This window comes from Dendronephthya gigantea, unplaced genomic scaffold, assembly GCF_004324835.1.
Source record: "Dendronephthya gigantea isolate DGI-Jeju-01 unplaced genomic scaffold, DenGig_1.0 000082F, whole genome shotgun sequence".
Lineage (NCBI taxonomy): Eukaryota > Metazoa > Cnidaria > Anthozoa > Malacalcyonacea > Nephtheidae > Dendronephthya > Dendronephthya gigantea.
Genome location: NW_021163092.1, coordinates 249,891 through 321,979, shown reverse-complemented (window position 1 = coordinate 321,979; position 72,089 = coordinate 249,891). Strand labels below are relative to the sequence as shown.

Sequence of the window (72,089 nt, the reverse complement as noted above, 5' to 3'; positions counted from 1 at the left end):
CACGTTTATAGCTGGGGAAGCGAGGCGTCAAAATATCGCATATTTCAGGCTTTCTAAAGCAGAGAAGATTAACCAAAGGCTCAAATTTAAGAAATACCGGTACATTTCAGTTTATTGCCTGTTTCGTGGACTGTAGTTTGAGTAATGGCCATTACGGGTTGCAAATCAGTTGTAATTTATATCGCTCTAGGTTGACGGCCATGGAATGATTGTATGTTGAAATAGCTTCCAATGACCGCAAAAAAGCTGCTGAATCGATCTGTTCTAAACGAGTTTGGAATTGCGACTTTCACGACAAACAAGGTTAGTACTTAGCGTAAGGCGTATGCTTGTATTTTGAATTGACCAACTTTTATAACACCTGCTATAATGTAGATACGCGTTTCAATGTATAAAATAACACTAGAGACAGTGCTGCATTTCAGACAAATATTATGGTAGAGCAGCATTTCATTGCTGATGTAAAAAAGGTTTCTTAGATATAACTATTGCCTAGCCTAAGATAAAGAACGGCAAGGAAATACGGAATCAATCCTAACACTGAAACCTAAAACTATTGAAATCACCTGTTGTTAGCAATTGAATGTCTTGTTCTCGAATTTTTCCCATGAGGATTAACGCAACTTATAATATGCTAAATACAATGAATTGCCAGAGAAGGAGGCACATGTTGACATGTTGAAGGTCATGGTGCTTCAGTTGTATATTCTTCTAATATATACTTCAGCACGAGGGAATGGCGAAAACACAACAAAAACCGCCAATAAACAAAGACGACATCAAAAAGTTGTATAAAACAATTATATTTCTTGACTTGACTTGACTTGTATGTTAGTAGCTGTGTCAGGATGGCCTTTTTTCATATTTTCTTAATCTAATTTCATGAACTCTTTGAAGTGACTCTCACATGAAATTTCTCATCTCCTTTTGTGTGTATGCACTGTCGTGTATTGTATTATTGTATTATAACTTTGTATTTTGGTGGACTTTTCTGTGAATATAAATATGAATAAATGAAATGATCTCCATAGGCGTCCATACCATTTGCCATTACCATTGCCATCTGCCATTACCATTGCCATCTGCCATTACCGAACTTGAAACGGAAATGCTTTTGTAATTAGTACCTAATCTAATTTTGACAATGTTTGTGGGAAGGACGAACGCAGACGAAATTGGTACAGTACTAATTTTAGCTGTATCGTGCGGATAAGATGAATGTCAAGTGAAATATAGAGTCGAGTCTTTAATCACTTCAGTTTTTTTAATAACATATATATATAAATTAGACGATTATATATATTTAAAGATTATATAAGATAGAATAATACAAATTTATGAACCGTTAGTGTAGCAATATCATATGAAGAGATGCATATATAGAGCGGAGAATATTATATTGTTGCGCGGAAATATGGAATTTATTTCGAGTGTTGAAGAGAATATTGCTCTTCAACTCGAGAAAGAAAGCCATATTTCCAAGCAGCCATGTAATATTCTCGGGGGTTTTTTATGCACAAATTATAGCAACAAATTCAAGAACTGGAACGTTTTACAACAGATTTTTTGATTGGTCAAACATATTTCCTACGAGGTTTTTGATTGGCTAGCGAAAAGGACATTTTACAGGTAAAAATATCGTATATATTTACGTGTGTTTTGTACACTGGTATTCATATAGCAAAATTATATACTAGATACTGGAAACTTTTATATTGCATATTTAATTACCCGATATAGATTATAAACGTTTGTTCAGGTTTGTTCTTTGTCCTGCACAGGTACATCTAAAGACATGCATTCAAGACCTCACAGCGCAGGACACTTACGACAGCCTTCTAAGAACTCCACGAAGTCACTAAAATAATTAAATGACAGGCACTAGGCAGATAAATGATATAATATGGACTAAGTAATCGAATATTCAGCTAAAATTTTCTAGAATGTTAATATTCTCTTCTCTACAGGTATTCGCTCCAAAATGGCGCCTTTATTTGTGTCTGTTCAGGACTCGCCCTAATTTTCAAAAGATCTTGCACATGAGAAATATCGAGGTAATATTCAGCCATCTCAGGATGATCTTCTCCGAATTGCTTTACTAGGATTGAAAGAGCTTCCTGTTTGGACTTTAATGCTGACTCGCAATCCGCCATTTCTTGTTGTACAATCCCGATTTGAAAATAACTATCAGCTGTGTCGGGATGAACTTCTCCAAGCAATTTCAATCTGATTTGAAGAGCTTTGTTGTGCGACTCTAATGCGGATTTGTAGTCTCCCATCTCACATTGTGTGGCTCCAATGTCGCCGTGAATACCAGCAGTGTCAGGATGATTTTCTCCATGTAAATTCAAACTGATTCTCAGTGCATGCCCAAGAGAAACTAATGCAGACTTGTAATCTTTCATCTCGCGTTGTGTGATTCCCAGGCTGCGATAACTAAAAGCAGTATCATCGTGGTATTCACCATGAAGTTTCAGTCGCGCTTGTACGACATCTTTGTGTAGCGTCAGTGCTTTATGGAGGTTCTTTGCAGAACGTTGTGTGATACCAATTGCCCGACACGTTTCTACAGTGTCAGGATGTTCCTTTCCATATAGTTTTGATTCAATTTCAAGAGTGTTTTGATACGATTCTAATGCTAACGTGTAATTCTTCATCCAGTCCTGTATTATCCCAATGCCGTAATAACTACTAGCTGTGTCGGGATGATCTTCTCCAAATAGTTTTTTTCTAATTGCACGAGCCTTTTGCTTCGATTTTAATGCCGATTTGTAGTCTTTAATCCAGGTTTCTGTGGTTCCAATGCTGTCATAACTATCAGCTGAATCTTGATGATCCTCACCAAATAATTTTAATCTAATTTCGAGAGCCTTTTGTTTCGATTCTAATGCCGACTTGTAGTCTTTCATCCAGGTTTCTGTGGTTCCAATGCTGTCATAACTATCAGCTGTATCTTGATGATCTTCTCCAAATAATTTTAATCTAATTTCTAGAGCTTTTTGTTTTGATTCCAAAGCTGACTTGTAGTCTTTCATCCAGGTTTTTGTGATTCCAATGTTGTCGTAACTGTCAGCTGTATCTTGATGATCTTCTCCAAATATTTTTAAGTTTATTTTAAGAGCTTTTTCAAAAGATTCTAATGCTAACTTGTAATCTTTCGTCTGCTGTTGTGCAACCCCAATGCTGTGATACGTTGATGCAGTGGATGCATTATTCTCCCCAAACAGTTTCAGTTCTATCTCAAGGGCATGTTGACATGTTGCTAATGCTGCCTTGTAATCTTTCATCGCAAGTTGTGTGATTCCAATGCAATAATAACTGTCGGCCGTATCAGGATGTTCCTCTCCATAATGCTTTAATCTAATTTCAAGAGCTTTCTGTTGCGACTCTAATCCTGACTTGTAATTTTTTATCTTATACTGTGTGATTCCGATGCTGTTATAACTGATAGCTGTGTCAGGATGATCTTCTCCGTTCAGTGTTAATCTAATGTCAAGGGCTTTTTGATGTGACTCTAATGCTGATTTGTATTCTCTCATCTCGATTTGTGTGAATCCAATGCTGGTATAACTTTGCGCAGTAGATGAGTGATTCAGTCCAAACAGTTTCAGTCTGATATCAAGGGCGCGTTGAAATGCTGTTATTGCTGATGTGTAATCTCCCAATTTGTGTTGTGCAACACCAATTTCATGATAACTATCTCCAGTTTTACTATAGTGTTCAACGTTGAGCTGTAATCTGATTTGTAAAGCATGTTGATGAGATTTTAATGACGATTTGTAATCATGTAGTTTTTCTTGGACGTAACCAATGTAGTAATAACTATCACCAGTGTCACTATGGTATTCCCCATGCAACTTTAATCTGATTTGTAAAGCACGCTTGTGTGACTCCAATGCTGACTCCCAATCTTTCAATTTAATTTGTTTGACTCCAATTTCGTGCAATTCCAATGCCAGTGCTGAATCCTGCTTGACCATTTGTGTATGTATTTCTCCCTACATAAATTTTCCAAGCAAGCCATTCGTGAATATTTTATATTTCAGATATGTAGGCAATCATCTTTTTGTTACGAAAGAAAGACGTTAAGAAGGAAGACGTTTCTATTGCAGAATTTATCCAACCAAAATTTGCTTACCTCGCTATCTTTATCACCACCCCTGACATCACCAATAAAAAGACTTTTGATGTCGTCACCAAAATTATTCTTAACCTGCGACCTGCGTGATATGAGTGTATTAAATTGAAAATATTAAAGTCGAGCTAAACGTTAACACTTACGTTATTTCTTAGCTTTATAACTTTTTACGTTCTCTATTATTAATTTTGTGTAAATTGAAGCATATTTAGTTTTTTAACAATAATACTGTTTGAAAATACAAACCCGCACATACAATGGGTGCTGATGTCACAAGTATTTTCGCTTGAATAGCGGTAAATGGGATTTAGGAGACATTGCTAATTTCGGCATAGTTGCAAATAACAGGGAAGACGTAAGGTCGACACAGGCCGTATGCGAAGCATTAACAGGACGCGATATAAATTAGCATATAAATTAAATTCTAGAAGCAAATTTGGAATCTATGGACGCCAGAGCTCTCAAAATGTATTATCGTCTCGTAATCTACGAGAATATTATGATAGTTTAAAATTTGTTTGCTTTTGGAAAATAAAAAACGTCGAAAATTCGCGCCGCGTTGCCAAATCGCGTTTTGTCTGTGTGGGACTTTAAACTGGAGACACGGATCGTAGGATATTTTCGAAATATTTTTGGCAGCTATATACCTACCTGTTTATTTTATAAGCCTCTTGTCCGTTGTCGTCTCCTCGGGAGGAAATGTTTGATTTCTCTGCCAAGACCAAACTTGTTTCCTTAAATAAAAAAAGAATGGAAAGGGTTAAATTCTTGTTGATACATGTTGAAGCCCGCCAAATCACATTTAGTTTCGCAGGTTGCGACATTGTACAGTTATACTTAAATACAGATAATTAGAATACAACCTCATGAAGTGTAAGGGGTCACAAGTGATATTAAGCGAAATGCCCGTACTATATGCATAAATTTTCCAAAACGCAATTCAAAATTAAGAATTCTATACAATCGGCCCATATTTGTAGGTGTGGTTAAATATGGAAATATATGATATGGATTCTTGCCTTCAGGAGGACATGTTAAACTAACTTGAATTTCATAAATTTTCGTGATACTTTGTAATGTAGGTCGTAATGGAACAGTTTATTGACGGTGTCAATTAATTGAGCGTGTTTCAGTTGAGCGAAGCTTGGTTGAGAAATAGGCTATACGACATCATTTCATTTTAATAACTGTACTCGTTATAAAGTTATTTGGAGTTAAACTGGAGTACTTTCTCTTGGCATTACCCGGTTGGCAATAGCTTAGTATTATTCAAGAAGTGTTTACTCTCAATGTGATCGGAAGTTGACACAAAAAAAACTTCCATTTGGAGAGTTTTGTTGGCAAAAAAAGTAGAGTGGGAAAAAGTTTACTTCAATGTTTTCATTATGATGATTATTCCATGATTTACCTTAATATTCTTCTCCAGGTTACTTTCCGTAATGTCCAAATTGCTGATTTTCTCACAAAGATGAGATCTGTATGAAACAAAAATTGATGTAAAGATGTTTTGAACTCTTAAACAGTGCAAACATTGACAGGAATCTTTTACTATATACCTCTTTTTTATAGCTTCTTTTGTTTGATTCACCTCCTCCATGTTTTCAATCTTCACCTTCATTCCTTCCACTTTAATTCCAACCAGCGAAAGTTCTTCCTGCAAGCGTTCCTTCATTCTTCCTGATTCGTAATCCGCCAAGACTTCAAGAAACCTTTCGTCTGTGAAACAATGTAACTCAACGTGCAAACTTCCTTTTCGAGTGTCGGTAATCTTCTGATCATCGCGTTTGCCACCCAGAGCTTTTTTAACTGCGGCGTCGACTAGTGGTCTCAATAAATTGTAACTAAAATACATAGCTCCAAGACCCAGGATTACTTTACCAGCAGTTTTGCACGCTTCTTGAGCAACTACTACATTGTCAGTGCTGATGGCGATCACAAGTTTCCTGCCAGTGACTGATGCAGTAGCTCGTAAAGCCTTTCCAGCTCCGGAAAATGCTCCCGCCATTCGGAAAGTGTTTGTTCTAGAAATATTACCAAATCAATAATTAAAAGAATAAATGAAAATACAAGGGCTAATGTTACGTTTTTCGCGATCGTATTTGGTATTTTTCTGCATGAGACATTAACTCTATTAACTATAACTATACAACATGAGCTTCTGCGATTCATATATAGTTTTCCATGCAAAATTTTTCGATAATCATTATTTTTTCCTGAGTTTCTATAAATATAATATCGCACGTAATAGAATTACGAGAGAGTTGAACCAATCAGAGAAATGCACCAAATCTAGGACACGTTACATATAGCCATAATTGCAATGGATTATATACCTGCATGGTTGCTGTGAACTTATTAACTTCAATTCGTAGTCTTAGATTATTTAGTTTTTGCCGTTTACAATTTATATCATATGCTTGATTTAGCCAAACGCGAAGAAGAATGATAAGACATTTAGAGGTGCTGTATTTTACACCAATTTTCTCTTAAGAGTTTTTAGGCTGATGAGGATATATGAAAAAAAAAGTTGATAAATATGTATATGAGTACAAATTAAGTACATAACGTGCGAAATACGAACACAACAGCTACTTACAATCCGTAATATATCTCATTGGGTATTACCCACATCTACTCAATGGACGACTTGCGCTTTAGACTAATTTCTTACCTCGGCGATAAAAAGGACATTTTTTCAAAGAGCTTACTAAAATAAGTAATACTGCCAAGTTTGACTGCGAATTGTTGTAAAATACGGAAAATGTACCCTTGCGAAGTTGTCGATTTTTGTATACTTATGTATTACGACAGGAAGTTTGTAACTAAATTAGTTATACACATTTCCGCACGTAATACATAGAGATTACTTCATGGTTAATGCGTGCGTACGATTTTTATTCACGAGTTGTGGAATATCCTAAAACGAACGAGCGAGGTACGAGCGAGTGAGTTTTAGCATATTCCACAACAAGTGAATAAAAATCGTACGCACGCATTAACCATGATGTAATTTGTTTATTTTATAAATATAGAGATTTCTTACTTGAAAAAAACTCGCAAAATAAAAATTTTGACTTGGAAGCCAATCTAGTGCATGCATGTCTCGATGAAATCAACAACACAAAATTAATCATTCAAAGTGAAATTCAAAATCACAAAATATTCTATAAATGACAAAGCCAAACTCAATTATTCTCAACAATACTATCAACATATAAAAGACTTTGAATTTGGTCCTGTAACAGCTAGTTAAATAAAGTTAATCTACTCATTGTCAGAGTCGCTGTCCAAAGGTTTCAGTCGCTTCCAAGTTTGTTTCTTCGCTGAATTTACTGAAAACGTCGGTGACTGGTTGAGAGTATTTATGTTTATGGAAAAATTGCCGCCTTGAATGACAGCTCCACTAAATAGATCCATACTTTGCTTTTGAGCAGATGAGGAGGACGAGCGAGCCGCTGTTTCAGTCAGCGAGGATGACGAGTTTCCTGCCGCCAAACCGCTCAATAACTTGGACATATGCATTTGTTGATTTGTCGACACAGTGCTGTAGTTTTCAATACTTTTCAAATTCTTATGGCCAGAAAGCTGGGCAATTTGTGTGGGTGGAACATCACTCTCACTGAGTCTTTGGACCATTGTTTTTCGGCCGCTGTGATTCCGTAGTCGGCTGTTCTCAATTCCTGCATTTGCAGCCATCCTCTTTACTAAACTATTAAGTTTGTTCACGCCTACGGCAACTGGTTTAAACCACGCTTTAGTTTCGGCGGAATCTGTAGCTTTAAAATTGTTAACTGACAAGTAAAAGGGGGCATCATCGTAATTCATTTCTCGAGGTCTTTTCTGTGAGAAAAATTTATAAACTGCAACAGGATCTTTTTCGCTTCCATCGGTTGCAAACATTTTCGGCGGAACTGTTCGAACATCACGGTAGTCTGAACCAGTCCTAGTTTTCGTTTGCCTTTCATTAAACTCGAGATATTCTTGTCCTTGGGCTGTTTTGTGAAGCTTCACATCTCCCCAGCACGTGTCACGATGTTCCTTGCAACCTCTGAGACCAAAATGAAGACAGTTGTTTAACCAGAGTGTGTTTAGCAATGCCTCAGGGCTTTCAATACCGAGTAGTTTCCTCTCGTATATTATTTGTATTTCCTCATTTGTCAACGCTACCGATGCGTTCGGCTTGTTTCCTTTTCCCTGTTTCTTTAGCATTTTTTGCTTAGACCTGAGGACTTTCATCGTTTGTTCGAATACCAAATCGTTTATGATGCTTGAAGGATAGCTTTTACTTTTTAAGTGCCGTTCAAAGCTCGCTACTAAACTTCGAAGCGACGTTGGCTCGAACTCCTTGCCGTCTTTCTTGCGAACTGACATAATAAACTCGGAAAGGTACTTGTTTAGTACCGTTGCTGGGATTTGTTCAATTTTTCGCTCTTCGCTTTTCGTTCTGAGGAAGCTTTCAAGTAAATGAACATCTCTTCGAGTTTTTTGCCAAGTACTTTTATTTTCTTGGTCTAAAATGAACTTTTCAGCAGAGCACGACTGTGAAACAAATCGCTTTTCGGCCATAATTTTTTGGCTTGTTGACAGAAAATAAGTGAGTTTTTCTTCACCAGTGAAATTTTATCGTTCGCGAATTCTATTGGACGAACGAAGTTTTTTCACGGTGAAGAAAATCGTTCGCGTTTCCTATTGGCCGAAATTTTAACAATACGATTTTTATTCACTGTTAATTCTGTGAAGAAATCTCTATATCTATATGATAAAAAAGTATACAAAATTTGCCAGCTTCGCATGGCTATATTTTCCGTATTTTACAAAATTTCGCAGCCAAACTTGGCAGTCTTAATTATTTAAATAAGATCTTTCTAGCTGGGGTGATTTATTTTCCTCTACTTACATCGATCAAAAGTTAGTCTAAAGCGCAAGTCGTCTACTGAAAACACAAAGTATTACCTGTGTCAGACTATAGGCCCACACAGACCAGACGCGATTTGGATACGCGGCGCGATTTTTCAAAGTTTTTGATTTTTCATAAGCAAATAAATTTTAAACTATCTGCATGATATTCATGAATATTGTCCAACGATAATACATTTTTACTCCTCTGCCGTTCAAAGTTTATTTTTATTTATTTACATGCTTTGTCAATCCTAACCGTTGATCCCTACAGAGCTTATTGCTCCATTAATAGGGTACCTAAAATTACATTATACACAAACAACGTTTACAAGATAATGGTTATTTCGCTGCCCCTATAGAAACAATCAGACATTGTACAAACTGTATTCGTCTCCTAAGACTATTACTAATTTTGAACAGTGGAGGCTAAGAAGCTCAATAGATTGATTAGAAATACTCTGAGGTCAGCGAATCAACTTTTACATCGCATTTTATCAACAAGTTTATAAACAATGGAAGACATGAATGACATTTAACACAGATAGTTTTAAGAGATTGCGAAACATCAATGTTGTATACGGGTTCAGTCATCTTATTGTAATAATCCAATAAGTGTGACTTAAATTGTCCAATGGTAACATCTGAGTTCTGTTGTAATAGCTATTTTGATATGTTGAGGTGTTTACTCTTGGTATGTTTATACTAACGCTATTCAATGCCTCGCTCCTTGTGACACGATTACTTGATTTAACTTTTAATTTCACATTTCTTTAAAGAAGTGCATTAAGTCCAGGCAAGTAACTAAAAGGGAATAGCCCTGCTCTTAACAGCCAATTTTTGTAGCTTGTTTTGGATCAAAACGGCAATGACAAGATGACTCTTGTTGCACGTCTTTGAACTTTTTCCATTTCAAGGATTAGAGAAACAGACTGTGGTGACCAGACTTGCAAGCTGTATGCGAATTGACTTCGTACCAAGGTCAGTCATGTTGTTGGACATGTTATACGAGGATCACTCTTGTTGTTATAGACATGTTATACGAGGATCAGTCTTGTTGTTATAGACATGTTATACGAGGATCAGTCTTGTTGTTATAGACATGTTATACGAGGATCAGTCTTGTTGTTATAGACATGTTATACGAGGATCAGTCTTGTTGTTATAGACATGTTATACGAGGATCAGTCTTGTTGTTACACATGTTATACGAGGATCAGTCTTGTTGTTAGACATGTTATACGAGGATCAGTCTTGTTGTTAGACATGTTATACGAGGATCAGTCTTGTTCTTAGACATGTTATACGAGGATCAGTCATGTTGTTAGACATGTTATACGAGGATCAGTCTTGTTGTTAGACATGTTATACGAGGATCAGTCTTGTTGTTATAGACATGTTATACGAGGATCAGTCTTGTTGTTATAGACAAGTTATACGAGGATCAGTCTTGTTGTTAGACATGTTATACGAGGATCAGTCTTGTTGTTATAGACATGTTATACGAGGATCAGTCTTGTTGTTATAGACATGTTATACGAGGATCAGTCTTGTTGTTAGACATGTTATACGAGGATCAGTCTTGTTGTTATAGACATGTTATACGAGGATCAGTCTTGTTGTTATAGACATGTTATACGAGGATCAGTCTTGTTGTTATAGACATGTTATACGAGGATCAGTCTTGTTGTTAGACATGTTATACGAGGATCAGTCTTGTTGTTATAGACATGTTATACGAGGATCAGTCTTGTTGTTACACATGTTATACGAGGATCAGTCTTGTTGTTATAGACATGTTATACGAGGATCAGTCTTGTTGTTAGACATGTTATACGAGGATCAGTCTTGTTGTTAGACATGTTATACGAGGATCAGTCTTGTTGTTATAGACATGTTATACGAGTATCAGTCTTGTTGTTATAGACATGTTATACGAGGATCAGTCTTGTTGTTATAGACATGTTATACGAGGATCAGTCTTGTTGTTATAGACATGTTATACGAGGATCAGTCTTGTTGTTATAGACATGTTATACGAGGATCAGTCTTGTTGTTAGACATGTTATACGAGGATCAGTCTTGTTGTTAGACATGTTATACGAGGATCAGTCTTGTTGTTATAGACATGTTATACGAGTATCAGTCTTGTTGTTATAGACATGTTATACGAGGATCAGTCTTGTTGTTATAGACATGTTATACGAGGATCAGTCTTGTTGTTAGACATGTTATACGAGGATCAGTCTTGTTGTTAGACATGTTATACGAGGATCAGTCTTGTTGTTAGACATGTTATACGAGGATCAGTCTTGTTGTTATAGACATGTTATACGAGTATCAGTCTTGTTGTTATAGACATGTTATACGAGGATCAGTCTTGTTGTTATAGACATGTTATACGAGGATCAGTCTTGTTGTTAGACATGTTATACGAGGATCAGTCTTGTTGTTATAGACATGTTATACGAGGATCAGTCTTGTTGTTAGACATGTTATACGAGGATCAGTCTTGTTGTTAGACATGTTATACGAGGATCAGTCTTGTTCTTAGACATGTTATACGAGGATCAGTCATGTTGTTAGACATGTTATACGAGGATCAGTCTTGTTGTTAGACATGTTATACGAGGATCAGTCTTGTTGTTATAGACATGTTATACGAGGATCAGTCTTGTTGTTATAGACAAGTTATACGAGGATCAGTCTTGTTGTTAGACATGTTATACGAGGATCAGTCTTGTTGTTAGAAGATCTTCTTACAAACCCCATCATACCTTTTGTATGTACAGCTGATACTTCCATTTGAAATCAGTGGTTTTACCACTGATTTTGTGTTCTCGGTCGCCGGAGACGATATAAAGCAAAACTTGGGATGGAAATCTCATTGTCCTGTATGTAGCTACTGAGCTGTTGAACAATGTTTCTCAAATACCTCGGTAGAATTCTTGGAGTTAATGAAACGAACTCGTTTTGCAAAAAAAAATTGACGTTAAAAGAAAACAGTGGATATTTTTCCGATTTATAAGTCCGAGATCTGAAAAAATATAGCTACCAAATAAAATAAATTAATAATCACTTGCTAATAATCGTCGCTTCGTAAGGGCAAACGAAGTTGTCGTGACAAGCGAATCTGGTACCGTGTGAATTAACGCTGTCATAGCGAAGTAATTAGTCTTTATATTTAACAGGACTAAGGAATTTTAGCCGGCATTTTGTCGTATGTTAGAAAATCCAGCGTGGAAATAACTGCTCTCCATCTACAACACCTGCCGCGACACATTGGAGTATATGCGTAATTGTTGCGAGCTGAAAAGCACTTTCTACGCATTTACCAGAATCAGGGAATGCATAAAGAAAGTTGTCTTACCTTAAGCAATAAAACGGGGATAAAAATTTGAACTAATCCGTGTCTGATACACTCTCTAGTGACGATTACGATTTACGACGTCGCTGAATTAGGAAGTTGCAAGAATAATTGTGCTCAACAATTGGTATACTGTATTTTATGAAAATCCTTTGAAAAAGTATTTATTTCCAGGCAAAGATTTTGAAACTGTGCGCTCTTAATCACCAATGAAGCAAAGTTCAAATTTACTCACTACCCAACAATTCACATGCATCCTTACAGAATTATCATGCAGAAACAGCAGAACGACCAAATATAAAGTAGCTATACGACTTGAATGAAAATTGCCCATATTTATACTAAGTAACTAAGCCATACTACAAAGTCTAATATTTAAGAGTTTAGGCTTTAGCCTTTGCGCGTAAGAAACCGTTGCATGACAGGTTATTAAACTATATAATTCACAACTATTCGTGCAAAACGTAACGTTAATTTTGCGTATACAGATTAATATTCTGAAAGTTTATCACTGTTAATTTGAATGCGACCAGAACAGGTCAAATTTTGAAGTGAAAAGAAGACAGTGGATATTTTTAAAGTCCGAGATCTGAAAAAATATTGCTGCCAAATCAAATAAATTAATAATCACTTGCTAATAATCGTCGCTTCGTAAGGACAAACGAAGCTGTCGTGAAAAACAAATCTGGCACCGGGTGAATTAACGCTGCTATAAGCGAAGTAATCAGTCTTTATATTTAACAGGACTAAGCAATTTTAGCATATTGTCGTATGTTAGAAAATCCAGCGTGAAAATAACTGCTCTACATCTACAACACCTGCCGCGACACACTGAAGTAGATGCGTAATTGTCGCGAGCTGAAAACCGTTTTTTACGCATTTACCAGAATCAGCGAATGAATAAAGAAAGTTGTCTTACCTCAAGCAATAAAATGGGGATAAAAATTTGAACTAATCCGTGTCTGATACATTTTCTAGTGACAATTACGACGTCGCTGCATTAGGAAGTTGCAAGAATAATTGTGCTTCTTAGTAATATTTTGCATTTCCAAGAATGCATGCATAATGACGTGAGAAGCCGTGAAATCTGCAGGGAATTCTGGTCTTAGTATAGTAACGGTGGGAAATTTTGAAGTTTTCGAAGTAAAATTTCGAAATTTTGAAGGAAATTTTTTTCCGGTGACTACTAAAACCAGAATTCATAGCAGTCGTCACGGCCTGATACGTCATTATGCATAAGGCTTTTGTCTTACGGTTGAAACAAAATTATCATCATATCGATTAAATTATATAAAGGGGAAAATATGTGCACTTTTCAACACCTGGTTCAACACCTGACACGCAAAAATGTGGTTTTATTCCCTCACTATTACAAAAAGCTTGCAAAGTAATATTGTAACATATATACCAGTGCCATGTCAACAAGCATACATTACTTTGAGGCACCCAAATGCGCTATAAATTGTTTTGATGTTTTCGTTATATAATTTCATACAGTAGGCTCGTACAAAAAAGTAACCTATTTACATGTACAAGTTTGTTATTATGCCGTTCTTCTAGGGAAGCGTAAAAATAATAGCTAAATTATAGTGCTACAAATTAAGCTGACGGGGCTCCTGCATTGCCTGGCATGTCTGTCATTGACATTGTTGGCATCTAATTCTCTGTCATTGACATTGTTGATATCTAAAATTCTTTGTCTGTCAGAAGATTCTTAGACAAATATGAATCAGGCTTCAGCCTAGTTTATATATTTTCACAATTGTCTTGCGTGATATAATCCGGAAAAACCTTAGTTTCATTTTTAAACCGGTCATTGATTGTTAAATGTACCTAAGTAGAAATATTCCATTACATCGACCACCTTGACATCAATGAGATGTTTACGACAAATAGAGACCAGGCCTGCTCTAGCACCTTGCTGACCGCGCTAGGGACCAGAGATGACCACGTTTATAGCTGGGGATGCGAGGCGTGAAAATATCGCGTATTTCAGGCTTTCTAAACAGAGAAGATTAGCAAAAGGCTCGAATTTAAGAAATACTGGCATATTTCAGTTTATTGCCTGTTTCGTGGAGAGTAGTTTGAGTAATGGCCATTACGGGTTGCAAATCAGTTGTAATTTATCACAAAAAACTGCTGAATCGATCTGTTATAAACGCGATTAGAATCGAATTGCGACTTTTACGACAAACAAGGTTAGTACTTAGCGTAAAGCGTATGGTTGTATTTTGAATTAACCAACTTTCATAACACCTGCTATAAGTGTAATACGCATTTCAATGTATAAAATAACAGTAGAGACAGTGCTGCATTTTAGACAAATATTATAGTGGAGCAATATTTTATCGCTCATGTTAAGAAGGTTTTCTTTGATATAACTATTGCTTAGCCTAAGATAAAGAACGGCAAGGATGAAATACAGAATCAATCCTAACACTGAAACCAAAAACTATTGAAATCACCTATACATTGTCAACATTTGAATGTCTTGTTTGCGATTTTTTCCCGTGAGGATTAACGCAACTTATAAAATGCTAAATACAAAGAATTGCCAGAGAGGAGGCACATGTTGAAGGTCATGGTGCTTGAGTTGTAAATTTAAATATTGTTATCCATTTTCGTATAGTGTAAATATTGTTAATAAAATCATATGTGGGTACAAACAAATTTTACTGCCATCATGTATAAAAAGGCTTATGCCAAATATTAATACACTTGTGGATCCCAAAAAGGTGCTTAGGCACTAAAACTGTAATTATTACATTGTTATGGGTGAATTCAATAGTCTCCTTGCCCACCCTGTATACCACCGTTGATCGAAATTTGATCTCGAAAATTTTCATTGAAATTATCTTATTATGCATGCATGCTATCTGAAATGTTGACTGAAATGTTTGGCTCAAGCAGCGTTGATACCAGTTGCTTTCAACAAACTATACATTCGTCTATTCAGAGCTATTTGAAAAACACTGTTCATTAGAGCGGAAAGTTAAAAAGGGCCAGTCAGTAATGTCTGAATACTATCATGGAAATTTAATATTATTCTACGACCTTATTTGATTAGCGATCAAAATCATCTCTCGTTTTTACCTGAACAAAGTGTTTGTTCAAAATTGTTCATGGCAGAGTTTACATAATATAATCAAAGGAGATTTCCTTTGAGAAAAGTTCCAGTATTGAAGGGTTCATCATGAATTGCATAAATTATACGTTGTTTTCAAAACAGTAATTAGTATTAGTACCTAAAGTAATTAATAGTAATTAGTTAAATAAATATTAATGCGCGAAACTAGAATGAAGAGTGCCATTTCCCTTAAAACGAAGCTTCAAAGTGAAACCATTTTCACCATGACCAACAACGGACTATAGCTCCAAAGGTATCACGCAACAAAGGCACCGGGCTCAGCATGTTTGACGAACCAGTTTTGACATTGGGCACCAGTTTCGAGCATTCAGTCATCAAATGCTATTAAGAGGTATCCTTTTTTTAAATTTTTCCTGCGATTACAGAACCCTCTATAAAATTGATCAAATATGTGCAAATACATTACATAAATTACGATTATAGCGGACTACCAATACAAAGGCTGAACAAGGATGAAATTGTTACGGGTACCCAATTCAGCTGTGCTGTGGCGATAACGGTTACCCGGCGATCCGTTTATCCGGTTACCTGGCTATCCAGTTATCCGTTATCCGTGTTTTTTACCATGCCAAAAAATCCACTTCACTTTTTGTTAAATAATTATTCTGATTATCTTCTCTACAAATATTTGTCCCAATTTGGCAACGTTTTTTGCTCCAGTTCAGGGCTTCCTTTATCATTCAAAAGATCTTCCACATGAGAGATATCCAGCCGTCTCAGGGTGATCTTCATCTAATAGCTTTACTAGGATTTGAAGAGCTTTTTGTTTATATTCTAATGCTGACTTTTAATCCTTCATTTCCTTTTGTACAAGCCCGATTTGAAAATAACTGCTAGCTGTGTCGGGATGATCTTCTCCAAACAATTTCAATCTGATTTGAAGAGCTTTTTTGTGCGACCCCAATGCAGATTTGTAGTCTCCCATGCATCTCACATTGTGTGGCTCCAATGTTCCCATATCTCACGGCAGTGTCAGGATTATCCTCTCCATATTTAATTATATTTAATCTAATTTTAAAGCATGTTCACGCGAACCTAATGCAGACTCATTTATTGTTGCATGATTCCAAGGTTGCAAAAGGCGACAGCACGCAGTTTCAATTGAGTTTGTACGACATAATGATGTCACTCTAATGCTGCTTTGAAGCTTTTCATTGAACGTTGCGTGACACCGATTTCACGATACATCTCCAGAGTGTCAGAATGCTCTTTTCCATACAGCTTTAATTTGATTTGAAGTGCCTTCTGTTCCGACCCTATTGCTGACTTGTAATTTTTCAACTCTTGTTGTATGATTCCGATGTTGTGATAACTTTGAGCGATATATTAGGATGATCTTCCCCATGTAGCTTTAATCTGATTGCAATGCCTTACCTACCAACCCGCGACCATCCATGGACAGCTGGTGTCGATTAAATTGCGCTTTTGGTAACTGCCCGGCAAGTCTTTGCATATGTCACTAGATTCTAGATCTGACATGATCAGATGTGAAGATTGTGAAATTAGAAATAATAAAATATATATTAAAAGAGCAATTACCAAATATTTTACACTTCATCAATTGCTGACTTTGAAATGCAGGGATGTCTTTCTTTCTCAACTTCTGGGTTAATTTTACAAGTGACCGGCACACCCAGTTGGTAAAAAATAAAAGTGAACATAGTAACTTTAAATATAGTGGGTGAAACATTAAAACAGTTTTAGGGTGATACAGGGTTGGATCTAGGGGTAGACTGTGATCACGCGACTAACATAAAAATTTCGGCAGTGATATAAGTGGAAATATATTTTAGAACACAGTCCAATTTTAGAATCGTGCAGTTTCATAATAATTAATTACCTGTTTTAAAATAATTAATTTAGAAACATTAACACGAACGGGCGTGTACGAATTGTTCGATTGAATTTGAATTTAAACTTACCCAATCAATTCGTTCATTTATTTACGACGTCATGATCGTTTTGGGGGTTTGGTTTGCCCGTTCTGGAAGTGTGGTGATCGTTCTGGGGGTTGTTTTGGGGGCGTTTTATTATCAATCTGATTGGCCAATTTGCATGGTGTTTTCATTGAGACCAAACTAATTCTGATTGTTCTGGAGGCTTGGCCTTATCGATCAAGAGGTGCGTCTTTGCCTTCTTTTCCCATCATATATTAAAAGGATCACCGATCACGACCGATCGGAGCCAGTGTTTTGCAGTCGAATGTACTTCTTTGTAAGGGAATTCAAGCAACAAAAGAAAAACCAGTAAATTTTGTAGAGCAATAAAACTAAAATTTCTTGACAGGTCTGTGCGAAGGGGTAAATTTCTACCATTATCGAGATTTGATTGTAATGAAAACGTGGCATTTTATATCCACAAAATGTCCCTTTTTAAACCTTCCATTTCAGTGCCTACACAATATTTTATAGCATTCTACAGATGTGCCGTAGGAATTTTGCAGACTAGCCTGGCATTAAACTTGGAAAGCATAACTAATTTCATAAATCTGGCGGAGGGAGGGACGATTGGCGACGAAAATTGACCTAAGAAAATTTTAACTGAGGTAAAAAATTCTAGATCCGCCACTGCCCTAAACCGCCCAACTACATGCTAGATTCTTTCACTATTGAATAATATTCGATTTACTTTTGTTTCGGAATCTCACTTTTACAGTGACTTTTGAGTTGTAGCTTGACTTTCTTATAAGACGAATTATTGCAATCTTTTTCGATTTATTTTTGGAACTTTATTCATAGCCCACTGCCATATTATATGATATGTTAATTCTGGAAATTTTATGTTGCAAGATTAATTGTAATTTTACTTAATAATCATCACTATTTGCGAGTAATAGCCTAGTTTGTTCATTGTCATATACAACTGCTAATGATTATATCCATGCACGATTTACGCATATATACAAAGCTGCAAATGATACGTATTCAGGACCCTAACAAAAACAGATATGCGCAACTCTATATAAAACTAACATATATAGGCGTATTCAGATTAGATGTCCTAAAACAAGATATCCTTACATATAAATAATAAAAATATATATTGCCTAACAAACAAAAATGTGTACAGTTAAAATTATTTTAATGTTCAGGTGCTCTTCTCTACAAATAATCGTTCCAAACTGGCGCTTTTTTCTGTATCTGTCCAGGTCTGGTCTTATTATTCAAAAAATCTTTCACACTAGAAATATCGAGATAATATTCAGCCATCTCAGGATGATCTTCTCCGAAGAGTTTTACTAGGATTTGTAGAGCTTTCTGTTTGGACTCTAATGCTGACTTGTAATCCTTCATCTCCTGTTGCGCGATCCCAATTTGGGTATAACTATCAGCTGTGTCGGGATGATCTTCTCCAAACAATTTCAATCTGATTTGAAAAGATTTGTTGTGCGACTCTAATGCGGGTTTGTAGTTTCCCATCTCACATTGTGTGGCTCCAATATCGCCGTAAATACCGGCAGTGTCAGGATGATTCTCTTCATGTAAATTCAAACTGATTCTTAGAGCATGTTCATGCGATTCTAAAGCAGACTTGTAATATTTTATCTCGCGTTGTGTGATTCCCAGGCTGCGATAACTTACAGCAGTATCGTCATGGTATTCACCATGCAGTTTCAGTCGTGCTTGTACGACATATTGATGCAAGTCAAGTGCTGCGTGGAGGTTCCTCATTGAGCGTTGTGTGACACCAATCTCACGATACGTCTCTACGGTGTCGGGATGATTTTCTCCATATCTTTTTAATTTGACGTCGAGGGCTTTTTGTTTCAATTCTAACGCTGACTTGTAATTTTTCATCACATGTTGTGTAGAGCCGATGTTGGAATAACTATTTGCTGTGTCAGGATGATCTTCTCCAAATAATTTTAAACTGATTTCGAAAGCTTTTTGATATGAAACTAATCCTGACTTGAAATCTTTCATCCCATTTTGTGCGTATCCAATGCTGCTGTAACTGTTAGCTGTGTCGCGATGATCTTCTCCATATAGTTTCAATCTGATGTGAAGAGCTTTTTGATGTGAGACTAATGCTGACTTGAAATCTTTCATCTCATTTTGTGCATATCCAATGCTGCTGTAACTGTTAGCTGTGTCGGGATGATCTTCTCCGTATTGTTTCAGACTAATTTCAAGAGCTTTTTGTTTAGATGCCAGTTGTGAATCACGTTTAACCATTTCCGTTTGTAATTTAGCCTAAGAAAGTAATTGTCCTTAGAAGAGTTATTTGTATACCTATTTTATGGGGGAAATATTCATAAATTCGTCTTGTGCCTCACTTATTTCTTTTGATATCGTTTTTTTACGCCTATTTGAACATTATTTTATAAAAATTTCTCGGTTCCCCAAATTAAGCTTACTAGCTCCGTTTTTGTTTTAGTGTGTTATACAAATTTTCTCTTTAAATTCCTAGATGGAGTTAATATACCTTTGGACCAAAGCTACAAAAGTATTCATTGGTTTTAAAAAACCAATCGCAAAATTTAACCGCCTTAAGTTTTCCTACCTCGTTATCTTTATTACCATTCTCCACATCACTAATCACAAGACTTTTGATGTCGCTAACCGAAATTTTCTTGGTCCGGGACCTGCGTATATTATGAATAGAATAGAATAAAAAATTACACTATCGACTGTATAGTACTATACTTCGAACAGTATAATTCTCAATTAAGAAAATTAGTGCGTTATTGTTGGGTCAAGCTACCTCGTATAGTAGCCCATAATCTGCTAAGCTGTCCATTTAACGTGGATGTAATCAGCCCGCGCATCGGTTCTGCTCACAACAAGTGAGCGCACTTTAATTTAAAAATTGACAAAATTTGCAATGTTTCGTAACGTAACGAACCTAAATATTGTTAGATAGTATAAAGAGTATGATAAGTGAGTTCAAAATGTGGTTTTATAAGCGTTTGTTTGCATACGGACTTGACTTTCGGAAGCACTTAAAATCATGATAGTCGTTTTCTCAAAGTTATCAATTTATACCGGGTGTATCTAAACATTGTAAAGGTACTTTAAAACCAAAAAATAGCACGGCGATTTTTAAATTTTGCCGTGCAAACAGACATAATAACTGCAAGCGGGCAGGCCAGTAATTTTGAAGCCTGGCAGCGTACCAAAAAACAGAGTTGCAGCAGCAATTTTTTATTGTTGATCATGCGCAGATTAAAAATTACTGCAAAATGATATGAAAGCGAAGAACAGCAGGGGAAAGCAATGGTCGGACCTGAAGACGAAGGATTCAATAGAAACTTGGGGTAATTAAGTCATTCGACACGTTATGATAAACAAAAACACCGAAAATGAAACAAACAAAACGATTCGGTTTTTTAAACAACGAATTTATTGGGAGGATTACACGATGACCTTAAAAGATGTCTCCAATTCCCTCTTTTCCTCCACCAAGCCATGGCTATTTGATTTAATTGTTGCATCTCTGCTTTGTTAATACCCGCCATTTAAGTTTCCTGCCGGCGAATGGTAGTACACGGCAGATTTATATAGCAACGGCGATTGGTTATGAGTGTGCTATGGCCTGGCTATGCTAGGGCCTTTTTCGCCGACGTCCCAATGTGGAGGCAAAATGCACTGGGTACGAGGTTGATTGTGACATGCATAATTTGTGATTATATTTTATATAAGAGTTATTAAAGTGTCATTCGGTTTAATGCCCCCCGCGGCGGTTCGATGCACTCGAAACTTAATTTTGCTTCTACGAAATGTTCACTACTGAAAAAGTCATTGTAGTGTAAAAACAGGAGTGTAATAAACGCAAAACTTTCGCAATTGCCAATTATAAATCCATAAAAATCATGAATTGTATTGCAAGTTGCATAAAAATTACACAGTGTAATATGGCCTTATCAAGAAATGTGCGTAGGACTTGTTACTTGGGTGGTTCAAAATTTCAAATCGGAGTTTCTTGTGACTTTGAAAAACTCACTCGTGTATGTTATATCCAAATTGAACTCAAAACCATCCATGCTATTAATTATACATATAGTTACAAAGCATTTTGTTGTCACCACCCTTCTCCCCACCCCTTCCAAGAAAGATATGGGCTATAATGGACGACTAGCTTTAGACTACTTTATTACCCCGGCAATAAAAACGACATTTTCTGAAAGAACTCATTAAACTTAGTAAAACTGCCAAGTTTGGCTGCGAATTGTTGTAAATTTCGGAAAATATAGCCATGCGAAGTTCACGAATTTTGTATACTTTTATATTACGGCCGGAAGTTTGTAACTAATTTAGATACACATTTCCTCACGTAATACAAAAGCATAGAAAATATGCCATCTTCGCATGGCTATATTTTCCGTATTTTACAAAATTTCGCAGCCAAACTTTGCATTTGCACTAATTTAAGTAAGATCTTTCTAACTGCATGTGATGATTTATTTTCTTGTTACTTCGATCAAAAATTAGTCTAAAGCGCGAATCGTCCATTGGGCTATAAGTTATTCTCGGGAATAGATTGCATAATAATTTTCGTAATAATCAGACATTTACCTCTTCATAATTACTTCCTTTGTCTCATTCACCTCCTCCATGTTTTCAATCTTCACCTTCAGTCCTTCTACTTTGATTCCAACCTTGGAAAACTCTTCTTGCAAGCGTTCCTTTATTCTTCCTGATTCATAATCCTCTAAGATCTCCATAAACCTGATGTCTGTGAGACAATGTAACACAACACGCAAAGATCCAGGTTTAACGTCAGGAGGATCTTGACCATCGTGGTTGCCACCAAGAGCATTTTGCACTGCAACGTCCACTAATGGTTTCAGTAATTTATAACCAGCATACAGAGCGCCGAGACCCAGACCTAGTTTAATGACTGTGTCGCACACTTTATTTACCACTTCCACCTTGTCTGTCTCGATATGGAAAAAAAATTCCTACTGAGAAGGGATCCGCCCCCTCGTATAACGTGTCTAACTACCGAAGATGATTCAGCCATTCAGGATATTCGAGACAACAAACTAAAAACCAATAGCGAAGTTTAGAACGTATAAAGAATTTGTGTGAGGCATTTGGCGCTACCTTACGTCATCGTAGGAACTCGGAACTACTTTATACAATCCTTGAAATATTTTCTGCTTTTTATGCTTTCGTAATGATTTTATTCGTATACTGAGCAACACTATTACACTACCTAGCAACATATAGCTGGTTTTATTTCCATAAATAAATAAATGTTATTTACCAGATTGGAGGTCCGTATAGGGAAATATTTCCCGAGGTCTCAAAAACGGCCCGAGGCCGAAGGCCGAGTGACGTTTTCGAGACTGAGGGAAATATTTCCCTATACGGACCGACTAGACTGGTAAACAATAGATTTTTTTTAATTCCGCCCCCCGTGTGTGTTGGCGAATGTTAAGTGACGCCATATAAGGAAGACATCTTTATATCAAAACAAACTCGTAAGCGTACAAAAGCCGTTTAGATGTATAAATATTCATATTAAAGCTTACTATAAAGTAATGAAATCTAACAGGAAAACGTCAAGGAAGTTATAGTTAGTCCGATTCATTGTCATCGCTCAAGATAACACGTCTTTTTTTGGAAAAGTTTCTCTGATCGGACTTTTGCCGCTGTTGAGCCAAAAGTTGAAATGGCAGCCTTCGATCTTTTGAATTGTTCCTCCCAAAAGCATGCCTTCGACCGCAAAGCGATTGGAGTAAGATTGGCTTTGTTGTTTGACAAGGAAGGCTTCGTTAGTTTGAATTGATGCTTCATTAATCTCCAAAGGCTGCAAACTTCTCGAGCGTGTGGCAGAAGACGAGGTTGAAGAACGACTTAAAACTAACGACATTTTCCTCCGATGTGCTGTCGAAGCTGACTTGTATGAATCAAGGCTTTTCAAATTCTTGTGACTGCTGAGTTGGGCGACGAAATTCTCGGGAACATCGGCATCCATTAAACGCGAAATGCAGGTTTTCCTTACCGAGTGGTTTGTAATGTTGCCTGGCAATTTAGCAGCTTTCGCAGCCTTGGACAGAAATTTCCCAATTTCGTTTTTTCCGAGTGGAGCTTTTATCTACCATATCTGCGAACTTGGCTGGAGACGGTGGTTAATAGCCAAAAAGAATGGGGAATCTGGCTGTTTCATTTCGTCTGGTCGATGCTGGGAAAATGCTCGATATAACTGAACAGGGCAACGTTAATTTTGGGTTGCTTGCGCTGTGGGATAAAATGCTCTCTGATGTTGCCCATCGCCGTGTCTGGTCTTTGACCTTCGTTCAGCTTTCCACAACAACAATTCGCAGCCTGTTTCGGGGTCTTTACTCAGCAATACGTCTCCCCATTTTAATCTTCTAGACTCGTCACGCGCTCGAAAGCCAAAATGAAGAGAAAGAACCCACCAAACGATCCTCTGGAGAACTTCTGGCTCATGTTTCCCGAACAAACCCAACTCAAAAAGCTGGTCTTCCTCTGCCATCGTCAACTCTCGACAAGCTTGTGGTCGGTTTCCTTTGGCGTGTTGTTGCACTAGCTCTCGTCTCTTCGCTAAAAGAACTTCTCGGGATTTGGAAAATTCTTGGTCTTGCAAGATATTTATTGTGGAACTCTTATCGTTTAAGTATCTCTGCAAACTTCTCTGGAAATCCTTCAGAGAAGTTGGTTTATATACGCCGCCATTTTTCTTTCGTACATTCATGAAAAACTTCGCCAGCTGGATATTTAGTTCTTTGGCAGGTATGGTTTCAATTTCTCTTCTCTCATTTATTGATTCAAAATATCTTTTGATGACATTTATATCGTACGTTGTCTTCTTTGTCGTGTTATCTGGGCGCTGACTTTCGATAAAGCTTTGAATTTCACGAAACTCTTCGGCCTCGGGTAAACTGAGATTTTTTTCGCCTTCTCCTGCATTTCTGGGAGCTAAAAGCTCGTTTCTCTCTGCCACAGGAAAAGTAAAGTCATCATAGGGGTAGTAAAATTCTCTCTCTTCGTCTTCTGAATACATATTGTGATATTAAATGTTTTAAAAGCGGCCTTTAAATTTTTTCAAAACAAAAACATTGGCTCTGTCCTTTTAAATCTTGCGCGGTGATGAACGCAAAATCTTTAAAGTGACCAAAGCACTGCTCCTACCAAAAAGTGATTTACGCTTTCCTGACTATGATAACACCGCGCTCTTGCAAATGATATTGGTAACTATTTCTATAATAAGGTTGCTAATATATATTCGTAATGAACTTGTCATTGCTCATGTTACCCATGATGAGCGTGTTATGCTGATTCACGATCCTTAGTTTAATACTGAATATGGAAAACTCTCTAACTTTAAGGAAATCAGGCAAGACGACGTATATATCAACTTATTAGAGCTTCAAACAAGAAGTCATGTATGCTTGATCCTATGCCTACTTCTTTGCTAACCAACTGTATTGATCGAGGAAATACTCCCAGTTATTACCCCAATGATCAATTCTTCACTGTCTCTTGGTTATGTACCGTCTGAGTGAAAAAGTGCTCTTGTTGACCCGCGACTCAAAAAATATGGTTAAAATGTTTCTCTTTCGAAACCTGAGACCTGTTTCTAACTTAAAATTAACTATTTTTTGTCCATAAATTGACAGAAAAAGTGGTCTGCAACCAGACTCAAGATCATCTGTTGCGGTCGAGCTTATATCCTGTGCTCCAGTCAATTTATATAGCACCTAAACAGCTTTCCTGCACGTCCATAACAGCATTCTGCAAATATGCATGTATGTAATAATCAAAAGGTCACCCTACTTGTACTGCAAAATTTGAGCTCAGCGTTTTAGCTTAATACTAATAGTTTGTAAAGCGCATTTGATCATATCAAATCAAATCCATACTATTATAACATCACAAGCGAATTTGCGCTAAATAAGTTGTAAATTACTATTAATATTAGCACAGCTATTTGTTTGTTCAAAAACCATTTGTTTGTTCCTACTCTTAACACTTTTTGGAACACGGGTGATGTGAAAGCTTGCATATATAGCATATAGCTACAGTCATTTTCAAAAGTATTTGGGACTATTTTTAACTAAAATCTACTATATAGGATGATTTTCATACATTCCACACCTGAAGGTGAATATAACCGCATAATACGTCCAATTGGACCAATCAGAATGTAGGATTTATTATATTCACTTGTGCAAAAAATACTAAACATAATTAATATTCATTCATGCATGTATTTGGAATCAACCAACTCTTTAAAACTCATTGTCGACAAGTGGATATTCAACCCGACAATATTGTCGGGAAAAGCAAAACATTAAATATCTCAGCAAGTATTTGGACTAAAGACCCTGGAATACCACCAAACGATAGAGCTTGAAAAGACGATTTAAATAGTATTTTAAAACCTGCATATAGTAATAAACTGCATTTGTATTATAAGTCAAAACATGAATCAAATAATATGTTGCTTTGTTATCTCAAATTACTCCCCATAGCAACCATATTACTTTAGAAATTCAGTATTTTCTCGCTTTTTTTTGTGCTCTGTGTTCTTTAAAATGTCTGAATTTCACCTACTATCATTCTGTTATAGTTCTGAGTAATTGTTAGGGTAGGATGTGCAAAAGAAGCGGAGAAAATAGCATTTTATAAGTTCTAAGCGATAATTGTTGCTAAGCGCATTCTTACCGCATGCTCGGAATGTTGTCATGCGGTTGGAAAATGTGACAAAACTCCCTAATGCCCTCCCCCTAGGGTAAATTTGACCCCGGAAATCGATTTCTGACGTAAAATTGGACCTAGGGGGCAGATTTTCGGCTTTTTTTGCCCGAATTTTTTTTCGATATTTTTATTATTGTGAAATATTATCGCCGGTGACGCGAAATTCATATCATCAATGTATGTTTATATAAAAAAACGGCAAAAATCTTCTAATGGCTCGATTTTGACGCTAAAGATATCAAAATAATCCTGAATATGTGAACTAAACCACTGCATCCCGTGTTCGTTTGCATTTTGGGCAATATTTTAAGGATTAGGCCGCTTTGATGTGCAATATTGAATAATATAAAAAGCACACGCTCTTTAAAGTGAATATCTTAGCGAATTGACAACATATTGATATAAAAAAAACATGTATCTACTGAGGACAATTTCTTCTTTAAAGTGTGCCTATTTTTGTTAAAATCGGTCAAGTATTCGAACAGGAATCGCAAGTTATAATCAGCAAACCACTTCGAAATGTCATCCGATTTGTCGACAGTGATCTTGCCTTTAATATCTGTAAATATTTGAATACAGAATGGAAACATTGCATGCATATCGAGTTCTTCCCAAACTGAATCACTTGATGAACCGTGAAGTCTCTGAAGGAGCTACAGGAATTCCTGAAGGAAAATGAATTATTTTAAATCATAAAAACAGCTTGATATAGTTGTCAAGAAGTAGATTTGAATTATATATTGTTAAGAAATTGTGAGGCCAGCTCCTACCTTTAATGAAGAAGAGGAATTTTTATCATTTCAGACAAAATTAATATGAGTTTGCAACAAACATGGCCTGGAGCTTGCGTGAGCTAGTTGAGGTGAATGCATTGTTAGTCAGTTTGCGTTCACAAATATTTTGATAATTACTATAACGATCGAACGTCATGCTGCTGACTTACAAAAAAAGTGAATTCGAAACTTGGATATAAATGTAAACATATTCCGTATTCTGCCTAAACTTATAATTGTCTAAAGTTCACACGATTCCATTTTGTTGGACCAATTCACTTCTGACGTATGGAATTAAGTCAGGTTATTGATAAAGCTGTAGCTACTCTAGCTACTGCGTTGGTTTAAGTTTATTTCCTGCCCATTGCCCACATACATTGCAAATGACTATAAAATATACATCAGAAGTAAAAAAGTGTCAACAGACTATAAAACATACGTCCGAAGTGAAGAAGTGTCAACAGACTATAAAATATATACAGCTAGCACACAACGTTATCCCAACGTTGGCCAAAGGTTGTATTTTGGTAGGTGGTCTTACACAAAATTTTGGTAAAAAATCGTAAATTTTGCCCAATTTGAAAAATACTGAAAATATCATCTTTATTCTCTCCCCCATCCTATCCCGAGTTTTTTTCCTTCATAGCACGCAAGAAAAGGGAAAAAACGCATTTTTATCATGGTCACCATCAAATTCACGCATAGCAACGCCCTTAGCAACCTCTGTTTACTCCAAAAAACCCTCTGTTTTCTGGTTTTTTCAAAAAATATTTATGTACTAGCCCCCCCCCCTCACCCCTCAGTTGACGTTTGTAGCAAACTGCTGACCACCTTTACCGTCAACAAAAGTGAATATTTATATTTTTACCAACGCTCAAAATCGGTATGTGTAAATTTTTGTCACAGAAATTATTGCTTAATTTTACTGATATTTTGGTGTTTTTTTGTTGTATTTCTTCGCAATTTGTGTTGAGATTAAAAATGAAGGAAAAATCGAAAGTTTACGGGCAATTTATACGGTGCTAAACCAGCGAAGAAAGCGTGTGTCGATAATGCAAATGGCCTCATGCACTCAGAAGCGTCTACTTCAAGCAATGATCTCCATAGGTCTGCTTCGGCGAGAAAGATCGACGGCCACAATATTTTAGATTGGAGTAAAGAAAAAACTGTTTATGTTTCGGGCTACAGCTTCATTGACATGGAGTTATTATTCACATTTGTGACTGAGATGTGTTGTAAACAATGTGGCGACTCAACTCTTGTTCTCGAAGACAGCAAACATGAAAGGAAAGGATGTGTATCCCATCTCAGAGTACGATGTCAAAGTTGTGGGTGGGTGTACACCTTTTACACTTCTAAGATGCAAGAATACGCTTTTGATGCGAATAGAAGATTTGTATATTCGGTGCATAGTCTTGGTAAAGACCATACAGCGGCCACACGATTTTGTACCCTAATGAACATGCCACCTCCCCCTCAGCCTACTGCATACAGGGCTTGTAACATTGCAATTGCAAAAGCAGCAAAGACAGTGGCTGTGAAAACAATAAATGATGCTGCCAATGAGTTAAGAAATGATCAGTCAAAGGAAATCAACCAGTGTGCTGTTTCTTGTGATGGTACATGGTCAAGACGGGACCATTTTTCCCTGAATGGGTGTGTGACAATGCTGTCAATGGAGAGTGGGAAGTGCCTTGATGTCGAAGTTTTGAGTAAAGTGTGTCATGGTTGTGAGTGAGAGAATAGAAAGGGAAGTTGACGTGGGAAAGAAAGCTACAAAGAAAGCAAAGCATGTTGGTAAGTGTAAGGTGAATCACATGGGCTCATGAGAAAGATCAACAAAGAGCGGGTTGCAAAAGCGGACTTTAAGTCAAAAGAAGAGAACAAGAAGAAAAGAAAGGTGTTGTGTGGCTTGAAGAAGAAGAAAAGTGATAAGCAGAAACAAGAGGAGGGTACTTTGTGTAAACCTGGAGGATTGTGAGGAATTTAAGATACAATTTATGTCGATTACACCAATTTAAACCTTGTCAACTATAACAGTAAATCTAAAATCCTGTTTTTCTCAGTTTCCAATTTCCGCTCATTTTGCCTTACCTAAAACACAATATCTAATAAGGTATTTATGCTATTGGGTTGAAACTTTCACAACTACTAGCTCTTATTATTCTCTAGGAGGTGAACTAGAATGATGTTGGTTGGTCACATTCTCTTGCGGCAATCGCCTGTTGTGTAATTTGATACTTTCATGCGAACGGATTAATTAATATTGTAGCCACACCTTTTGCAGTAGCCAAATAATTCTAGTTCACCTCCTAGATATTCATCTTGGTAATATAATGAAAGTTTTTTGAAGCCTTTATAGTCAATAGTTTTTAAAAAATTGTGTTTTGAAATATACCCACATTTACTCTGTCGATAGGCGGATATCTTTGTTACCATGGCAACAACTTTGACTAAAGTTATGTTTTTAGTGATAACTTGTAGTATACAACAGTTTAACATCATAAAACCTTCACTTTGTTGAAGAATGTGAAAAAAGTTTTGTTTTGTGTAAGACCACCAACGTTCTCACAACGTTGTTTGTCCTAATTCATTTTAGACCACGTTGTATCAACGTTGGTTGAACGTTGGATTCAACCTGGCAATCTCGTTTATCTCAGGGACCGCGGAGGGGGGGGGGCTGGGGGGGCTTTAGCCCCCCCAATAATTTTCAAAATATATGTGATTCCTTTATAGCGATTTTTATATGGCCATAATAATACGAATAAAAACTCCTTATAGTAAGTTGTGTAATCATAATTATGTGTTCACTATCCGTGTTGGTGAACAATGTTTTCATTGAAGTGTTTACAAGAAAAATATAAACAGATAAGTATGGTCCCCCCCCCCGAGGGTTCACTCTTTCGGCTTCGCTAGCCCCCCCAATCCAAAAACTGCTCCGCGGTCCCTGTATCTGAACGTAATATTCTGACGTTGCAGTAACGTTGGTTTAACGTTGTGTTTAACGTTTGATCTACAGGTGATATTGTTCATTGTATCAACGTTACATCGCAACGTTGTGACAACGTTGGTTGAAAGTTGAGAATAACGTTTGATCAGGATGACATTTTCGTCGTTTTAACGTTTCATTGCCACGTTCTGACAACGTTGGTTAAAAGTCGATATTAACGTTCGATCATGGTTACATTTTTGTTGAATGTGTCTATGTATGTTTGATTATGGAAATGCTATTAACGTTCAGTTCGAACATTTAGCATTGCGGTTTTTTGAATTTAAAGTTCAATTTATCATGAAATCGCTGCGCGATGTACGTTCATCACCCAAAAATATTTAGTTAGCGAGAATCTGTGAGTCTCAGTCAGTGAGACAGTTGCGAACATGCAGGCAGCTCATGAATTACCGGTAAACCATACCAATTATTCGATATTGTGGATGGTGGCCGAAATGCTATATTTTTTGTATATTAATATATACTGTTGCAGTTGTTGCAGTTGACCTAAGTAAAGCTTTTGACTCGGTCAACCATAAACTCCTTATTGCAAAACTCGAAGCGTATGGATTTGACGAGGAAGCCATAAAACTTACGAGAAAATACTTATTTTATCGGCGACAAAGAGTGAAGATTAATGGAACATACTCTGAATAGAGAACTGTTAAAACCGGTTTACCGCAAGGTACGCTACTTGGTCCGCTATTATTCAACATATTCATGAACGATTTAAACTATTTCATCTCCAAAGTTTCCTTACGACTGTATGCAGATGACACAACTGAGTATACTTCGCAGATTACTCACCGATGATTTTTGAGTATACCAATAATAGTGAACTAAACACCTTATCGGAATGGTTTAACAGTAATAATCTTACTGCAAATCCATCTAAAACGCAGGCTTTAGTATTACGACCAACGACGTATAATTATGATTTAAAAATGGATGAATTAACGATCGAAATTAAAGAATTTCTAAAGATGCTTTGAGTTAGTATGGACGACAAGCTTAACCTTTCGTTACATGTGAAACAATAATTGAAGATCGAAAGCTTATGCGAAATGTGCAGCCTTATACGTATGGATTGAAGAAAATGGTGGAACCTGAAGTAATAATTAAACTATTCAAGGCATACATTCTTTCACATTTAGAATATTGCAGCCTTCTATTGTTAGGAATAACGAAAACATTATCCGACAAAATTGAAGATGCCAACTACTATATATTGAGGACACTTTTAGGTTTGGCAAAATCAAACACATATGGATTTGTACTGAAATGTGCTCATATGAAATCTCTAATCCATCGTAGACGTTATCAATCTTTGGTCTTGCTGTTTAAATGCTTTGGAGGATTAGGTCCTGGATACCTTAGAGACTTCTTCGAAACTTGGCTCACACCGTATAACCTACATGGATCGAGAACTAAAGTTAAGGAACCTAGTTTTAAAACTGATTTTATGAAAAACTCGTTCTGTTCCATAGTTAGCCGACTATGGAATCGTCTTCCGGATGAAGTACGTAATACAGATAGTGTAGAAGTCTTTAAAAATTATTTGAACCATGTCGAACTTGATATACCTATTTTCTATTTCTAGAACACTATACATCAATAACATTTTTACTATAGTTTATCTACAATTTCATGATAATCTTTGTAATATATACTATTTATATATACCCTATAATATTTGTTATTAGATAAGTAGCCACACGTATGCGTTTTTACGAGTCGTTGCATTCTTAGGCATTACGTGTTTAAATAAATGATTGATTGATCGATTGATTGATTGGTTGATTGATTGATTGATTGATTGACGACAGAAACATTTCAATAACGAAATCCGAATAGATGTTGCGAGCCTGTGATGCTGTTGTATGTCAATACCACATATGGTCAGTGCTGGGGACCAGTCGATAAAATTCATAGGCTCAGATTGTGATCACACATACGCCGCGCGTTCGTTTCTGTTGGAATCTTTACTTTGCGAGAAACAAATCTCCTTTTATTTCAAACATAATCTACCTTAGTTTTGTTTGAAATTTTCTTTCTGTTCGAAAAACTGAAGTATCAAGGTCATCAACGTAAGTAAATATTGTTTTATAGTTTGTAATAGGAATGAAAATTTGCGTAAATGATGAAAATGTGATGTTAGCCAATAAGGTCAAAGGGCACCAAATTCAAATGTGTCTTCGACTAAAGCATTTTACATTTACAATTTACAGCTTATCTGCGTCGATTGTATAAAGAAAAGGTTAATCTAATTCCCAAGATGTTTATATAGACAAAATCCTGATCACATGAGACTGGCATTATTACCAAAAGTTTTTAACCTGTATGTACTAACCTGTTGGCACAGCATCAATTACTGATTTAGATGAGACCATTGATCTTGTAGACTGATCTATTTATATCGATATCCTTATTCAAAGATAGAGCTAGGCAGAACGACTCGCTAACTTCCTGCCAGAAATCACGCGGCGTATACAGGGTGTCTTAAAAAAACCCGAAAACTATTGAAATCACTCATTGTTAAAATTTTAATGCCGTGTTCACGAATTTTAGCCCATGTGGATTTTATGCACTTTGTGTTGCTAGAGAAAGGGGACACGTCGAAGGTCATGGTGATTGAGATGCACATTTAAATATTGTTAATAAATATCATTTTCGCGTCCGAGCAAATTTTACTGCATCATATGCATGCATAAAAATGCTTATGGCAAACATTTACACACCTGTGGGTTCTAACAGATCGAGTGCTTAGGCATTCAAACTCTAACAATTACATTGTTATGCGTGATTTCAAAGATTTTCAGTTTTTTTGAGACACCCTGTATGCCGTACAGACAATCAATAACTAACAAGACGCCTGTTCTGTCGTTAACTCCGGCGTACGTGCCAGTCTTTAATATAGAGCTTCTGAACATAAACAATACAGTTCATATTCGCATTTAGATGCCTTGCGAACCTACAAATGTTCGATCGCGAAATCCAGATGCACATCGTACTTTAAAAAGTATAGAAGTTCAATTGTTCAAAAATGTAAATAAACCGCATGATACATTCGCTTTGTCTTACACTTTGCCTTTGGAATTCGCGCTTTTATTAGTTTTATAGTTATATTAAATCTTCAATCCTGTGGAAACTACGACGTGTCAACGCGCCCATACACGACCACAACATCTTGTTAAACGGCGAAATAGCAGCGATATTATTAAAATAAGACCAAAATCTACATGTATTTAATATATTCTTACCCCAATTCAATCTAAACTTAATCGAACAGCATGAAAACAACGGTTTATTTGTTCCTCTTAGAGGAATTGCCGTATCATGCGAGCGAAATCGAACCGCGCATCGGAAAATTAGCCAAAGCTGTACACCACAACTCTTTGGAGATAAGACTGGGACGTAGATAAATACGGTCACAAACACATCTTAAATACTAGAGTGTTTCGCGCCATTTCAGACTTGCGACGACGAAAAAAAAAAACAAAAAAAAAAACAAATAAAAAAAAACAAAAAAAACGGGGTGAATTTTCAACTCAACTCCGTCGCTGAAGCCGGAGTAAATAAAATTCATACTGCTGAATTCTAAGCCATAATTCATGAAAACCATTTTCACAGATTGAGATAGCTTAGACTATGTGCACACGGTAACGTTTTCGAGCGTTTTCGTTTTCGTTTTCATGCCAAAACGGTTTCAAACATCGTCAAAAAACAATAGAAGTTGAAGCTAATTTAACATATTGAGAATATTTTCCTTTGGATAGTGTGGACAGGGCGTCAAAGCGATAGACTAGATAAAAACGATTTTGAAAACGCGTGAAAACGACGCTCGTGTGCACATAGTCTTAGAGCTAAGATATGCTCCTTCCAACAAAATATTATAATACTTCACCGACGATTTTGTGTTCTCGGTCGCCGGAGACGTTATAAAGCAAAACCCGGGATGGAAATCTCACTGTCCTGTATGTAGCTATTGAGCTGTTGAACAATGTTTCTCAAATACCTCGGTAGAATTCTTGGAGTTAATGAAACGAACTCGTTTTGCAAAAAAAAAATTGACGTTAAAAGAAAACAGTGGATATTTTTAAAGTCCAAGATCTGAAAAATATAGCTACCAAATAAAATAAATTAATAATCACTTGCTAATAATCGTCGCTTCGTAAGGGCAAACGAAGCTGTCGTGACAAAGCGAATCTGGTACCGGTTGAATTAACGCTGTCATAGCGAAGTAATTAGTCTTTATATTTAACAGGAATAAGGAATTTTAGCATTTTGTCGTATGTTAGAAAATCCAGCGTGGAAATAACTGCTCTACATCTACAACACCTGCCAAGACACATTGGAGTATATGCGTAATTGTTGCGAGCTAAAAAGCACTTTTTACGCATTTATCAGAATCAGCGAATGAATAAAGAAAGTTGTCTTACCTTAAGCAATAAAACGGGGATAAAAATTTGAACTAATCCGTGTCTGATACACTCTCTAGTGACAATTACGATTTACGACGTCTCTGTATTAGTTAGTTGCAAGAATAATTGTGCTTAACAATTGGTACTGTATTTTATGAAAATCCTTTAAGAAGATAATTATTTATTTCGAGGCAAAGATTTTGAAACTGTGCGCTCTTAATCACTAATGAAGCAAGGTTCAAATTTACTCACTACCCAACAATTCACATGCACCCTTACAGAATTATCATGCAGAACGACCAAATATAAAGTAGCTATACAATTTGAATGAAAATTGCTCATATTTATACCAAGTAACTAAGCCATACTACAGAGTCTAATATTTAAGAGTTTAGGCTTTAGCCTTTGCGCGTAAGCAACCGTTGCATGACAGATTATTAAACTATATAATTCACAACCGTATTCGTGCAAAACGTAACGTCAATTATGCGTATACAATTTAATATTCTGAAAGTTTATCACTGTTAATTTGAATGCGACCAGAACAGGTCAATATTTGAAGTTAAAAGAAGACAGTGGATATTTTTAAAGTACGAGATCTGAAAAATATAGCTCCAAATCAAATAAATTAATAATCACTTGCTAATAATCGTCGCTTCGTAAGGGCTAACGAAGCTGTCATGACAAACGAATCTGGTACCGGGTGAATTAACGCTGCCATAGCGAAGTAATCAGTCTTTATATTTAAGGTGGCTCGATACAGTTTTCAAGAATTCCATTGTTCATCACTTTGACACGTTCAAACAACGCATTTTTGTGATTTATTCCACAGATATTGGGTTTTTTATATATTTTGATGTCTCTACTTTTGAATCGTATTAGTTTTAGTAACAGATCGTCCGTTGCTATGGCGACATACGTGTACAAAATTCACTCCAAAATGACCAATTGCCTCGGATAGTTGGAAAACAAGCACGGTGACCCCCAATTTTTTTTCGTGCATTATTTTACTTGGAAGAAAAACTAACAATTGGCAAAATATAAAAAAATTCTATAATGCCAAATTTTTGAAAAATGTAAAAATGACATTTTTTTCAATATTTTTTTTTTTGCTATTATAGAACTTTTTTATATTTTGCTAATTGTTAGTTTTTCTTCCAAGTAAAAAAATGCACGAAAAAAAATTGGGGGTCACCGTGCTTGTTTTCCAACTATCCGAGGCAATTGGCCATTTTGGAGTGAATTTTGTACACGTATGTCGCCATAGCAACGGACGATTTTTTACTAAAACTAATACGATTCAAAAGTAGAAATATCAAAATATATAAAAACCCCAATATCTCTAGAATAAATCACAAAAATGCGTTGTTTGAACGTGTCAAAGTGATGAACGATGGAACGGTTAGGCGGAAACATGTGGGGCGGACACTGTGGGCTCCCAAGAGATCGCGGGGCCCTTAGTTCTTGTCATAATGGCATGGTAGACTGACTACATGACGTGCGTTACGCACTGGTCTAAGTATTTAGGTATTCAATTGTAGTCTGAAGTCACATGAAGTCTAAACTTTCAACACATACACCCAAACAAAATTTGTTATACAGACCTTAAAATAGACGTAACGTAAGCGGCAAACTTTAAAGTTTATAAAATACATTTGAAAGTAAACCGTACAAGTTTTCGACAGCTTAGTTCACATTTTATGCTTTAATTTTCATTGTCAAGATTTTCCTACATCAAGACAGCTAAATTTTAAATGACGAACACGATAAAGTGCCTATTACATGGTCATGGAATTACATACTCCATTTCCGGCATGTAATCTAAAGTGAAACCATAAAAAACTATTTGAAAATATGAGTCAAGTGAATAGATACATCAGGTCACGGTTTTTACCCATCTGGACCTACCAAAATCCGATAGATTTAAAACTAATATAACCTAGGAGCAGCGTGGCAGCGTCTTCAAACAACTTAATTAGCATGAAATATTGACGAAGGCCTTCAGGTCGAAACGTCGAGAAGTGTTTTGTCTATTTAGGCAGTTGTTATACCACATTTGATGGTAAGATTTAAAACTAGTAAGAATTGAATTTTGAATTTAATCACTTTATTACCAGAAAGTAGAGGTAACAGGTGGCTGAACAGAGCATGGCCCCAATTGACATCAGCTACCGGTAAAGAAAATTGTGTGTATGCTACGAGCCAATTTTATTCTATAAGATATAACAAAATCAGTTGACTTGAGTGACTGAGAATGTTTACTACTTTGTATATATAAAAAATGTTGCGTAATTTAGCCTAAAGGTTATAATTCATTTGATTTTACAATTTATATGTGTTGTACTTACGCATAAGCAACAAGTTAGAAATGAGTGAAAGTTGCTCGTAAGTGGTGTGCCTCAGCTTTTCTACAAGCAGATAACTGCGGTCTTGACTTTCGGCTTCAACTACAGAAACTGATTTTAATATGTTTCCTTGCCAACCAAAGTTAGGCGGAAACATGTGGGGCGGACACTGTGGGGTCAACATTTCGAGCAGTGATGCATGTAACCCCACATCTGTGGGCCCCTGGTAAAAATATTGAAAGGGCCTTTCATTACTATTATATATAATAAATAACGAAATCCCTGAAAACTCTTTTCTAGTATGGTAGTACATTCTAGACATTCTAGACTGGTTTTCCCGAGTCTGGGCCCTTTGTAGTTTGGAATGTTGGAGTGTCCTAATAGAATGTTGCAAATTTCTTCTCTCACTATTTTTCAGCCTTGTATCATGATTTGAAAGTCAGGAATTTTCATTCAAGAAAAGGAAGGAATGCCAAAAATCTCCCCGGTTTTCTTCATTTTTCTTTACTGCAAAATGATTTTCTTTTCAGAGAAAAACCTTTAACCAATCCTGCTCTGAAGTGCAATGACACATGTACCAGCAATGTATGGTACCAAATGACGTTGTTGTGACGAATCATGTTGCATGAATGATTATGAAGTTCAATTGTTCAAACTTCAAAGCATTTCAGACCAAAGCTAGCAGTGGTGTAGAAGTCGGACATATTCGTATATTCATGTGAAATTTGTTCACTGCTCAGTGACCGTAAAAACGCTGAATTTGAAAAGAAGTAGAATACAAATATATGATCTGTCACCTGGTACAATTTGGCTGCGTTCCGAGGCTCGTAGTAATTATATTGCTAGCTCCGGAGCAGGAGCAGGGTACATACAATATGGATAGTATGATGATAATAATGTCGTGTTTACTGGACAGGTACCGGTAAACTAATCACCGAGGCGCCGACATAAATAAAATTTCAATCAGTTTCCTTTACGTACAGAGGTAGTAATAAAATTGATCCCTCTTTAAAAAGTTTCAAATGTATATGGTTGAAGTTATTGAATAACTTTCATATTGATTATAGGGAATGCTACACGGTGCAGTTATATTTTTAGAATGAAATAAAGGATGAACAACCATTAGAATTTAGAACAAATGTACTATTAAACACTTGAGTCACTCTATTTTAGGCGTATTTCAGAAAGTTTTGCTGTGATAGCTGCAGCAATTATATCTTCGTCACCAGTGACACCAGTGTACTTTTTAATCAGTGTATTTAGTTCATCAATGATTTGAAAAACCCCACCATTGGAAGATGATCGTGGTGGTGCATCACTAGGATTCTTGACCATATCTAAAATTCGGTCCAGGATTTGCGTTGCCTTAGTAGAAGCTTCATTTTCAAGATCAGTTGGATCTCGCCCTAACTGTTCACGTAAACGGTCCGGGCGAAACTTCAGGCGCAATTTTCGTAAATCGTTTTCATGAAGTGACTTGACAGCATCAGCAATATCGCCCCAGGTTAGGATACCTGTGGATGAAAACCCTCTTGCTAAGGTTGCGGAGGACGTTAGACCTGCAATAACGTCAAAGTCGAATTGAACTTCTTGAGTACTCTCATGCACTTTGCTTGCCTTGCTGGCTGTCTCAAACAAATCTTCTATATTGCTAAGGACGTCACAGGTGGGATCAGATAATGCTTGAACCATATATCTTGCAAAACCGTGTAGTTGACGCTCTAGAAATCGAGTAGATTTCAAATCTTTACAAGAAACCCACTCCAATCTTTTAACCCCATCATCTTGCAAGCCAGCAGCCGAAACATGAACTTCCCAATCTCGCCATAACGTTAATTCATAAAGGAAAAGCGCGTACTTTGAAGATCTGCCGCTCCAATGTACCAGTGGTGCACCTTTCATTCCTTCCAACGCCTTGGGAGAGAGTTGTCGTCCACATTCCATTTTGACTTTCTCCAACGCTACTTCTATCGCACTTTCTGCTTTTTGCAACCGTTTTCCACCAAGAAAGTTGAGGCAATCGTTGCCATGTCGATATTCGCGAGCCATTAAGACTTGCAAATTGTTCTCAATTCCTTTCTTCCACAACAAAAAACCAGCAGCAGCGAAACCACGCTCATCTTTGTCGTTTAATTTTGCTTTCACGTAAGGTTTGTACGAGGTATTCTTTTTCAGTTGCTGAAATTCGCGGCATTCATCACGCTGATGTGGCTGTTGACTTTCATAAACCCCAGTGCAAAACATACATCCAGCTTCGTTATTCGATCTGTGGTATCCTTGACGGGGTCCACCGAATCCGCCTCTCCGAGGAAAACTACCCCTTCTGCCATAACCGCCGTACATTTTCTGTAAACGCAGATATTTATGGTCAAATAGTTTCAGTTGAACTTTTTTATTTCGATGTTACAGCTAATTGAGTGGGGGGGGGGTTGGACCGTTGGAGAGCATCACCTGAAAGGGCAAGGCCAACAAATGGGTATCCGTGCCCAATTTTATTAGTGTTCAGACGGGGCATAGCTCGGCTGTATTTTCTCTATACGTCTGCACGCAGGCTAAGCTATACTATAGCTTGATAATGTTAAATTGAGATTAAGTTCTTGTTCTAAGTATTTAGGGTATTCAATTGTAGTCTGAAGTCATGAGCCGAATGTCTAAACTTTCAACACATACACCCAAACAAAATTTGTTATACAGACCTTAAAATAGACGTAACGTAAGCGGCAAACTTTAAAGTTTATAAAATACATTTGAAAGTAAACCGTACAAGTTTTCGACAGCTTAGTTCACATTTTATGCTTTAATTTTCATTGTCAAGATTTTCCAACATCAAGACAGCTAAATTTTAAATGACGAACACGATAAAGTGCCTATTACATGGTCATGGAATTACATACTCCATTTCCGGCATGTAATCAAAAGTGAAACCATAAAAAAGTATTTGAAAATATGAGTCAAGTGAATAGATACATCAGGTCACGGTTTTTACCCATCTGGACCTACCAAAATCAGATAGATTTAAAACTAATATAACCAAGGAGCAGCGTGGCAGCGTTTTCAAACAATTTAGCATCAAATATTGACGAAGGCCCTCAGGTCGAAACGTCGAGAAGTGTTTTGTCTATTTAGGCAGTTGTTATTACCACATTTGATGCTAAGATTTAAAACTATAGTAAGAAAATTGTGGGTATGTTACGAGCCAATTTTATTCTATAAGATATAACAAAATCAGTTGACTTGAGTGACTGGGAATGTTTATTCTACTTTGTATATATAAAAAATGTTGCGTAATTTAGCATAAAGCGTAAAGGTTATAATTCATCTGATTTTACAATTTATATGTGTTGTACTTACGCATAAGCGCCAAGTTAGAGTTAGAGTTGAGTGAAAGTTGCTCGTAAGTGGTGAGCCTCAGCTTTTCTACAAGCAGATAACTGCGGTCTTGGCTTTCGGCTTCAACTACAGAAACTGATTTTAATATGTTTCCTTGCCAACCAAAGTTTTTGAAAACTGTATCGAGCCACCTTAACAGGACTAAGGAATTTTAGCATATTGTCGTATGTTAGAAAATCCAGCGTGAAACTAACTGCTTTACATCTACAACACCAGCCGCGACACATTGAAGTATATGCGTAATTGTCGCGAGCTGAAAACCGTTTTTTAAGCATTTACCAGAATCAGCGGATGAATAAAGAAAGTTGTCTTACCTCAAGAAATAAAATTGGGATAAAATATAAACTACTCCGTGTCTGGTACACTTTCTAGTGACAATTACGACGCCGCTGTATTAGGAAGTTGCAAGAATAATTGTGCTTCTTAGTAATATTTTGCATTTCCAAGAATGCATGCATAATGACGTGAGAAGCCGTGAAATCTGCAGGGAATTCTGGTCTTAGTATAGTCGGCGGGAGATTTTAAAGTTTTCGAAGTAAAATTTCGAAATTTTGAACGAAGTTTTTTCCCCCGTGACTACTGAAACCAGAATTCCCTGCTGTCGTCACGGCTTGATACGTCATTATGCATAAGGTCTATTGTCTTACGGAGAAACAAAATTATCATCATATCGATTAAATTATATAAAGGGGAAAATATGTGCACTTTTAGTATTGGTTCAACACCTTACACACAAAAATGGTGTTTTATTCCCTCACTATTTTAGTTTATTGGTAGTTTCGTGGACAGTAGTTTGAGTAATGGCCCTTACGAGTTGCAAATTGTAATTTATATCGCTCTAGGTTGACAGCCACGGAATGATTGTGCTTATTTCATTAATTATTAATGCGCGAAACTTGAATAAAGTGAACGACAATCAAAATTAAAAAGGAAACGATGCCTAAGAACGGACATTAGTTCCAGAAGTATCACGCAGCAAAGGCACTGGGCTCAGCATCGATTGTCAGCAGCGATTACAGAACCCTATGCAAAATTCATCAAATATGTGCAACTACATTATATAAACTACGATGAAATTGTTACGGCTGCCCAACATGGCTGCGATGTCTCGATAAATTTAGCGTGGTTTAAAAGGGGTAAAAAAATCCAGTTTACATTTTGTTAAAGTTCCGATTATCGTCTTTACTAATATTTTTCTATGCAATTTGGCAACGTTTTTTGTTCCAGTTCAGGGCCCTCCTTTTCCAGTCCAGGTTCCCTCCCTTTATTATGCAAAAGATCTTGCACCTGAGAAATATCGAGATAATTTTCAGGAATCTCAGAATGATCTTCTCCAATTACTACGATTTGAAGAGCTTTTTGTTTAGATTTTAATGCTGACTTGTAATCCTTCATTTCCTTTTGTACAAAACTGATTTGGAAATAGCTATCAGCTGTGTCGGGATGATCTTCTCCAAACAATTTCAATCTGATTTGAAGAGCTTTGTTGTGCGACTCTAATGCAGATTCGTTGTCTCCCATCTCACATTGTGTGGCTCAAATATCGCGAAGACTCTCCGCGGTGTCAGGATGATCCTCTCCGTAAAGATTTAATCTAATTTTTAAACATTGTTCATGCGAACCTAATGCAGACTTGTAATCTTTCATCTCTTGTTGCGTGATTCCCAGGCTGCAAAAGGCGACAGCGGTATCATTATGGTATTCACCACGCAGTTTCAATTGCGTTTGTACGACATATTGATGTGACTCTAATGCTGCTTTGAAGTTTTTCATTGAACGTTGCGTAACACCGATTTCACGATACATTTCCAAAGGGTCGGGATGCTCTTTTCCATACAGCTTTAATCTGATTTGAAGTGCCTTTTGTTCCGACTCTATTGCTGACTTGAAATCTTTCAACTCTTGTTGTATGATTCCGATGTCGTGATAACTTTGGGCGGTATAAGGATGATCTTCCCCATGTAGCTTTAATCTGATTTGAAGTGCATTTTGATGTGAACTAAGTGCTGACTCGTAATCCTTCAGCGCATGTTGTGTGATTCCGATGTTATTATAACTCTTAGCTACGCGTGAATGATCTTCTCCGTATAGTTTTAATCTAATATTGAGAGCTTTTTGCTTCCACTCTAAGGCTAATTTGTAATTCTTCAATTCATGTTGTAGAATTCCAATGGTGTCGCAGCTTTCAGCAGTCTCGGGATGATTCTCTCTATGCAGGTTTAAATTTATTTCATAAGCCCGTTGATGCGATTCTAATGCTGATTTGTAATCTTTCATCTCATATTGTGTGTTGCCAATTTCTCGAAAACTTTGAGCCATGTCAGGATGATCTTCTCCATACAACTTCAATCTGATTTCAAGCGCTTTTCGTTGTAACCGCAACGCTGACTTGTAATCTTTCATCTCGTGTCGCGAGATTCCAATGTTGTGATAACTGTCAGCTGTTGCTGCAGGATCGTCTCCAATAAGCTTTAGTTTCACTTGAAAGTCTTTTTCTGTCGACTCTAATGCCTGACCGAAATCGCTTACGTCAAGATGCGTGCTTTCAAAACCGGACAGATTCTGATCACTTGGTTTTCCATACAGTCGTGTTCCTATCAGATCCAATGCCGACTTGTAGTCTTTTATCTGTGGTGGCAAGATTCCAATACCGGACGAATCGTATGCAGTTTTTGCAGGATATTTTCGGCGCTTAAATATATTGAATTGAATAACATTCTAACAGGGAGAATGTATGGTATCACTATAATTATACGATTCCTGTGACTGATTGTTCGATATTCCCGGGCTAATCTTACTTCTCTATGAATAAGTAAAGAAGTTCTAGCTCGTAAGCAGATTAGATTTGCTTTGATATATAATGTCGGTTTTGCGTGGATAGATTTCAAAGTATATTTCAGTTAAAGTTCACGCAATCAAGGATATATTTTACAACCGTTATAACAATGGATTCATGAAACATTTAAGTGCTTTTAGACCTTACTGACTTTAACTCTTCGACATGATCAGTTTAAAATCAATTCTAGAATCATAAAATGCTCTGCTTTTTTTAACAGGTTTGCGTCTTTTATCAAAAAGTTGTAAATATCTTCCATGCTAAAAGATCGAATTGCCTTTTGTTTGCATAAGATCCCTCAGGTGAGGTGATCTTTCTGGAAATGAACATTGACGGAGCGCTTCCTCAAGGTCTTCTTCAGCTAATACACTTAAATTTGCTTTTTTTTGTTCGCTGCTGTTACTCCTACGATAAACTTTCTTAGATTTGTCGAAAATGCAATTGTTATCCTCATAAAATCCATTGTTGTCAGGCCTTGGAAGAAATGTTTTGATTGCCCGAACTTCACGCGTTTTTTCAGCTAATCGATTATATCCGACTCTGCAAAACCCGCGCGGAAATTCGTTTCGCTACATTGAATTACCTCGGCATACTCCCCCGCCCATAGACCACTCTCAGTAGCACATATTTCAACATTTTCCTTTCTGAACGAAAAACCCTTTTCATCAATGCATCTGCTGGACAAAAATAAAATGAGATAAAAAATATTTCGATTATAGCGTTTGGTTTTTGATTTTTTTTGCTTTCTAATACCCGAAAATAAAACTATGGGCTTATCAGGATTGTAATACAGTATGAAAAGTCAAAGCATCGTGTCGCCTTAAAGAGACTTTAATCCTCTACGTAAAGTGGTCGATCGATATCCCCAAATGGGGACGTTGAATGAAAAGACAAGTTGTATCTTTATGAAAAGACAAGTTGTATCTAAAGAAGTGTTGATCAAAATCATTTTACTGATCAAAGTTTGAGTGTTTATCTTGAAATATGTCCTGTCTGAAAAGGCTTAAAGACTTTTGATACCTATTTTCAATCGCTTTCTTTGTTACTTTCACCTCCTCAATGTTGTCAATCTTCACCTTCAGTCCTTCCACTTTAATTCCAACCAGAGAAAGTTCTTCCTGCAAGCGTTCCTTCATCCTTCCTGATTCGTAATCCGCCAAGACTTCCAGAAACCTCTCGTCTGTGAAACAATGTAACTCAACATGCAAACATCCTGGTCGAATGTCACGAACTTCCTGATCATCGCGTTCGCCACCAACACTTCTTGTTACTGAGTCTTTGATTAATCGTTCCAATGAGTTATAACCAACATACAGGGCACCTAGACCTAGACCCAACCCCAGTCCAATTCCCAGCCCTTGTCCTAGTCCTTGCCCAAAACCTTGTCCCAGCGTTCTCGCGGTTTTGCAAATGTGCCGCGCCACTTCAACATTGTCAGTGCTGATGTGGAACAAATATTTCCCCCCGAATAGTGATGCACCAGCTTGTAGAACCATTCCTCCCTGGGAAAATTCTTCTGCCCGATTCAAGAAATAATTTGCTCTGAAAATATATCTAATCCAGCAGCTAAAAAATATCAGAGACAATGTTGAATTTCTTGTGCCCTTTTCAATTAGACCTTAACCTAATAGTTAGTGGTGTAAATTATTCAAAAAGTTTTAAACTAGATTTAAGGCTTATCTACGCGATGAGATTGACCTATATAATCTCCAGAATATATCGCATCGAATAGGTGGTCTTTCAACTTGACAAAATTAAAAATTTGAAATCTATCAATATTTTATGCTCAACTAAAATGCTTTTTAGACGTTGGGTACGAGTATACAAGTTCAGTATGTATATCGATCCAAGCACAAGTAATTTCATATGTAAGGGAAAACAATCGAGCCTCTAAGTTTTGACGTAAAATTATTTCATGACTTTTTCCCGGTTTCGATAAAGTGGTGTGGTAGAGTATTTAGAAACACACCTGGCTTAATACAGTCGTTTAACAGTGTTTGACACGTCTAAATTGAGCCAGAGAAAGCATCCAGATCGGATTTATTCCAAATGAAAAGCGTTTGCGAGTGGATTCAAAATAATAACAACCTGTTGTGTTTATGAAAACAATTTTCCCAAAACAACAAAGTTGTGGAAATTACTTTTATGTGTCCCAATGCGGTCAGGTCTTTAATTATTGTTCATACAATAAGTATCTACAATTTATATGTTCCCACCCTAAATGCTAATGAACAGGTATAGCAATAAGCCGTTTATGAAGAAGATATTAGTGATATTATCAAGGTCGAGGTGAATATTTGTCGAGCCGTAGGTAGATCAAATAACATTTTACTAGGTTGAAAGTTTGGGAATACCGTTTTTCTTAAAAGACCAATTCAGTTCAGAAAGTCTGCGAGGGGGGGCAAAAATTTTTTTTTAATTTAAGAAAATTTCCACGCTTTTATTTCTGTGTAGCTCTGCTTTTAAGTACGCAAGAGCTGGGACATTTAAAATGGGCGATGGAGAGGATATATTTCTTCTGCTGGGTCCACGAGGATCGGAGCAACTATACTGTGCAGAGAGCGGAGAAATTACTTATTTTTTTAATTCTCTTATATCAATCCAAAATGTTATGAACTGTGTAATTTGCATATTCTCGAAGTAGATTGATTCACAGGCTAAACGTTGCCCTAAAATATAGGTACATTTTACAGTGTATCGGTAGTCTCGTTTCATAATTATTGTGTAATGCCCGATAAATTTTCACATACAATCACAAGCGTGAGTTGCACTTTGCTTCACCCGTAAGGACTAACTTTCAAAACTTTCGAGAACACTGGGATAATTGAATTGGATAATTACTGTCCTCGAAGTAAAGACAATTTTGCTTCAAGAACTTGATTTAAAGAACTGTTGGTGAAACTGCTCAATGACCTCCAATGACTGCAATCCTCTCACCGATCATGGTTGAGCCATGTTTATAGGAACGTTGGCAGGTTTCTGATAATACTCGGAGAGGATGGTGCTTATATAGGAGCTGAATAAGCGGAGGGGAAGGGTTGAAATCAAATGGCAAAAGTGAGGTGGATGTCAGTTTTGATGGACTGCTTTGTTAGATATGGCAATCAATCGCTGTCTTTTTCGATGAGTTCATGCACTAACGTATTGCTAGCGGACCTTACTCCTCCTATAGATATTCTCTTTCCGCCGGTGATCTAGATATTCCCAGTACAGGATTGTTCATGGTGAAATCGGGCATCATCTCCTCCCATTTGACGTTCAGGTTGCTGGGTTTTTTGCTCTTCTCTTCTTCCTTTTCTTTCAATTAACAGCCGAAAGGGAGGTGTTTGCGACATCAATGGGTGCGGATTTTGACCTCGATGATTTGCGGGAGTCTTCGTAAAGAAGATTTGGGGACCTTAATTGCTCTGGAACGTGTCGCAACCATCACATCGACAACATAATTATTATGAGGTACATCATTACCAGATGGTTCAAGTATATCTGCAGGTGCACAGGCTGGCATGGTCATCAACTTTCGTTAAGATTGATGATAGACTTGTTTTCCCTTTTACGCTAACGATAGGCCACTAATACAACACTAATTGGTTGAACACGGTAATATGACGCAAAACTTAGGCTGGCCTCCACTTGCATGCATGTGCTGTCAACGCAGCCAATTTGGCGCATGCTCGGTGATTCAAAACTGTCACTAAACCAGCCGTCGCGGCCAATGTTCTTTATGCATGGTAGTAGAACTGTATTTTACTTTAATAGCGGCCGTCAACGCGCAAGCCATATGTGCGATTTCAGCGCGTTCGTACGAAATAAATGAAATTATCTCCATTCACGACTCGTACCTTTCTATCACACGCAATAGAGTTACACGGCCTTTATAGGTTTTAACGTCAAACGATAGATACACGTACTTTTGGACATTTTGATAGGGTTGCACTTTTCATATTTTTGCTTTTATAAAATTGAGATGCACGCGCAGAACGATTAATTGAAGAACTTTAAATTCTCATACGCACTAGTGATCTCGTGAAAAACTAATTTGCACCTGGTTTAGCGCATTGCCAAAACAAACGGGCAACGTCAAGAGGAATTAATGGGAATCTCATTCCATCTTATTTGAAGACATATTCTAAAATATTAGGCAAACATGTAAGGTGGGTTTATTGCTAACAGGCCAACTCAGCGCCCAAAACCCACCAGAAGACCACTCTCTACAATGCGACCTCGGCCCCCACACCCCACCAACCCGGCAGGAAAGAATTCCCATGCCTTACCTAACAACCTGCGACCATCCATGGACAACTGGTGTCGCTTAAATTGCGCTCGAGCTCTTGGTAATTGTCCAGCAAGTCTTTGTATATATGTGATTAGAATGTAGATCTAACGTCATGAGATGCTAGTTTTTAAAACTATTAAATGTGTATTAAACGAGCAAAATTAATATTTTGTACCTTGCGCACACGAATTATGCTGATATTGAAAGACGCTGGAAGCCTACCCTGCTTAGGTTATTACTGGAAGTAACCGTGTTTGGGGTTTCAACATAGGCACAGGTGTTGAATAGCGCAATGTCCAGATCTAAGTTTGACATCAGCGACGCCATTTTTTTACAAGTAAGGGCGGTTATGTCTCGGTAATTATTTTTCCGCTGCGCTTCCCCCCTCCTGGGATAATCAACTGGTAGAACTTCGCGGTTACATGCAGAAAATGGGTTTAGTCGGCCACTTAGAAATACTGGCACGTTTTATTTTATCGACAGTTTTGCATACTCAGCGAAAAGAACTTTTAACAAATTACATATTTCCTCGAGAGAGTTGCTACGGAGAGAATCAGTATTTAAATTAATTGTGCCACAAAACTGCCAAAAGTGTTCAAGTTTGAATGAACGCATTTAGCCTTTCTCACGATGATGTTTTGGGGGTACTTATGGTAACATGAAAAGCAATATTTTTAGAATCAACAGACCATTTGAAGAATAGACTCAGTCTAAAATTAAAGACAGTCGCGATTAGGAGGTCTCGCGCTCACAGTTTTGAAAAAAAAGTACACAAAAAATGGCGGCATATTCGACATCGTGAGAAAGGGTCTTTGGAAGTGGAATGTTTTTGACAAGTGAGGTTTTCTTCTGCAAGGATGTCTTTTAAATTGAATGCCCGACTCTCATCTTTTTGTAATATTTTACTCACTATAAACAACGTCGCAAATGACCAATATTTTGGTAAACTGAAGGAGTCTTTTTTACTTTGTTGCCGAAGTAAACAAGATTTTGTTGGTTATGACTTTAGATCTTTCTAGACGAGTGAAATCACTGTTCATGTAGACCAAAATTAGAGTGAGATCTCTTTATTATTTTCTACCACGAATCATCTCACTTAAATCTTGCATATATGCTACCAACGTGATACAAATTTCAGGCAAATATTGGAGGCATTGCAATTTTTGAACTTATTTATCTATTAAAGTGCATGCATATTAAGATTTATAGATGAGCCTCCTACATGTGTTGTGCAACCGTAATTTATTACCGTAGTTGGCGTCTTATCTTTGAGAAGATCTTAATTGATAAAAAATAGAAGTTAACATAGTCGTATTGAACTTGGGTGTTGTGACATATCGTATTTCGTGCCCCCATCAGCAGCTGCATGCGTACCCTGATTTATTTTACTCTATACGCTATATTGAATAATCTGATTCGAAAGGTTTTTTGAATCATCAGACTAGCCAAGAGGGAAAAAACGGTATAATTCTTCATAACGAAAAACAAGGAGTAATACTCTTGTACGATAATATGATATGTTCTAGCCTATGTATTTGAAACTAAAAAGTTTATGTTACAAATATAGTTACTTGGTATTTCAACTCAACACTCCGGGTGTCCCAGAAAAAAGTACTCCGGTTTGATTCATAATCTCTTCTAAACTAGCTAAGCTATTAAACTGACATAACTTTCACTAGATAGAGGGAAGACTAACGTAGATTTTGATATATTACAGTTGTATTTTACTTAAGAGTTTACGGAGATATCAATGTTCAAAATTGGTAGCATATTTCTGGATGTGTCTGAATTATTCGAAAAACGCCGTATCAAATATTAATCAAGCTTTTCTCAACTGAAACATGCACTATTAGCAGTAAATAATGCAATATGCGAATTTTTTCTTTGGGGATACCTTAAGCAGCAAATTTGGAATGTACCACACGATCAGCAACCGCAGAATTTAGAAGAGCTTCGCAACTCAATCGTAACAGCATGCCGTAATCTAGAACAACGAATGATCCATGACTCCATCGACGCAATGGTCTCACGGGCTAGGCGGTACATTCGTGTTGGGGGACACGCGATTCCGAACGAATAAATCTTCCTTGTTTTCTGTAACTAATAATACTTCGTTTCATAATAAGCAATTTGTCAAGTGTCATTTATTTACTGCTAATAGTGCATGTTTCAGTTGAGAAAAGCTTGATTAATATTTGATACGGCATTTTTTGCAGACACATCCAGAAATATGCTACCAATTTTGAACATTTATATCTCCGTACATTTTTTAATTAAAATACAACTGTAATATATCAAAATCTACGTTAGTCTTCCCTCTATCTAGTGAAAGTTATTTCAGTTTAATAACTTAGCTAGTTTACAAGCTATTATGAATCAAAACCAGAGTACTTTTTTCTGGGACACCCGGTATTTGCTAATACTAGTTTATTTATTTAATATTTCAGTCCAATACTTTACTTCTATTATTATAAATCAACAAGCGATATCTTTAACAAGTATCTGACTTCTACTCGTATCACAGTATCTTTCTTCTTGTCTCTTTTATGTGCTTGTCATCTGCACACGCCTAATTTACCTCACACTGTACCTAATGCGCTTATTACTCTATAGTTACAGTTAATTAATCCCCGAGCCGGTGCGGAGCACCGTGCGAGGGTACTAATTCCGCTCGGATATTTACACCCAGGATGTGCAAAGGCGAAATCAAAGTTGTCCGCCATTATGCAATGGACCTCACGCCATGGACGGTCTTCTACGTTATGCGTATGCGCCAGTGTACTAAGCTCTTGATTGGTCGAGACAAATATCAGTATTTTTAAACCTGGATAACTGTCATTTCGCAAAATTTTGAAGAAACTTATAAATATAGACCAATTGCGAAACTTAGTAACCGCGCCTTCGCTCAACATGGAAACGAGGCTTATTGTGCAAAAAACAATATTTGTATTTTTTGCAGTACAAAGCTATTCGCCGAGTTATATGCCGTTTTTCGCCTTTGTTTTACATATTTTTCGATACCTTTCAGCTTGGTTTCATCGTTGTTATCATAGTTTTCAGGTTAGGAAGTTTTGCCTTTCAATTGAGGCGTTTTTGTGGTGTTTTCATTAATCTTTTCGGCTGCTTTCGTCGGGGAAGTATGGAAAAGGCCGACACAAACTCAGGTAAAAATTTAGTTTTTCCAAACTATTTCGTCTCAAGTTTTGAAAATGTATTTCATTTTTCTCCCTCTTATTTGTGCAAAATTTGGCGATGTATATTTGGTGCAAAATCTATGTTTTTTATGTCAAAAATTATTGAAAAGTCACGATCGAACAAACCACCATGTTCACATTTCTCATCTAAAATTTTTTTATACCAATTTTATCAATCGATAAGATGTAATTTGACAGCAATTTTACAGCTCAGCAAAAAATAGTAGAAATCTGTTGACAAAAACTATAAAAGATAAAATAAGCAACGGAGTTTTATGTTTATTTTCTTTGTGTATATAAACTACAGTACATGTGATGTGATGCCGACTGAAAAGCAAAACAACTCTTCAACTTGGCACACATGCATGACATGGATAGTAAAATACTTATAACCAAGACATTATATCATTGTCTATTTTGAATTGCAATTTGAATATTCCTTTTCCGGCAATAACATACAATAAAGGTAGCCACAATGCGAGCTGCAGCGTTTTTAAGATACACCTTTACATGATGGCAAAGCCGAAAGCGAAAAATATTTAAACCGGAGTTCGCAAGTGTTTTTCCGTTTATGATGGTGAACGGAATCGTTTCCTTTTCAAGTATTCCTGGTTCACCCTTATTAAACATCTATTGCATGGTAGTAGATAGAAAGAATAGTGTTTTGTACTAACACAAATGCAGAATTCAGATGCAAACTCAGATGCATTCGAATTCGACTTTTATAAAATTCGACCTTCAGGCCGGCATGCAAGCTATGCATCGTCTCTACTTTATTAAAACGAATATAAACAAAAACATTTCAGTCAGTTACTTTGGACCATTTTAACAGTATTACTGTGGTATAAAGAAAAAAAAATACAGTGATATTTGTGAATAAATTTGAATAAATGAAGCCATTTCAGTCATCAGGTTTGAAAATTATATAATCTGACTGTCACTTTTCAATAATTTTTGACATAAAAAACATAGATTTTGCACCAAATATATATCGCCAAATTTTGCACAAATAAGAGGGAGAAAAATGAAATACATTTTCAAAACTTGAGACGAAATAGTTTGGAAAAACTAAATTTTTACCTGAGTTTGTGTCGGCCTTTTCCATACTTCCCCGACGAAAGCAGCCGAAAAGATTAATGAAAACACCACAAAAACGCCTCAATTGAAAGGCAAAACTTCCTAACCTGAAAACTATGATAACAACGATGAAACCAAGCTGAAAGGTATCGAAAAATATGTAAAACAAAGGCGAAAAACGGCATATAACTCGGCGAATAGCTTTGTACTGCAAAAAATACAAATATTGTTTTTTGCACAATAAGCCTCGTTTCCATGTTGAGCGAAGGCGCGGTTACTAAGTTTCGCAATTGGTCTATATTTTCATATTATTTATATTTTCATAAATATGGAATATATTTATTTCTTAATTACATCAGAGGGAAACTCGAATCAGTCGAATGTGGTCAGGACTTTTTACGGTTTAAAAAAAAAAACAAGACTAAATTTTCGACCTTATTCACCGTGTATAATGAAGTCGGAAGATTTTACACTTGAAAATAAGACCCGGCACAGGTATAAAAAGTCATTCTTTTGTGGTAAACACAACTTTTGTATTCTCAAACGTATTTCACTACAAATATGAATGTGTAATGTGATAGACGACATTATAATTTCATTTAAAAACTCCATTTTTTTAAAATATTCGCGTGCAAAAACCAGTCGGGGCGTAAACATAAAACTTCGGAAGCCGTATGAGACGTCTGATGTTATATTTCATGGTAATTAATAATTAAAATAATTTACCATAACAGTGACTATAGATGAGTAACTTAACTTCCAGAAAATGGTTAGAATCTTGTCGTATTTTTGCCTTTTTTTTCACCAAAATATGAGGGTAAACTTTGATTCTTTGAAAATATACGGCCGTTGCGAATTGCGATGTTGGTTGCGAGTTGCTATGACTACAGTGCTTCCGCTTCCAGAAATATATTTCCATTCTTCTCTTCTCACATACCTACAATATTAATACCAAGTACCCTCCAAACACCCCAACCCACACAAAATTTTCGAACTATCATGTCACCATCCCTATGCTTAACTCATTTCGCTTAACCGAGGCGAGGGGTTGCTGCATGCATGTATTTCTAGTATGGGCTTATACAATGACATCATCTCTTCTGGATTGTCTTCTGGATTGTCTATGATGACATCTATGCTTGATTAGCGCTCATACATTACATTTCTGCCGAATAAAACACAATCATAAAATTCCAACAAATTTGCGCAACTCTATAAACCAACATTGGCGAATCAAAACTGGAATTTAGATTAGATATTAGATATGCTCTGCATGTATAATTATACTCTAATATGGCCTAACAAACAAAAAATGTAGTTGTAATTTCTTTAAATCTTCAATTGCTCTACTCTACAAATAATCGTTCCAAACTGGCGGTTTCCCTTGTATCTGTCCAGGGTTCGCCTTATCATTCAAAAGACCTTTTACCCGAGAAATATCGAGATCATACTCAGCCATCTCAGGATGATCTTCTCCGAAGAGTTTTACTAGGATTTGTAGAGCTTTCACTTTGGACTCTAATGCTGACTTGTAATCCTTCATTTCCTGTTGTGCGATCCCAATTTGGGTATAACTATCAGCTGTGTCGGGATGATGTTCTCCAAACAATTTCAATCTAATTTGAAGTGATTTGTTGTGCGACTCTAATGCGGATTTGTAGTTTCCCATTTCACATTGTGTGGCTCCAATGTTGCCGTAAATACCGGCAGTGTCAGGATGATTTTCTCCATGCAAATTCAAACTGATTCTTAGAGCATGTTCATGCGATTCTAAAGCAGACTTGTAATCTTTCATCTCGCTTTGTGTGATTCCCAGGCTGCCATAACTAAAAGCAGTATCGTCGTGGTATTCACCATGCAGTTTCAGTTGTGCTTGCACGACATATTGATGCAGGTCAAGTGCTGCGTGGAGGTTCCTCATTGAACGTTTTGTGACACCAATGTCACGATAAGTCTCTACGGTGTCGGGATGATCTTCTCCATATATTTTCAATCTGACTTCGAGAGCTTTTTGTTTCGATTCTAACGCTGACTTGTAATTTTTCATCCCATGTTGTGTAAAGCCGATGCTGGAATAACTACTTGCTGTGTCAGGATGATCTTCTCCAAATAGTTTTAATCTGATTTCGAAAGCTTTCTCTTGCGACTGTAACGCTGACTTGTAATTTTTCATCCCATCTTGTGTTGAGCCGATGCTGGAATAACTACTTGCTGTGTCAGGATGATTTTCTCCAAATAGTTTTAATCTGATTTCGAAAGCTTTCTCATCCGACTGTAATGCTGACTTGTAGTTTTTCATATCATTATGTGTAATTCCAATGTTGTGGTAACTGATAGCTGTGTCAGGATGATCTTCTCCATATACTTTCAATCTGATGTGAAGAGCTTTTAGATACGAAACTAATGCTGATTTGTAATCTTTCATTTCGTGTTGTGTGATTCCAATGCTGTTATAACTGCTAGCTGTATCGGGATGGTCTTCTCCATATAGTTTCAATCTGATTCCAAGGGCTTTTTTTTTCAACTCTAATGCTGACTCTGATTTGTAATCTTCAAACTTACTCTGTGTGTCCCCAATATTGTCGTAGCTTTTAGCAATGCTAGAATGATCTTCCCCATATAGTTTTAATAGGATTTCAAGAGCTTTTTGGTGCAACTCTAATGCTGACTTAAAATTGTGCATTTTGAATTGTGTGCATCCAATGTTGTTGTAACTGTTAGCTGTGTCGGGATGATCTTCTCCAAATAGTTTCAATCTGATGTGAAGAGCTTTTTGATATGAAACTAATGCTGACTTGAAATCTTTCATCTCAGTTTGTGAGTATCCAATATTGGATACTATATGGAGAAGATCATCCCGACACAGCTAGCAGTTACCACAACATATGTTGTGGTAACTGCTAGCTGTGTCGGGATGATCTTCTCCATATAGTTTCAATCTGATGTGAAGAGCTTTTTGAAGTGAAACTAATGCTGACTTGAAATCTTTCATCTCATTTTGTGTGCATCCAATTTCGTTGCAACTACTGGCTGTGTCGGGATGATCTTCTCCAAATAGTTTCAATCTGATGTGAAGAGCTTTTTGATGTGAAACTAATGCTGACTTGAAATCTTTCATCTGATTTTGTGCGTATCCAATGTTGTGGTAACTGCTAGCTGTGTCGGGATGATCTTCTCCAAATAGTTTCAATCTGATGTGAAGAGCTTTTTGATGCGAAGCTAATCCTGACTTGAAATCTTTCATCTTATTTTGTGCGATTCCAATGTTGTGGTAACATTTAGCTGTGACGGGATGATATTCTCCATATTGCTTCAGACTAATTTCAAGAGCTTTTTGTTTAGATGCCAGTTGTGAATCATGTTTAACCATTTCTGTTTTTAATTTAGTCTAAGAAAGTAATTGTCCTTACCAGAGTTATTTGTATACCTATTTTTTTGTTGGGGGGGGGGAAATGTTCATAAATTCGTCTTGTGCCTCACTTATTTCTCTTGATATCGATTGTTTTTACGCATATTTGAACATTAATTTATAAAGATTTTATCGGTTCCCCAAATTAAGCTTACTAGCTCTGTTTTTGTTTTAGTATGTCATATGAATTTTCTCTTTGAATTCCTAGATGGAGTTAATTTTAATTTTTTTTTTTTTTTTTGAGTTACTATACCTTTGGACCAAAGCTACAAAAGTATTCACCGGTTTTAAAAAACCAATTGCAAAATTTAACCACCTTAAGTTTTCCTACCTCGTTATCTTTATTACCATCCTCCACATCACTAATAACAAGATTTTTGATGTCGCTAACAGAAATATTCTTCGTCCGGGACCTGCGTATATTATCAATAGAAAAGAATAAAAAATTACACTATCGACTGTATAGTACCATACTTCGAACAGTATAATTCTCTACTAGAAATACATGCATGCAGCAACCCCTCGCTATTTCAAACCAAGTACACAATTTCCTGAGTTAACCAGACCTAAACTTATATTATGAAATGTCACAAAACTCAAATCAGTCTTATTATATTTTACCAAGTATATTATAGCTAATGTTTCCATCATTCAATACAAAAATAATCATAAAGCTAGTGTAAACATTGCCCGTTCAATTTTGCTGCATTATACCCACTGAGCTATATAATAATTCCTGGAGGACCGGCTCCTAATGTTTTTTTCTCAAAAAGTGAAGCAAAAAACATGGCGGATTTCGCCCTTCTGCGCATGCGTAGAAGCTTTGCTGACGCCACATAGTCCCCTTTGCCCATGGTAATTACCACTGACCAGGCTCAAATATTAGCCCGCTACAAGAGAATGCTTTTTTTTAAAATTTTATCTGTGAAAAGTGTGCAAAGAATATAGGCAATACGAATCTTTTGTACGCCTCCGCCACAAATATGGTGTTTTGCATTTACGAAGGAAAAATATATTTTTGAATCTGTTTGATATTTAAACTTCTACAAGCCCAAGGAAAGCGAGAAGAAAAGTCAGAAGCCTTGAAGTGAAACAGGTATTACAGTCGTGCCAATAGAAGCGTTCCGAAAAATGTTGACCAGTTCATTTCCTAACTTGAAGGAACACATCTGCACAATTCCTCAACAATTTAAAAAGTTCCTTAAAAAGTTCCTAACTTCCTGTTTCATTGACCAATCAGATTGCTTAAAAATAAAATATAAAATTTGATTGGTCAATGAAACAGGAAGTTAGGAACTTTTTAAGGAAATTTTTAAATTGTTGATGAATTGTGCAGATGTGTTCCTTCAAGTTAGGAAATGAACTGGTCAACAATTTTCGGAACGCTTCTATTGGCACGACTGTAAGACACAACTTTTGTATAGACATCGATTATTGATTGACCATTCCTTTGTTTTTTAAGAATCTTAAGGGCCCGAAATAACGCCAAATATTATCATGAGATTGCTTTTTATCGGCAAACAAGCAAGGAATACATTTGCACTCACATATTTGGCATTATTCGCATGCGGTTAAAAACAACTTACAAATGAAAGTATTAATAAACATGGTATTGTGTAAACTATTTGTTCTACAGGAACTTATTTCTACAGGCAAAAAAGCCCGGAAAACCAGATGACTAATTTGAATCCTTAGCTAACTGGTATTAACAGCCATAACAGGCCTATCATTTCGAAGCCAATAAACCAATGCATCATCGACTCTGTAGGCCTAAGGCCTTATACAGGACTGTGACAAACTAATGAGGTGCATTTAATTTCATAAAAAGTTTTAATATTCCTCTGATAACTCATACACATGTCAAAGTTTAGTTATCCTTTCTCACAATGATGAATATGCTTTAATTTTATTCTTCAAGTACGTGGTCTGTTGATGCTTTTCATGTGGTTATAATTTATTAAATCCTATTTGAGAAAATTGAAAGTACCCCAAAAATGTCATCGTGAGAAAGGCTAATATAGAGATTTCATAGAATATATATTCATGATTTATTCAAGTTTCTAGTATCAATTGTCAATAATTGATAAAGTCTCTGCTATAAGTAAACACAAAAATTATAGTTGATTAATAACTAATTGGTAACATCATCATCATCATTGTCGTCAGACTTGGTAATTTCGGGTCTTTCCACTGCAAAACAATGTTAAATAAACCATTCAAATATGTGCAGTACTGCCAACTGGTACTCTGTTTGGCTTATTTGTATTAATTAAACAAAAATGTCCATTAAAGGGATTTTCGCAAGTTTGTCAAATATTATAATTTTATCTTAACCCTGGGCTGTAATCCCTGACCTTTATAACACAATAAAATCCTGCTAGTATTTTTTACCTTGTATTACTTGTATACCTTGAAAGTAATAAAGAGGAATATAATTATATGCTTTAATTAACACATTAGATCTCAATTTTCAATTACCCATGACAGAAAGTGTAAATTAAGCCATGTACTATAAACAGTAAATCATATATAATTTAATAACTACATCTTTGCAATAATAATAAATCAATGATATACTATAATCACAATTTATACAATGTATATATTGCCCAAAGGTGTAGCCAGAATTTTGGGGAAGAGAGGGGCTATCGAAAACCTACGCGGGCAGCAGTGTGACTCAAGACAAGATTTGTGCTAAACATTAATGATAGATAACTTCAATAGGTCAGATCAGGTGTTTTGCATTATTGATAGCATAACAATGATTCACTTCATTTTCCCAGGAGGGCCCCAAATTTTACCAGGCCCCTCCATTCCCCTTCCAGCTACACCTCTGGTATTGCCTCAAAAAAAATATAAAGTGTATAAAACAATTTGCTGTTACAAAAATATATATGAACAGAAAAGGAATTATTGTGCAATATAAACTAATGTCAGTATTACAGTATAATAGCTATATTTTACAAATTTACACTGTCAATGTTTAACTGCCAAAGCATATAAACCATTCTCTCTGTGACACCCTGAACTCCATTCTCTCTGTGACACCCAATTCCTCCACACGAGTGATGGTAAATTAAATTTTGATTATGTACAACCAGCATCTTTAATTGGCATCAATCATGATACTTCAACAGCAAGAATATATATTGTTGACTAGCTGATTTTCTTGATTGTCTTTTCTCCATGATTTTGTTGATGTGTTTAACAAGATTTTCACATTATGTGGTATCACTGGTTCATGTATAAACAGTATAATGAAATGGCATCATGATACTTTGAGAACAAGAATAATAGTTGACTGGACTGTTTCTCTCGATTGTGTTTTCTCCATGATTTTGTTTCATAGAATGTGATATCACTGGCTGATGTATCATCAAATGGTGATGTGACAATAAATTTTTTGACCAGTCAATTGAGATCTGTATTTCAGTGCAACTCGATTGTCGTGATTGATGAGATTTTTTTGTTCTTGTCCAGCATAAAGTCAGTGTGTGATCATACCACAACATCTTCTTCAACAATTTTTTGGTTACAATATTGAACAAAGAGTATACCAAGACAAGTGAGGATTGAGGAATATCTTCCATGGATCTGTGATGCAATACCTTAATTTTTTTGGACAACTCAGAAGATGTCAAGAAAGATGGAATATCTACATGGCTAGCCAAACATTAACATATATTGCCCTTGTGTCTGTTTGGTCATATTCCTGTTTAACAAAAGTTTAATTTAGTTCATCTGATATCTATAAATATAATTTGTTTCTTCTAATATTTATTCTAATAATAATAATAGTAATATTAAATAATTTCTTTTATGGTTGTAGTTAAATCTTTTCAGTTGCTCTTAGTCTAACAAAAAATAAGAAAAAATACAAAATTAATGACAGAACTGCATGAATGCAAACACATTGAAAAGATAAAGAACAAAAACAATATTTACCTATAGTGACATATCAATACATTTTATAATTTGTTCATCTGCCAAATATTAATTGACTGTTGTCAAACACCATACACACATTACTCTGTCAACCCCTAGACACATCTAAAATGTGCATGTTCCGTTGACCATGCATTCTCAACAATGCACACTCTTCCTCGAAACACAAATTATTGTGCCAGGATACGCCCAACCTTCGAAAAATACAATGTCTATGACTGAAATATTGAGAAATGAGGTCTTTGGTCATTTCCATTTTCGTAAAGATGTAGAAAATTAATTGATATAAATAGAAAGGGATGAAATTTCAATTTCCATTAGTTCATGGTCAGTTACATTGACATTGCATTCCAAGGCTTACAGGCAAACCTCGAAAGCACCACAAGAGTGCCCAGGTCATGTGTCAACTCTACTGGTGTTTGAACAACACAAGCTTTGAAAACTGCTTTCGTATTACCTTCTCATGCATACTTGCATTCCTTAACTTACATAAATGATGCATTCGAATCGTGACATAACTCTGAGAACAGCACTTTATCAGAGTGAACAGGTGGTTGTCCACAGCACTTGAGTCAAACATGTGTTGGTTCAACGTGCTGAAGACCCCGCTCTTCACACATGTTTCCAGCACCGTCTTCCCAATTGCTCCTGATAGTCCAGCGCTACGAGTTAAACCACCTTGGTTAGAATTCAGCATTCATAATGCACTTTTCTTTCTTCACAAATCTTAATCAGTCCGTGTGACGGTAGTTGCAAACCCCCATTCGTCTTCCATGTTACGAACAAGTCCGGTATGTTCTCTTCCGTCGTCGTCAGAACCGTTGTACATTGGGTGCAATGGATCTTTTTCGTCACCATCTTCGAGACGTATCCAGCAATATACGATATTGCAGCCTCCTTGTACTCAGACAGTTCAATGGCATTAGACACATCACAGTAGTCATGATCGACGGCAGTTGGCTCTCTCAACTCCAGGTCGTAGCAATCGCCACGTCTGAGATCCCAGTCGGCGTTTCTTCAATTTCACACTGGTCTTTGACGCAGTTCAGTATCTGTGTCATCTTGAGCAACGCAGTTTCCATGACCTCCTTTAATATTGTGCCTCATCAGCAGTTGCTTGTACGCCGCTACAAACTGCCGTTTGGTTGGATTGTTATTCCATCCTCCGCATGCTCGCACAGCACCGAAGAACAACTCCAAGTGATCTTGACTGATCTTGTACGTCAGAAGGTACTTCAGGACTGGTTTCTCAGGCATAACCAGATCGTCGACCAATCCCAAAACTGCTTTGATGCAAATAAGAAAACCAAGAAACCGGTCTTTCTTTTTGTCTTGAGAATCGATCTTCCATCAGGACCCTTTAGATTTCGGATGTACTCACTCGCCTGGTCCAGAAACTTCTTCGTGTACTGATAATTCGATCTCCTGATTGGCGCTTTTTAATTCTTCGCCAGCCGGTTTCTGGAATTCAGAACATCAAAGAGACGATCAAAAACACGAATAAACTTCACAGTTGGACCACATCCCTTAAATTGTGGCAATTTCAGCTTACCTTTGCAGTATTCTAAAGCATCAGCGACGCTCGAACTGAGCGCCTGCGCCGCAAGGTTTACCTTCATTTTCTGTGGTTTCCATTTGATATGCCCTGCACGAAGCTTATTTGCGAGATGTAAACCCTCTGATTCTTGCAATTGATGCAATTTCTCGATAAATTGCCACTGATGGTGTTCCCATCTTCATCCTTCAGAACTTGCCAGTCCGACATTGTGTTTCGCACCAACTTTATCATGTGGCAGGCATCCAGAAACACGTAGATCTTGGCCTCTGGGTCACACGGATGCGGAAAATACGCCTGCAGGCTATCAGGTGTAAGAATTGCGCCGAGCTCCTTTAACATCTCCTGGTGGGTCGAAGGACCGTCGCATGTGAAAGAAATCACCTTCACCCCAACTTCGTGCAATTTCCGAACGCATTCTTTCGTTAAGTTTGCCTTCTCTTCACCAGTGAGTCCATTTACTAGAAAATATCCACAGGGTATTTTCCAACTTGAGTTTGCGCAAACAGCCATGTATACAAGAGCATCCGTTGCCTCAGGTAGAGAGTCGTCTTCAATGCCCGTTCCGAGGTCGACATAGCCACGCATTCTCTTACCATCCCACTCAACATGTTTTCGTGTGGACATCTCATCTAAGGTGACGGCGCAAACAACTTCTTCACTTTTCTTCTTGCAGCAAGGACCTTAGCTTTCAAAGCTGTCAAGGCATCTTTCGTGAAACCGGGTTCACCATCCATCGAGGTATACCACGATCGGATCACAGATACGTGTGGTAGCCCCAGCTGAAAACTTTTCCGAACATAATTATATGCCTTCGTCGAATAAAACTTTATGGTCAGAGCAAATGACCTTAGCTCGGGTGGATACGCCCCAGGATATTTGCTTTTCTTTTGCGACACTAACCTCTTCATCAGTTCCTTTGGAACTCCGGAAAAGGTTGTTTCCAAAATTGCAGCACAATCACTATTTATGAGATTACTCTGTCTCAGTTCACTTACCACTGACTCCAAAGTGCTAACCTTTCTCTTTAGCCTTCTTGTTTTTTGTTTTGACACCTTAAACTTCTTCTGCAAATTAGTCAAGTTGTTTACAAGATTATCAACATTTTTCTTCATTTTTCGAGGAGATTCACTGATATGGTAAGTGTGATCATGGTTCACATGGCTTGCATGTATTCTTTTTGGAGTACTTACCCCGTTAATAGCCATCTCATCAAAGTCTTCATCTGAAGGCTTTCTTTTTCTTCCATGTGTGATTACATTATCTGTAGTGAGCTCTTTACCTTGTACACTTACATTATGAGAGCTTACCTTTTTATCACTGACACCTGGAACAACTACTTTACCAGTACTCCCAGTTGCTAAATCTACTGCAATGTCTTCACTTACCATAAGTCCAGGTACTTCTTGCGTACTTACACAATCTCTACCAGTCATCCAAATTGCAATATCTTTTGATGCAACCTCTACATGTTCCACATTTTGTGTAATTACCTTGACAGAAATGTTAAATTTAATATTGATAACACAATAAAAATTTATCTGTTTAAAAATTTATCTATGGTGTAAAATGCCACACAAGACATGCAAGACAAGATGGTACTCATGCACTATCGAGTTATACATTCCACTAGTGACAAAATTATATGCATTGCAGGTGACCAGCAAAAACTTATATATGTTTGCAACCTAAATGTATGGCAATTCAGGCTGTTAATTTTTTTTTTAGTGTTAATGAATATTGCTTCACATAATATGATTTGCACTGCAGTAGTTAGCAACAGCTCCTTGGAGTTGAGTCTTAAAGAAAATTATAATCTTAATTGTTCACCAATTTAATTAAAAGAGGCACAAACCTGAGACTTTTCAAATATTGTTGGGATAGCATATGGCAACAGCATTGTCCTTTGCCCAACTTTTTGCATCATGTCCACACTAAAATGTTCAGAACACACACGACTTCCCTTAATTGGAGTAAACTCAACTGGAACATTCTCGTTTATATTCTCCATCCATAAGGCATGTAACTCAGGACTCTTCTTAGCATCAGGAAAACTATATTTGAATGTTAGAGTAATGTTAAAATATAACTAATGTTTATAAATACATAGCATCAGCTAAATGGGTTTTTTAAATTTTAATTCAAATTTTCTAGTATGGATAATTGGATATATTAATGCGGTATATCAAATACATGTGTGTATGTATGTATACGTATGTATTTTCTAGCACATGTTCTTGTAAATTTGATTTTAGAGCTATTGAATAAAAAAAATGATATCACTGTATTTTCAAGCCTTACCACAATTAAAAAAGTTAAATTAATTTTGCCGTTTGTGGTCACGAAACACATTGAAAACTGAAAACAGTCAAAACACGATAATATAGAATGCAAATTATCTCAAAGGTCAGAGAAATTCAACCCTTTCTTTACTTAAAATTTCTTTACAACTATTTCTGAATGTGCGAAAAATAAAAAATGACGCCATTTCCTCAATACGTGCAAACAAAATCGTGTTTTTGTGCGATAAAAACTACAAAATTATGAAGTTGCATAATATCTTACCGGTGGGAGGTAATATTCTCCTTCGAGAAGGAATTATGACAACCAATAACGCAGCAAAACTTCGGCATTTTTTAATTTAGAGTGAGGCGGGAAAGATGAATAAAAAAATATTCAAAAACTGATATCAGTCAAAAATCGGGAGGGTGACGGACACGTTTTTGACTTTGTATCGCGGTATGTCAGTGGTAATTACCATGGGCAAAGGGGACCATGTGGCGTCAGCAAAACTCAAAATCCGCCATGTTTTTTGCTTCACTTTCTGATCAGGAGCTGGTCCTCCAGGAATTATTATATAGCTCAGTGATTATACCATGCCAGCAATTAAGTAACGGTTTAAAATCGAAGTTTCAAACGATTAAAACAGTACAAAATCTTCACAGACAAAGAAAAGACTTCAAATGTTATTTTATTCTGTAATTGCAGTCGACGCCGGCGGCTAAAAGTTTTATACTTTATAAATATGGTGTGTATTTTTGATACCAAAATTCAAATTACACTTTCAAAAACACTTTTTGAAGTTAAAGCAAAGGTGTAATATATAGCCTTTCACAGGTTTATGCGTTTGCATAAAATGCTGAAAATTTTACAAATAAACACGTACCCTTTGTCTTTGAAAACATTTATAAGTTTGCAGATTATGAATTATTCCTCTTACACGGCTTTGTCTTGACCGTATCCACGTTCATCTTTGCTAACTGTCATGCTTCATATATCTTGTTTCTTCTCGTTTTACTTTCTTTGCACAAAGTTTATGAAACGCTTTTACAAATTACAAAAATGTTTACGAAATGAATTGCTGACGTTCTCATTGAAATACAAACTTTCTGTCTTAGCCAATCAGAACGTTCGTTGATTACCAGACGTTACTCCCGCATGCGCATAACTTACAAAACCACCCAACGTCGACCGTCCCATAGAGATTATAAATAACACTAGAGGAGGCATTGGTATCAGAAACATCAGTCGGAAAAGGGAGCGCGATAATGGGGGGCAAATTCAAGTCCCGGATGCTAAGCCAAGCGCTGATTGGCTAGATCAATGCCTCCTTAGCAACCACGTTAGCAACAACTAAAATTTGTATTAAAAAAATTATATTCGTTTTCCAGGTCGCTTTGCCGGTTTTTTAAGGAAAAACAGTGTTTTTTGGAACTGGTTTTACTACCTTAGATATCCTGAAATGATATTTTAGGGAAAAAACCATTTAGAAATAAAAAAAACTCGTTAAAAACGACATATTTTGACCTCGGACATCCGGAATGAGTGAACATCCGGGACTTGAATTTGCGCCCAATTAACGCGCTCCCCAATTTCTCCTTGATGCCCCCTCTAGTTTTATTTATAATCTCTATGGACCGTCCATGACAAAGAATTTGGACAACTTTGGATTCGGCTATGTTCTACCGGGTTCCGGGTGTAACTCCTAATCTCCGAGCGGAATTAGTACCCTCGCAGGCGCTCCGCGCCCGCTCGGGGATTAAGAAAATTTTTGCGTTATTGTTGGGTCAAACTACCTCGTATAGTAGCCGATAATCTGCTAAGCTGTCAATTTAACGTGGATGTAATAACCCGCGCATCGGTTCTGCTCACAACATGTGAGCGCACTTTAATTTAAAAATTGACAAAATTTGGAATGTTTTAAAGCCAAAAATAGCAGGGCGATTTTTAAATTTTGCCGTGTAAACAGACATAATTATAAGTGGGCAAGTAATTTTGAAACATGGCACTGTACCTGATTGTGACATGCATAATTTGTGGTTATATGTGAATGCATAATTTGTGGTTATATTTTATATAAGAGTTATTAAAGTGTGACACGGTTTAATGCCCCCTGCGGCGGTTCCATGCACTTACAACGTAATTCTGCTTCTACAAAATGTTCATTACTGAAAAGTCATTGTAGTGTAAAAACACGAGTGTATAATAAACGCAAAACGTCCGCAATTGCCAATTATAAATCCATAAAAATCATGAATTGTATTGCAGGTTGCATAAAGATTACACGGTGTAATATGGCCTTATCAGGGAATGTGCGAAAGATTTGTTACTTGGGTGGTTCAAAATTTCAAATCAGAGTTTCTTGTGACTTTGAAAAACTCACTCGTGTATATGCATGTTATATCCAAATTGAACTCGAAACCATGCTATTCATTATACATATAGTTACAAAGAATTTCGTTGCTACTACCCTCCTCCCCACCCCTCCCAAGAAAAATATGGGCTATAATGGACGACTTGCGCTTTAGACTAATTTATTACCCCGGCGATCATGAAAAAGGACATTTTCTGAAAGAACTCTTAAATTTAGTAAAATGAAATTAAACTTAGTAAAAATGCCAAGTTTGGCTGCGAATTGTTCTAAATTTCGGAAAATATAGCCATGCGACGTTCACGAATTTTGTATACTTTTTAAGGCCGGAAGTGTGTAACTAATTTAGTTACACATTTCCACACGTAATACAAAAGCATAGAAAATATGCCATCTTCGCATACCTATTTTCCGTATTTTACAAAATTTCGCAGCAAAACTTTGCATTTGCACTTATTTAAGAAAGATCTTTTTAACTGCATGTGATGATTTATTTTCTTCTTACTTCGATCAAAAATTAGTCTAAAGCGCAAATCGTCCATTGGGCTATAAAGTATTCTCGGAAATAGATTGCATAACAATTTCTTAATAATCAGACATTTACCGCTTCATAATTACTTCCTTTGTTTCATTCACCTCCTCCATGTTTTCAATCTTCACCTTCAGTCCTTCCACTTTAATTCCAACCTTGGAAAACTCTTCCTGCAAGCGTTCCTTCATTCTTCCTGATTCATAATCCTCTAAGACTTCCATAAACCTGATGTCTGTGAGACAACGTAACACAACACGCAAAGATCCAGGTTTAACGTCAGGAGGATCTTGACCATCGTGGTTGCCACCAAGAGCTTTTTGCACTGCAACGTCCACTAGTGGTTTCAGTAATTTATAACTAGCATACAGAGCGCCGAGACCCAAACCTAGTTTAATGACTGTTCCGGGAAAATCACGTACCACTTCCACATTGTCTGTCTCGATATGGAAAAAAAAATTTAATCCGAAAAGGGATCCGCCCCCTCGTATAACGTGTCTAACTGCCGAAGATGATTCTGCCATTCAGGATATTCGAGACAACAAACTAAAAAACGATAGAGAAGTTTAGAACGTAAAGAATTTGTGCGAGGCTTTTGGCGCTACCTCACGTCATCGTAGGAACTCGGAACTACTTTACACAATCCCTGAAATATTTTCTGCTTTTTCTGCTTTCGTAATGACTTTATACGTTTACTGAGCAACACTATTATACTACCTGGCAACATAAAGCTGCTTTTATTTTCAGAAATAAAGACTAATATGTTACAGCAAACCCACCTACAAGATTTAATTTTGGCATTTTTACAATAATAATATACAGTGGGGGTCAAAAGTCTGAGTCCAGCTGATAATATTTTTTTAAATTTACAATAAATGATATTTTGTGAGTTGGAAAGCGGATATGTTGACATGTGCACTTGCACATTATATGATAGATCAGCCTCGCTTATGTTTACTAGTTAATTCACATGGTGTTTAAGTTGTACAAGAAATGCGGGTTATTCTTTTTGTGGACCAAAGATGGCAAAAGAGGTTAGTGAATGGAGTTGGGGCCAGATAATCGAAATCAACAATGAAGGGATACCTTAGCGAAAATTGAGATGAAGTTATAGGTGTCCAGGGAAAAATTGGAACGTTTCGTGAATCAGGTTCGTATTCAATCAAATGAAAATGTGGGAGACCAGGAGCTACCCTGCAAAGGAAGATGGAAAGAAAGTGGAAGGAAAACCAGTGGAACGTCCTTAATCAATGTTGGAATAGAATTAAACCGGTTATTCTAACAAAATTGGTTCACTTTATGCCAGGAAATAGTCAAAGCTGTTTTGAAACGTTAAAGAGATCCTACAAAATATTAGAACTTGTCCCGAGCAACACGATCGCGTCGATCACGTGACATTATTATGCATCAACACGCGCATTCTTGATTAAAAAGTAGAAAACATTTTTTGTGTTTCTTTTCTTTGACGTGTACGAAAACCTAACCCTATATTTAAAGATTTTGTTTTGGACTAAAAGACTAATAAACTCTAACGTTGCTGGAGTTTTTTGGACAGTAAGAGCTTTTAAAAAACTTTTTTACCTATAAGAATGTTCGGATTTAATAGTTGCTGCCTGTGTTGAAAATATTTAAATATGTATAGAAAGGAGGATGTAGGGGAAGTATTGCACATTTTAGCATAGTAATTAACATCATGTCGAGGATATAAATATGGCAGCTTTGTATAGAGATTAAACTTGTCTTTACATGTGGAAGTCTGGCTGTATTTTTGTAGGAGAATACACAACACAATTGGTACTGTATTTTATGAAAATCCTTAGAAAAATTATTTATTTCTAGGCAAAGATTTTGAAACTGTGCGCTCTTAATCTTTAATGAAGCAAAGTTCAAATTTACTCACTACCCAACAATTCACATGCATCCTTACAGAATTATCATGCAGAGCGACCAAATATAAAGTATATACAGAGCTACTCCACATGCCACGACTGGCAAGTCACCGGCGTGTTGCTATACAACCATCAGCTTCAAACAAAATTACCCCATGTGTTGTTTGATAACCAGTCCCCAATTCATCAAGAGCTGAAAGAGAGAGATGAAAGAGAGATGATTGAAAAATAAACAAAAGGATTATGCTGATTCAACAAGAAGAGTGAAACGTGCTGACATAAAAGAAAAGAGATTTAGTTTTGGTGCGACAATCCAAGTCAAACAAAATGTCAACAAAATACAATCCAACACCATATGAAATTACAAGTCGCCGTGGTAACAGGATCACCGCAGTGAGGAATGGGAAATATATAACACGGAACATTTCCTTCTTTAAAAAGTTTCACCCAAAACATGGAAGACCACTGAATTCAACAGATAACCTAGACGAAGAAAATTATTTCTCAGACGAAGATGTTCGCGTAGAGGATGAACAGCACAATCGAGTGCTACAGAATGATCGTACAAGACAAGACATTGGTCCCAGACAAAATGATGGTCCGAGATATTCAGTAAGAGAAAGACGGCGGATCAACAGATATGGAAATAACATTTATGATTGACTGTTTGACCTGGACTAAGATAGATAAGATACAGTTCAAACATTATGTTAAGATTTTGTTATAGTAAGTAGAGTTCATATGTAAAGCATAGGAGGGATGCAATGTTGACATTATTTATAGTTATGCTCACGTGACTAGTTGTCACGGAGGTCAAGAACAACGTTTGTTGCTTAGTTACAAACACGAGGTAGGAAAATGTCGAACTTGTAGTAGCGACTTATCTAACAATACTTTTATAGTATAAGAAGTTCAGAAGCATTAAATACCAACTTATAAACATTACACTACAGAGTCTAATATTTAAGAGTTTAGGCTTTAGCCTTTGCGCGTAAGCAACCGTTGACACATAATTTAAACTGTATAATTCACAACTATTCGTGCAAAACGTAACGACAATTCTGCGTATACAATTTAACATTCTGAAAGTTTATCACTGTTATTTTGAATGCGACTAGAAAAGGTTAAATTTTAAAGTTAAAAGAAGACAGTGGATATTTTCTATATAAGTCCGAGATCTGAATAAATATAGCTGCCAAATAAAATAAATTAATAATCACTTGCTCATAGTCGTCGTTTCGTAAGGGCAAACGAAGCTGTCGTGACAAACGAATCTGGCACCGGGTGAATTAACGCTGCCATAGCGAAGTGATCAGTCTTTATATTTAACAGGACTAAAGAATTTTAGCATTTTGTCGTATGTTAGAAAATCCAGCGTGAAAATAACTGCTCTATCTACAACACCTGCCGCGACACATTGGAGTATATGCGTAATTGTTGCGAGCTGAAAATCGCTTTTTGCGCATTTACCAGAATCAGCGAACGCATAAAGAAAGTTGTCTTACCTTAAGCAATAAAATGGGGATAAAAATTTGAACTAATTCGTGTCTGATACACTTTCTAGTCACAATTACGACGTCGCTGTATTAGGAAGTTGCAAGAATAATTGTGCTTAACAATTGGTACTGTATTTTATGAAAATCCTTTGAAAAGTTTATTTCTAGGCAAAGATTTTAAAACTGTGCGCTCTTAATCACCAATAAAGCAAAGTTCAAATTTACCCATTACCCAACAAATCACATGCATCCTTACGAAATTATCAAGCATGCAGAACGACCAAATACAAAGTAGCTACGATTTGAATGAAAATTGCCCACACTTACCTGTTTTAAAACCCGAAATTCTACCAAAGTTTCTAAGCCATACTACAGAGTCTAATATCTAAGAGTTTAGGCTTTAGCCTTTGCGCGTAAGCGGCAACCGTTGACAGACAAGACGCCTACTAGGCGTTATGATGGCGTCGTTCACAGCGGCGTAGCCAGCCCAGCTATGCAAATTTTGTGTCGTAAATGTTCTTAATAATAAAAATGAACAATATACCGAACTATAGTCGCATGTTGAAAGCAGGAGAAACACACAACAGCCCATTTCGAAACTGCTTGAAATCCTTTAGTGCAGGCTTACTCTGCTCGGCGTGTGCAGTTGTATGTGTAATGAGTGTAAAGATAAAGATAGCACTTGCTAGCATTTTTATCGCTTTATTGATTCTACTTTACTGCTTTGAAGGTGAAACGAAATATGCGAAACGAAACGAAACGAAAGTGAATACAACACGTGATATAACTAGCAACTTACCTGTGCGCAGGTTCTCGATTTGGGTAATATGGCCTGCAGCTAGCGACGCTAGGGGTCGACCCGAGAGGAAAATAATAATAAAAAAAAAACCAAGCCGAAATTATAGATCGCTGTCGCTACGCGACGCGATCAAATAATTTAAACTATATAATTCACAACTATTCGTGCAAAACGTAACGACAATTCTGCGTATACAATTTAATAGTTTATCACTGTTAATTTGAATGCGACTAGAATAGGTTACATTTTGAAGTTAAAAGAAGACAGTGGATATTTTTAAAGTCCGAGATCTGAATAAATATAGCTGGCAAATCAAATAAATTAATAATCACTTGCTCATAATCGTCGCTTCGTAAAAGCAAACGAAGCTGTCGTGACAAAGGAATCTGGTACCGTGTGAATTAACGCAGCTATAGCGAAGTAATCGGTCTTTATATTTAACAGGACTAAGGAATTTTAGCATCTTGTCGTATGTTAGAAAACCCGGCGTGAAACTAACTGCTCTACATCTACAACACCTGCCGCGACACATTGGAGTATATGCGTAATTGTCGCGAACTGAAAACCGCTTCCACGCATTTACCAGAATCAGCGAATGCATAAAGAAAGTTGTCTTACCTTAAGCAATAAAATGGGAATAAAAATTTGAACTAATCCGTGTCTGATACACTTTCTAGTGACAACTACGACGTCGCTGTACTTGGAAGTTGCGACAATAATTGTGCTTCTTAGTAATATTTTGCATTTCCAATGATGCATGCATAATCACGTAAAAAGCCGTGAAACCTGCAGGGGATTCTGGTCTTAGTATAGTCACGGCGGGAAATTTTGAAGTTTTCGAAGTAAAATTTCGGAATTTTGAAGAAAAATTTTTCCCTGTGACTACTAAAACCAGAATTCCCTGCAGTGGTCATTACGCATTATGCAGTGGTCTTGATACGTCATTATGCATAAGGTCTATCGTCTTACGGATGAAACAAAATTATCATCATATCGATTAAATTATATAAAGGGAAAAATATGTGCACTTTTAGTATTGGTTCAACACCTTACACACAAAAATGGTGTTTTATTCCCTCACTATTTGCAACAGCTCGCAAAGTAATATTGTAACATATATAGCAAGCATACATTACTTTGAGGCACCCAAATGCGCTATAAATTGTTTTGATGTTTTCGTTATATAATTTCATACAGTAGGCTCGTACAAAAGGGTAATCTATTTACATGTACAAGTTTGTTGTTATGCCGTTCTTCTAGGGAAGCGTAAAAATAATAGCTAAATTATAGTGCTACAAATTATGCTGACGGCTGCTACATTGCATGAGGCCTGATTTACTCAAATCCTAAGAATCGGGGATCTGATTGTCTGTCATTGACATTGTTGATATCTAAAATTCTTTGTCTGTCAGAAGATTCTTAGCCAAGTATGAATCAGGGCTTTCATAATTGTCCTGCATGAACATGTCAAAGATGTCATTTTTATTGCGTGATATAATCCGGAGAAACCTGAGTTGTTTCTTTTTTTAAAACAGTCATTGTTAAATGTACCTAAGTAGCAATATTCCATTACATCGGCCACCTTAACATCAATGAGATGTTAAGCTGAGAGACGCTTTGCTGACCGCGCTAGGGACCAGCGATGACCACATGTATAACTGGGGAAACAAGGCGTCAAAATATCGCGTATTTCAGGCTTTCTAAAGCAGAGAAGATTAACCCCAAAGGCTTGAATTTAAGAAATACCGGTACATTTCAGTTTATTGCCAGTTTCGTGGACTGTAGTTTGAGTAATAGCCCTTACAAGTTGCAAATTGTAATTTATATCGCTCTAGGTTGACGACCACGGAATGATTGTATGTTGAAATAGCTTCCAATGACCACAAAAAAGCTGCAGAATCGATCCCTTCTAAACGCGTTTGGATCGAATTGCGACTTTTACGACAAACAAGGTTAGTACTTTGCGTAAGGCGTATTGTATTTTGAATTGACCAGCTTTCATAACAGCTGCTATTGTGTAGAAACGCATTTCAATGTGTAAGATAACACTAGAGACAGTGCTGCATTTTAGACAAATATTATGGTAGAGCAATATTTCATCACTGATGTAAAAAAGGTTTTCTTAGATATAACTATTGCCTAGCCTAAGATAAAGCCTGACAAGGACGAAATACGGAATCAATCCTAACACTGAAACCCAAAACTATTGCAATCACCTATTGTTAACAATTGAATGTCTTGTTCGCGAATTTTTTCCCGAGAAGATTAACGCAACTTATAAAATGCTAAATACAAAAAA

General features: G+C 36.6%; 4 protein-coding genes across 4 annotated transcripts; all 4 read right to left on the bottom strand.

The window, feature by feature from the left end:
* Positions 1-1,392: 1,392 nt before the first annotated feature.
* On the bottom strand, positions 1,393-6,143 carry LOC114532916 (tetratricopeptide repeat protein 28-like). The gene is made up of 5 exons (XM_028554502.1): positions 5,695-6,143; positions 5,547-5,613; positions 4,790-4,872; positions 4,139-4,220; positions 1,393-3,998 (listed from the first exon to the last, which is right to left on the bottom strand). The coding sequence occupies exons 1-5, from the start codon at positions 6,141-6,143 to the stop codon at positions 1,962-1,964; spliced, it is 2,718 nt and encodes a 905-aa protein (XP_028410303.1). The 3' UTR covers positions 1,393-1,961.
* A 1,259-nt stretch (positions 6,144-7,402) lies between these two features.
* Positions 7,403-8,846, bottom strand: LOC114532915 (zinc finger MYM-type protein 2-like). Its single transcript, XM_028554500.1, has one exon. It carries the CDS (start codon positions 8,702-8,704, stop codon positions 7,403-7,405), a length of 1,302 nt encoding a protein of 433 aa, XP_028410301.1. The 5' UTR covers positions 8,705-8,846.
* A 32,827-nt stretch (positions 8,847-41,673) lies between these two features.
* On the bottom strand, positions 41,674-44,469 carry LOC114532914 (nephrocystin-3-like). Its single transcript, XM_028554499.1, has 3 exons — positions 43,994-44,469; positions 43,557-43,647; positions 41,674-42,828 (listed from the first exon to the last, which is right to left on the bottom strand). The coding sequence occupies exons 1-3, from the start codon at positions 44,467-44,469 to the stop codon at positions 41,674-41,676; spliced, it is 1,722 nt and encodes a 573-aa protein (XP_028410300.1).
* An 8,399-nt stretch (positions 44,470-52,868) lies between these two features.
* On the bottom strand, positions 52,869-53,942 carry LOC114532913 (nephrocystin-3-like). Its single transcript, XM_028554498.1, has one exon. It carries the CDS (start codon positions 53,940-53,942, stop codon positions 52,869-52,871), a length of 1,074 nt encoding a protein of 357 aa, XP_028410299.1.
* Positions 53,943-72,089: the final 18,147 nt, after the last annotated feature.

Coding starts and splice junctions, on each gene's coding strand:
- LOC114532916 (XM_028554502.1), bottom strand. CDS start 6,143: ATGGCGGGAGCATTTTCCGGAGCTGGAAAGGCTTTACGAGCTACTGCA. Junction 5,614..5,694: donor AAAGAAGCTATAAAAAAGAG/GTATATAGTAAA, acceptor TGTTTCATACAG/ATCTCATCTTTGTGAGAAAA. Junction 3,999..4,138: donor GTGGTGATAAAGATAGCGAG/GTAAGCAAATTT, acceptor AAATTTATGTAG/GGAGAAATACATACACAAAT.
- LOC114532915 (XM_028554500.1), bottom strand. CDS start 8,704: ATGGCCGAAAAGCGATTTGTTTCACAGTCGTGCTCTGCTGAAAAGTTC.
- LOC114532914 (XM_028554499.1), bottom strand. CDS start 44,469: ATGGTTCTACAAGCTGGTGCATCACTATTCGGGGGGAAATATTTGTTC. Junction 43,648..43,993: donor AAGAAAGCGATTGAAAATAG/GTATCAAAAGTC, acceptor TTTGTCCAGCAG/ATGCATTGATGAAAAGGGTT. Junction 42,829..43,556: donor GGGCGGGGGAGTATGCCGAG/GTAATTCAATGT, acceptor AATATATTTAAG/CGCCGAAAATATCCTGCAAA.
- LOC114532913 (XM_028554498.1), bottom strand. CDS start 53,942: ATGAAAGATTACAAATCAGCATTAGTTTCGTATCTAAAAGCTCTTCAC.